The sequence below is a fragment of the Poeciliopsis prolifica genome, unplaced genomic scaffold, assembly GCF_027474105.1.
Source record: "Poeciliopsis prolifica strain line A6 unplaced genomic scaffold, Auburn_PproV2 SCAFFOLD014, whole genome shotgun sequence".
Classification (NCBI taxonomy): Eukaryota; Metazoa; Chordata; class Actinopteri; order Cyprinodontiformes; family Poeciliidae; genus Poeciliopsis; species Poeciliopsis prolifica.
This window is the reverse complement of record NW_026562389.1, coordinates 11,720,397-11,784,325: the sequence shown is the minus strand read 5'-3', so window position 1 is coordinate 11,784,325 and position 63,929 is coordinate 11,720,397. Positions and strand designations below refer to the sequence as shown.

General features: G+C 39.6%; 5 protein-coding genes across 8 annotated transcripts; 1 reads left to right on the top strand and 4 right to left on the bottom strand.

The window, feature by feature from the left end:
- Window positions 1-11,680: 11,680 nt before the first annotated feature.
- Window positions 11,681-16,423, bottom strand: LOC129366046 (golgin subfamily A member 6-like protein 7). The gene is made up of 5 exons (XM_055039634.1): window positions 16,084-16,423; window positions 14,850-14,952; window positions 14,645-14,701; window positions 13,739-13,798; window positions 11,681-12,900 (listed from the first exon to the last, which is right to left on the bottom strand). Exons 3-5 carry the CDS (start codon window positions 14,661-14,663, stop codon window positions 11,681-11,683), a joined length of 1,299 nt encoding a protein of 432 aa, XP_054895609.1. The 5' UTR covers window positions 14,664-14,701; window positions 14,850-14,952; window positions 16,084-16,423.
- Window positions 16,424-21,767: 5,344 nt separating this feature from the next.
- LOC129365900 (uncharacterized) lies at window positions 21,768-36,603 on the bottom strand. 2 transcript variants are annotated; one of them, XM_055039451.1, is made up of 13 exons: window positions 36,544-36,603; window positions 34,748-34,800; window positions 32,774-32,818; window positions 32,573-32,617; window positions 31,567-31,653; window positions 30,444-30,539; window positions 28,642-28,698; window positions 27,548-27,631; window positions 27,049-27,084; window positions 26,880-26,933; window positions 26,222-26,368; window positions 25,363-25,485; window positions 21,768-24,124 (listed from the first exon to the last, which is right to left on the bottom strand). In XM_055039451.1, exons 2-13 carry the CDS (start codon window positions 34,764-34,766, stop codon window positions 22,788-22,790), a joined length of 2,130 nt encoding a protein of 709 aa, XP_054895426.1. In that variant the 5' UTR covers window positions 34,767-34,800; window positions 36,544-36,603; the 3' UTR covers window positions 21,768-22,787. The 2 variants fall into 2 exon arrangements, with proteins under 2 accessions (XP_054895426.1, XP_054895427.1); XM_055039452.1 differs by lacking the exons at window positions 32,573-32,617; window positions 32,774-32,818; window positions 34,748-34,800; window positions 36,544-36,603 and having other exon boundaries at window positions 29,081-31,647.
- Window positions 36,604-39,898: 3,295 nt separating this feature from the next.
- LOC129365893 (GTPase IMAP family member 8-like) lies at window positions 39,899-47,444 on the bottom strand. Its single transcript, XM_055039446.1, has 4 exons — window positions 47,394-47,444; window positions 46,731-47,309; window positions 43,507-44,694; window positions 39,899-43,057 (listed from the first exon to the last, which is right to left on the bottom strand). Coding segments are annotated over exons 1-4 (3,366 nt in total). The 5' UTR covers window positions 47,395-47,444; the 3' UTR covers window positions 39,899-41,459.
- Window positions 47,445-52,577: 5,133 nt separating this feature from the next.
- LOC129365914 (E3 ubiquitin-protein ligase rnf152) lies at window positions 52,578-57,203 on the top strand. Of its 2 annotated transcripts, XM_055039466.1 has the most exons (4): window positions 52,578-53,076; window positions 53,364-53,507; window positions 54,201-54,954; window positions 55,917-57,203. In XM_055039466.1, exons 3-4 carry the CDS (start codon window positions 54,350-54,352, stop codon window positions 56,173-56,175), a joined length of 864 nt encoding a protein of 287 aa, XP_054895441.1. In that variant the 5' UTR covers window positions 52,578-53,076; window positions 53,364-53,507; window positions 54,201-54,349; the 3' UTR covers window positions 56,176-57,203. The 2 variants fall into 2 exon arrangements, with proteins under 2 accessions (XP_054895441.1, XP_054895440.1); XM_055039465.1 differs by having other exon boundaries at window positions 52,578-54,954.
- A 1,271-nt stretch (window positions 57,204-58,474) lies between these two features.
- On the bottom strand, window positions 58,475-62,352 carry LOC129365908 (cilia- and flagella-associated protein 157-like). Of its 2 annotated transcripts, none has more exons than XM_055039456.1 (9): window positions 62,156-62,352; window positions 61,537-61,808; window positions 60,653-60,794; window positions 60,337-60,583; window positions 60,049-60,149; window positions 59,668-59,818; window positions 59,470-59,582; window positions 59,231-59,374; window positions 58,475-58,731 (listed from the first exon to the last, which is right to left on the bottom strand). In XM_055039456.1, the coding sequence occupies exons 1-9, from the start codon at window positions 62,302-62,304 to the stop codon at window positions 58,668-58,670; spliced, it is 1,383 nt and encodes a 460-aa protein (XP_054895431.1). In that variant the 5' UTR covers window positions 62,305-62,352; the 3' UTR covers window positions 58,475-58,667. The 2 variants fall into 2 exon arrangements, with proteins under 2 accessions (XP_054895431.1, XP_054895432.1); XM_055039457.1 differs by having other exon boundaries at window positions 59,231-59,371.
- Window positions 62,353-63,929: the final 1,577 nt, after the last annotated feature.

Below are 63,929 nucleotides of genomic sequence, written 5' to 3'. Positions count from 1 at the left end.
GATAGATAATCCATGCACAGGAGCTCAAGTGGCCGGCTTGTCTGGATATTCACCAATGGTGCAGCTCGTTCTGGCAAAGCTTTCCGACGAATGCAGCGATTGCAAGTTTTAATCTTGTTTTCTACATCTACTGACATGCGTGGCCAGAAAAACCTAGCTCTTACAAGGTCAAGTGTTCTTTCAATCCCCATGTGCCCCATATCATCATGAAGGCTTGAAAGAACAACAGAACGGCATTCCTCTGGCAACACAAGCTGAAATGATAGGACTTCACCATCCTGCCTCCTCCTATATAAAATGTCATCTTTTAGTTCAAGACGTTTCCATTCTCTCATCACCAGAGGAAGGTCAGGAAGCTCAGCCCTGACAGTTGGAGGGATTTTCTCTCCTGTTTCAAGCTGATGAATAACTTCTTTCAAAACAGGATCAGCTCTCTGTTTCTCCCTGATGTCATGAAGGGACAGTGATGGAAGCACTGGCAATCCTTGGGTCTCATCCATGTATAAGTCAGGGAGAACTGTAGGGGTCATACTCACAGTTTCCACTAGAGTAATGTTTCTCTCCAAAGGACCATCTGGACTTTGGCCTCTCAGTAGACAGCTGTGACAAATGGCTCTGATCACATCTGAGGTGAGTTCTGTAGCATCCTCCATTTCATTCATATGGGTTGTGATGAATTGCTGCACCATGGCCCATTCTCTTTGTGGGTCAGGTGTTTGGGGATGTGGTCTCCTGGAGAGGGCATCAGCATCTCTGTTTTGGCTGCCAGCACGGTACTGCAATTTAAAATCATATGTAGACAGTGCAGCAAGCCATCGATGACTAGCAGCATCAAGTTTAGCAGAGGTCAAGACATATGTTAATGGATTGTTATCAGTAACAACAGTGAAACTGGAGCCATAAAGATAATCATGGAATTTTTCAGTTACACTCCATTTTAAAGCTAAAAATTCCAATTTATGGGCTGGATATCTAGCTTCACTGGCAGACAACCCTCGGCTAGCATATGCTATAACTCGTAGCTTTCCCTCTTGTTCTTGATAAAGAGCAGCTCCCAACCCAGTGGTGCTGGCGTCTGTATGCAGAATGTAAGGATGGCTTGGGTTAGCAAAACCAAGTACTGGAGCTGTAGTCAGTTTGTCAATCAATGTTTCAAAAGCAGATTGACACTGTGCAGTCCACCTTTCATTAAAAGGTTGTTTTGCATCATGGTTTTTCATTGTGATGGTTGTTTTACTGACACATTTGCGAGCAGGAGAATACCCCTTGTCAAGTCATTTAGAGGCTTAGCAATAGCAGCGTAGCCATTTATGAACCTGCGGTAATACCCCGCAAATCCGAGAAATGATCGCAGTTCTTTTAAAGTTTGAGGAACTGGCCAGGATTTTAAAGCACTTATCTTTTCTGGATCCGTTTCAACCCCATGCTCAGAAACTACATGGCCTAAATAACGCACAGAAGTTTGGAAAAACTTACATTTTTGTGGTGATAATTTAAGGCCATAACCTCTAAGTCGATGCAGCACTCTTATCAACCTACTCTCATGCTCTTCTAGAGTGTCAGAGAATATAATCAAATCATCCAAGAAGACTAAAACTTCTTTTAAATGCAAATCCCCCATGCACTTCTCCATAAGACGCTGAAAAGTGCTTGGTGCATTAGTCACACCTTGGGGCATTCTATTAAATTCCCAAAACCCAAGTGGGGTCACAAATGCAGTTTTAGGCTTATCACCTTCCTCCATTTCAATCTGATAATAGCCTGACTTCAGATCAAGAACACTGAACCAGCGTGAACCAGTGAGAGCCGAAAATGACTCTTCCAAATTTGGCAATGCATAGGCATCCTTCACTGTTTGTAGATTCAACTTTCTATAATCTATACAAAGCCGAACATCTCCACTCTTCTTCCGAACAACTACTATCGGTGAAGAGAATGGTGACTCTGATTCTCTTATTACCCCTGTCTCCAAAAGATCTCGCAAATGATTGCGAACAGCTTCAATGTCATTTGGATGTATAGGGCGAGCACGATGTTTAAATGGGGTCTCATCATGAAGATGGATGTGATGCTTCACCCGATCAGTACATCCAAAGTCAAGATCATGATGAGAAAACACTTCTGGTATTTCTTTGAGTTTAGCAATAATGTGATCTTTCCAATCAGGAGACACTGGAGAATTTCCAAATTCAAACTGGAGATCAACTTTGTCAGTGTTCCTGAGCTGCACATTACTACAGGAAACCTCAGAAAGAAGCTGAGGTGACACTGTAATTTCTGCAATAATAGCAGACGGTGACAATGTTATGCTCTGTTTTGACTCATTTGTGATAACCACTGGGATCTTATGAGGTGTATGCTTGGGCAATGACACCAGACAACTTTTCACACACAATCCTCCCGGCAAAGGAGTAGATGGCTGCTCAACTAATGCCCAACTGCTAACCGGCAGCAAGCTGGTATGGGCATTCCCTTCTAGAACTCTGGTATGGCCTGCTGAAATAACTGCAGGCGACTCACTATCTAATGCTACGTCACATACACTGGGTTCTTGGGTCTGCTGATGACGCAACTGAAGCAGCTTGAGAACAGCTTTATAGCAATACTTTGCTGGGCTAAAGCTAACACGTTCATCTTTCAGATGTTTGTCATACAATGAATCAAGAGTGTTCATTCCTATCAGAACATGGGACTGAGTTCCACTTTTAACATCTGGAACCACAAGTGCCAGAGTACAAACATCCAGATCAGTGCCAATAAACTCTTTGGGAAAAATGACCGTCATTTCTATATACCCTAAGTATGGGACAGCTTGGCCTGCAGCTCCCTCTACTTGTAATAGCTCACTTAATGGTTTCACAGGTTGATGAGAAAAATACTGATTGTAAAATGAAACTGGTATTGTAGTAACTTGGGATCCTGTATCTAACAGGCATTGAACTTGCTCCCCAGCTATTATTACTTGACCAGTACATTTTGAGCCAATCAACCCTTGTGGCAATTCTGCAGCCTCAGGAGTTACATGAGACAAATTAGTGCATCTTATAGGTGTCTGCTTGGTGGGACTTTGCTGGTCCTCTGCAGTTCCCGTTCGCCCCTCAACGAGAACCTGATTCAGTTTAACGACAGGGCACTATGCGGGTTCATTTTCTGCCACTTCTTCTGCTTTTCCATTAACTGTTTCTTTTTGGCAGCAACCAGTAAAGGATCAGGAGGGTTGTCACACTTAGGTTTTATATGTCCATCTTCCCCACAGTTGTAGCAGTAACCTGGCTTGGGTGATGAAGATGCTTTTTTGAGAGAGGGTTGAGACACACTTTTACTAGTTTGTGGAGACTGACTGAACTTGGCAACATGCATAGATTTTGGCAAAATGGGCGGGTTCTGACCAGACTGAACACTTGTAAGAGCAGCCAATTGTTTTTGTATATCAGCCAACTGCTTGGCAAGTTGCTTGGTGATAACAGTCAAATTATCATAAGCACTTTGTTCTTCAACTGGTGCACAAGCATGATGTAAATGTACACTAGCCCTGGGTTTACTGGAACCAAGATGCCGTTTCATACGCTGAGCTTTGGCAGCTTCTCTGTCTTCTTCTGTTCTTAGCAACAACAACAATTCTGCAAAAGACGGTGGTTTTGACTTGCGCTGTTTAAGCTGGAGCTCAGAAATTAAGGTGTTATCCCAACATCCACGACAGAATTGATTCAGCAGATGCTTTTCAAAATCAGCAGCCAATACTCCACCCCTCCGTAAGGCATGGTTTAGAGTCACTTGCAAGCGTTGTAAATAAACGGATGGCTTTTCACCTGCGTCTTGAAACTGCTCCATGAATTTTGCATACAGTTCATCGCCATCTTGGACCGTTCCATAGGCAGAATCCAAGATTCTGAGGTAAATTAAAGGAGGAGCATCTGGTTGAAGATGTTTAACCATGTCTGCAGCTGGTGGTAACAAACTGTCAAATATCCTTCTAGAACGCTGTAGTTCTGATACAACAGGGTCTTTTAACAGTAGGTCAACACTGGATCGCCAAGTTTCATAGTCTGTTTCATGTTGTGGTCTTGGAGTTCGACCAGAAAATGATCTAAGCTTCAATGAGGACATGTGTATTGCATTGTCATCACTTTCATGATATGCTCAACCACATACCTCTGGACTCCAGGTGGGTTGATATCTGACAAAGACATGGCTGGCAAAGGTCCAGAAGGACGTGACGTATAATGTGCGGTAGGATCAGGTTGAACATGTGGCGACTCCCCATCCTCTGCAGCGACATCTTCTGGCTTAAGATGAAAACACATTAGCGACATCTTCTGGTTGACCATCTTTCCATGTCTTTGATGCAAGCCATGGCCAAATCCTCTTTCTGGGGAAGTCTCAAAGAAGATGGGACTGGGACAAAGTTCAGTGATGGATTGGCCCAGTAGAGACATTACACGCCTGAAGACATCTGTGTAATCCTGACCTGTAAGCTTAGCCACATTTTTCATTTCACTCAGGTATGTTTCAGTTATTATTTTAGTTTCTAACTCGGAGCAAACTACTGACAGCTCTTCAATTTCATAAGTAATTTTTTTAGTTTGGCAAACATACGTGTAAGGCAAGATTTTACGCAGCCTCTCCAACGCACTCCCTGATGAAAACTCAAAAATTATGCAGTTATAGAAATCTGAGTCAGAATCAGTTATAAATTCAAACTTTTCCATTGAACCGTATCCAGTCAGAAAATCAGCCACTTCATTATCAGTCTCTGAGTTCGTTGCATGTCTAATCAACACTGCGTTAGGTATTTTAACCCCACATTTCACCAAAACATCCATATTAGCAACAACTAGCAACTGCAACACTCCAGCTTCTATACAACTGCTCCTGGCTAGCTCACCACTAATGTATGTAGCATATTTGAAAAGACAATCTAAATTGTTATTCAATATAAATGGCTTTTAACCAAGATAATAGGCCAGTTTCCTTTCAGAAGAATAGGTACGACACACGAAAGAGCAGTTAGGCTAGAGTTTTGCAGCTGCGAGTGTTTTGTATTTGCAATGTGAATATCATATTTACATATTTACAACCACAACATTGGGATATGCAAATGGCCATCAAGGAAAAAAAAAAACAAAACAATGAAATGAAAAGAAAGCAGAGGAAAAAAAGAAACACAACAAAGGGGAAAAAAACAAATTAATCAATCGTTCCCAAAGTTCATCTTACAACCCCTTAGTCCATCCACCCCGAATGGGGATTAATCCGGCTCACAAACAAGGCGAGTATCCAGGGCGTGGTTCACGTCCTGGGTAATTGAAAGTCCAATCAAAGAAGGAACAGAGTTCTCCGTAGGATTCTCCTACCAGCTGGGTAGGAGAAGCAAGCAGTCCTCTGTCACCAACAGGTGAAATCTTTCTTTGGCTCTAGGCCTGGTCTCATAGCTCACCATCCACCTGGCCTGAATAACAAAACAGGACCACTTCCTCAATATATATTGATATGATCTAACATTTAGTGTATACACAATTCAATAAATAACATTTTGTGTTATAAATAATTCTATCATTTGATCAATTGCAATTTCATTAAATCTAAAATTCAATATAAATTACATTCATGAAACAGTCAATAAATATACACCATATTATCAATTAACATGAAATGTAAAATACTAATAAACCAGTGTTCAATAAATACTTCAATTACCCGTTTTGGTTATCAAAAGGAGTGTACAATCAGTTTTTCTTTAGTGGCTACACAACAGCAGTGATTATAAGCCAACGCTAAGTCATTCACAAAAACACTCACCAGTTCCGCAGTTTTGTGGCATACTACCGGATCTTTTTCATCTCACTTTCCGGCTCACAATAATGGGATCCTATAGTTCAGCACATTAAGTGAGCATCGTACACATTTACAGCAATTAAATGATGCTACGCTTTAACTGACCTGCCAGCTCTGCTCCTTCCAACGCGTTCTACCCTTCACGCCCTTTCGCTTGAGCTAATATACCTAGCCGGTAAACTGGAAAGGTACATGTGACCCCAGTACTCAACCGCGATTGGCTAAACGATAATCTCGCGAGAATCAATCATAATACTATTAAAACATCGCGAGATTTGAGGCTAAAAGGCAAAAGAGTAGAAAATCAGAGGAATTGAAGGTTTAAAATTACACTCGGGTTACAGATGCGTTAGAGAATGTTTTCTGGAAGAAAATTGCTAACAAAAACCCGCATGCAGGCTGACGCCACGGTAATGCTGAGGAATGGGTCAATATTAGTCTCTTTAAAGAACTCCTCTCTGAATTTAACACAACCTTGTAAAAGAATTTCCACATCATTTTTGCAATATCGGAGTGATTCTTTCTCAAAGTCAAAAATGCCTTTGGATGCTTCTCTGTACCATTCAGTAATTTTCTCCCTCTCGGGCGGCTTCATAAGTTTGACGCCGTAGAAGTCGAGAGGAGGAAATTTGCCTACGTACTTGAGGCGTTCTAGTGAGGAGAACAGATGTGGGAAATAACCTTTTGAATGGTCAGTAAACCCTAGAGCTTTAGGCATCGCTGAAAGTTTCATGGTGAGAAATGACAGGCTGTCGATAAATCTGAGCTTATAGTCAGGCTCTGTAAAACACAGCACTTTCCCACCTTGCATGATTAAATGCGGTTTTATTCCTAACTGCGTCATAGCGTTGAGGATGAGATAACTATCATACCCTCGTGCATTATGGGCTAGAAAAGTGAAATTTTTATTAAGAGGTCATCGAAAATGGAGAAGAAATTTCTTAGCGCAGTCGGTTCCGTACGCATGCCATTCCACCCCGTTCAGAGTTTTTGAACAGACTAGAAAAGGAATGTGTGTCCCGCTCTGATCGACAAATGATTCAAAATCATAAAAGACAAGCTTGTCATTAAGCTTTTTGTCCGGATCACTCTTTTGAATGTAGCATTGATGATCGTTCAGAGTTACATCTATGCCGGGAGGTACATTTTTTTCACCGCAGATTACGCATTTGATGCGCAAATGTGTTCAGTTTTTTCTTTAGCCAGAGAAACATAATATGATCTTTTACACGTGGAGCAGAATTTGATTATGTCACAATCACTCGCAAGCATTTCAGCACAAGGTCTGATGCGTTTTACCTTATGCAGTTCGAAGCATTTTGCGTTTCGACAAATTCTGTTACAGTCAGCGCAACGTACAGGTGTGTACAAAATGTGCGTGCAGGTGTACGTGCAGCAGACTCCACAATAACCGGTGCAGTGATGCGTGTTAGGCTTATTGTAACTGCTGTAACAAAATTTGCAGATATACCGGGATCCTGTAAAACCTGGCAGGTTTTTAATTCCGTAAAAATGCCCCTCGTGTAGCAGGAGAAAGCACGGATCTGATCGATTTTGAAAACCTGTTTCAAATTTATTGAAGGCGCCGATTTTCGAGGTTCGATGAAACACTACAATTTTTCTCTGTAGAATGTTTTCAAACTTAGCGACGTCACTAAGAGTAGCAGCTGTCTGGTCCGTTAACCCAGCCTGATGCTGCCACTTTCTGCCTTGTTCAAAAGCTTGCGCGTCTGTAAATTCCGGATGTGTTATGTGGGGCCAGATTTATTGCTAAACATAACTGGTTACCTGTATTTTCTAGAATATACAAGTGTCGCTTCTTCTTTTTAATTAATTCCGATTCCAGAGTTTTTTCAGCTTTGCATTTTGCTCCGCCACTGGGATTTTTAACTATTTGAAGAACTAATTCTAAATTATTTTGAGAAGGCAAGTCTGAATTAGACTGAACAAGCTCTTCTAAAAATTCTTCAAACGCAGGCAGAATTGTGTCATTTTCATCAACAGAAAAAGTCAGATGATGGAAAATATTATTTCCCCCCACTAATTCCAGCTGCAAAACATCATTGCGTGACACGATTGAACCAGCGGTGTTAGCCAGGTCAATTATAACGTTCATCACAGCTCTATAGAATTCAGCAAGATGCGGAAGGTTGTTGCCCGGAGGCGGGATAGACAATGATCTCCGTATTTCAATGTTATTAAAACGCTGACGTTCAACTCTCTGATTTGGGTTTAAATTACCCCCGTTTTGCTCCCAGTCATCATCATCATCATCGTCATCTGCAGCAGAGTTTGATTCTGTATTTTGTAACCCACCGTCCAATAAAACCAGATTTCGCGGGGATAAACAGCTATTTAGATGACAGACCGCCTCGTTAATTTGATTTAAATAATCGACAGCTTCGGGAGCGTTCCCGATTGCTGAAGTGAGAGCTGAACTCGCAGCATTTTCTAAGAAAAGATTTTCGCTATTTTCCTCACCATTCAAAGTTGCAGCAAGAGCCTGTAAATTATGGATTGTATCAACAATTTGCCTGGTATAATCTGATGGTTCAACTCTACTTTCTCGATCATCCATTCTTTTAATTAGTTATAAGAGACAGACATGAATTATTTTACAAGTTCATATGCATCGTCAACGATATCGAATAGAACTTCTCTGGCTGCCTTGAGCATGGTTTGACCCTTCACCCGATCATCCTTCTGGATCCTCCGTTTCCGTAACACAAAATAAGACTCTAAGAAAAAAAAATAAATAAATTACATAGAAATTAAAACTCGTAACAGTTATTAAATGTGATTTTTTTTAGTATAAAAATCCATTACCCTTCATCAATCCAAGCAGTAAGTCCACTCTGTCGTGAAGGCGTTCTGAGGCATACTTAATTCGCCGTCTCTCTCTTCTCGCTGTTAATTATAATAAAAACAATTAAATTAAAATGTAAATTAATTAACATAAATTAATTAAAATAATTAAATTAAAATTATACATAAACTTACCCTTGCGCGAAGAAGAAGGATTCCTTTCTCCACGAATCTTATCCTTTGATTCACTTTTTCGTTGGCGATTCTCGTTTTGCTCCCGCGCTGCGGGAATCTCGTCTGATTCAGGGTCAGATTGCTGCACCGCTGGGGATGGCGGGGGCGCTGGAGGGCCTGCAGGACCTGCAGGGCCTGCAGCAGCACTCAGCGGGATATTGGAGGCGTTAATAAACCCACTGGCAGTATCTCTTGATAATCATTGACCTCATCAACGACTTCATCATAGCCGGCTGCCTCGGGTAGAATTCCGGTTCATGTGACTCGGCTAGAACTTCTGGTTCATATGACTCGGTTTTCAGAATAAAGTTGTTATTAGACGCCTCTGACGAACGTGGGTCCGGGAGTTCTTTTGTCAGAAATGAAATCAGGCAATCAGAGAGAGAGAGAGAGAGAGAAGAAACGTTAACAAAAAAAAAAGCGATTCTCATTGATATATATATATTTGAAAAAAACCTTTTTTTTCTATAAAACTCTAGTTTCAGAGCTAAAACTAGTTATAACAAAAATAAGAAACTTTTACCGGCTCTGACCGAATCTGAAGTAGTCTCGCGTATCTCCTGGATCTCTGCGTCTATAGAACGACAGAATAATTAATTAATTAATTGATAAATTAATTAATTAATTAATTAATTAATTAATTTTCTGAATTCGATTATAAACAATAGTTAAATATAAAATTACCGCTTATATCATCGTAGGGAGAAAGACGTTTTCCGCGTCTTCACCCGCTGCACCTACAGAAAATAAAACAATAAACTATTGAGATAGAAAACATTTTTCGATATATTTTAATACAGAGATTTTTTTTTAAAAATAGAGAGAATTTTTTACTTACGTTTGAAAAGCGTAGCTTGGCCCTGCGAGCTTATTAAAGCAACAACCTGTTTCACACCAGAACCATACATGATTCAGAATAATACTTTTTTTCTTTTTAAACAAAAAGACTAGTTTACGAATTATGTTATACCGAAAGTAAGTCGGACTTCTCGCTGCTGCAGTTCTGATTCTCTAACGCGTGTGTCGCTCACAGATAACTGAAGGTAATTACTCTTTAGACAGCTCTCTCCACTGGTGCAAAACATCGTACGACATGACGAGAGCGGGGGGTGTTTTCTAAAAACATTTTCTTGTGTCTTTAAAAAAATATTCAGAGCGATAAACCGAGAAAAACAGATGTGGTCTGAATGCCCTCATGGAGGTCCATGGAGGTCCGGGGGGGATTTATCGGTCTGAATTCCCCCGAGGTGGCAAATTTGTCACTCTGATTGCAGCCTGCAAGTCTGCAAGTCTGCAACTAGTACTACATTCCTCTGCAAGTCGTATATCGATCAAGCCCCCAGCTCAGATCTGGAGAATCAGAAGTACCATCTCTGTCCCAAAATCTATATTTTTCAACTTCATTAGGTTTTAGTATATAATTATATACAATTTACTTGAAGTACAAATGAGAAACATTTACTGAAATGTATCACACACACACACACACACACACATACACACACACACACACACACACACACACACACACACAGACCATGTCAGTGAGAATGACCTCCATGCACAGTACATTCCTCTCGCAGGCCCTGCAGCCCATAGACCGTAGCTATATTGATCAAGCCCCCAGCTCAGACCCCAGTCGTAGGCCTGGCTGAACACAGGCACAGAATCAGAAGTAACATCTCCATTCCAAATCTATTTAAACTTCAGTAGGCATAGTATGTAATTATATACATTTTTATTTACTTGGTCAAATAACTGTTGTTGGTGCTGTATTACTCTTTAAAAAAAAAAAATCAATAGGAGGAGGAGGAGGAGGGGGCACGTCGTCACATTCGAAAGGGAGGGAGGGATGGGGTGGTTGTAAGGCGGGACTTCCGTTCATCTAAGGCGGACTTCCTGTGAAAGGGGCGTGGCACCTGTCAAAATGAAACTTGACGAGAGGGAGTTCCTATTGTCTCTCACATTTAGAAATGTTCATGAAATAAAATAGAGACAGACATGTGAATGTGACCAGATGTTCTGGTTACATCTGTTTAGAAAATGATCACAGATTTTAAATATTTCAGAAACCAGGACTGAGATTTTAATCTTTGAGTCTGTTGAGGAAATTTCTGTTATCAAAGAAAGAATCCATTCAATAATTAAATAATCTTTGTCTTTATTCTATTTCAAGGTGAAAGTGTTCATAGACTCACTGAACTGAACATCATGATTATAGAAGAACTGAGTGCAGGTCATGAAACTGACCCTGAACTCACTGCAGGAAACAAACAGAAAAACAACAAATTTTAGAGGAAAAAACTCAAAACCATGAATGACAGGAAATAAGAGACTCATTAAAATCCTCTAGTTTCTCCTGAATGTGATCTGAACTCATAGCAGAGCTTTCATGACAAAACATTCATAAAAACAATCCAGATTCAGACATAATAACATTAAAGTCAAAATATTGACTGTTTTTGGGTTTTCTGTACTTATTATCAGAACCACATCACTGCTGAAAATACTAAAATCAGACAAATATTTATATTTCCATGTCATGAACATACATGTGATGTTCTGCTGACATTCTGCATCATCAGTGCAGCTGTGCACCAGTCAGCAGGAAGGAGATGAATTATAGTTACATTCAATGCAAAACTGCTTGTTTATGTATTAGAGTACATTTTATGTATAAACGTAGAGTTACTGATGACTCTGTATGACACATTAACATCATCATCATCAATATCATCATTATCATATTAAAATGAGCCAGACTCCAGCCGGGTCCTGATGTTCGGTCCGGTTTGGGTCCAAACAGCTAATGGCTCTGATACACATATAATGAAACTAGAGTCAGCAGCAAAGCGAATGCCAGATACGTCCACTTCCTCCTCTTCTGGTAGAAGTCCTCCTGCAGCTTCCTGTTGCGGGCCCGCTCCTCCTCCAGGTTCTGCCTGGTCTCCTGCAGGTTCTGCTTCAGGTCCTGGTGCATTCGCTCCAGGATGCCGGCCTTCTCTCTGTCCCAAGCGTCCCGCTCCCTGATCCGCTCTCGTCTGCACTGATCCAGCCTCTGCTCAGCCGCCTCTCTTTGCTCTCGCTCAACTTTCACTCGGTTTTCTGAAGCATCTAGTTTTTGTCTCCACTCTTTTCGCTGCAGTTCTTCCTGTTTTCTCCAGTTTTTTTCCTCTTCTTCACGCTCCTTCTTTCTCTTCTTTCCTTCACTCTCCATTATTTCATCCTTTTCTTCCAGCTGTTTTCTTTGCTGCTCATGTTGAGATTGCAGAGTTTTAATATCGTCTCTGTGTTTCTTCTTCAGCTCTTCTTCCCTTTTCTTTACTTCTTCTGTCTCTTTCCTGAGTTGTTTTGTTGTCTGTTGCTCATCTTCACTCTTCTGTTTCACATCCTGTAGTTCTGCTTCAACTTTTAAAATCCTCTCAATCAGCACCTTGGTGAACAGGTCTGTTGAGAAAACGCTGGACGTTTCACCACAAATCGTCTCCAGCGTCTCCATCAGTTCTGGGATCTGCCGTCTGTCTCTGATGTCCAGAACTAAATATCTTCCTCCACAGATCTGGAGGAGATCCTGGATGTGTCTGTTCTCCTTTATAAAGTTCCCAACAGCTGGATGTTTAGGGTCTGACTCCACAGTGAAGAGGATGGTGGTGAAGTCATTGACTCTGGAGCTGAATGTGTCCTGGATGGTGTGTAACTCTCCCTTGTCTTCATCAGTGAGGGGACCCACAGGCAGGACCAGGATGAAGGCGTGGACACCCTCAGGATCACAGAGGGAGACACACCTGAAGGATTCCTCCATCACTTCCTGCTGAGCTTTTCCATCCAAGGCAGGCAGCTGCACCAGAGAAACCCCACGTCCAAACACCTCTCCCTGCTTCCTGAGCCTCTCTGGAGGAAGATCTGGCTGACCTAGGATGACCTTGGCTGCTGCCGTCTTCAGTGGTTCTCTTGAGCCAAACAGAACCAGGTTCAGAGGTTTGCGTTTCTCAGCCACAGTTAAACCTTCATCCTTCTGCTCAGACACTGGAAATAAAAATGAGAGAAAGTCTGAGTGGAAAAGATAAAACCAGGAAGCTGGAAATCACTTCAGCTTCTCTAAAAAGTTTTAAAAATCCTCCAGAACTCAGAACGTCCTCACCAACTCAATTCTCAAATCCAATATGGCTGCCATTTATTTAACATGTAGAGTTAAATAATAATAAATCATGCACTGCTAAGTTTGGATGCATTAGCAGACAGCGGCTACTGGTTTCTACTGGAACACACACCCACTGGGTGTGACATTCACTGATCTGCACTCTCATTGGTTTGGTGAATAGAAAGCCAATTTTATGCATTTGCTACAGTTTGTTAGTTTATTATATTTTAAGTACAATTCAGACTAAATCCATACTAAGATGCTTTTCTTCCCACTGTCGCCTCATGCATCTTCAGCATGATGTTGCTGTAATTCTGTGTCGGCCATCTTTAATTACATCCCCTGTATCAAATACCAATATTCTCAGTCTCTCATTAATTCATATATTTTCCAGTTTTAGGTCAGTTAAGATTAATAAAGTGGCCAAACATCATAATAACATTATATAAGTTTATTTTAGAGACACTTCAGATAAACTAAATTCTCTGTATGTTTAAACAATTTGGTAAATCCAAGATGATGTCAGTTTTCTAAGTTTATGGAAGCTTTTCAGTGACATCAAGCAGAATCAGAGAAAACAGGAGACAGTTATGGAACAGATTTATGAAACATTATGAATCTGAACTGTATATTTCTTTAATATGTAATTTTTCATCTTCAAAAGCACCAACTATACAGACTGATCTAGAAATGATTATCTGGACTCATTTCAGTCGTACTCACTGTCTGGATGCAGCAGGTCGTTGCTACTGTAGCGCTTCAACGGTTCCACAACATCTGGCACTGAAAAGGTAAAAACACCTGAGTTATTATCAGATAATCCTCATAACATCTGACCACTGCAGTCCTCAAAGACACAACTTTCATCTGAGCCTCCGCTGCAGCTGAATCCAATAATGAGGTCATGAAGGCTCTGGAGAGCTGATCACAAAAGGAGGAGGTAATCAAGCCGTTTCATTCCAGCGTTTTGTCCCTGTGGCACATGGAAAACCTGCAGGACACGGTGAGGACTGGAGTTTGATACCCGGGTCTTAGAATAACATCCTGCTGGTTATTGTTAGTGGAGAAAAAGGAATCAGGTTGAGCAGGTCGAGGTCTGAAGTTAATGTGCTTCATTCAGGACTTGAACATGTTTCCTCTGAAAGTTGAACTCAGACTCTTTAGCTTGGAGAAGAAAAAACCTCAGAGAAACTTTTCACAGAACCAGAACCATTCAGCCACCATTTTGATTTTGAAGTTTGACAAAGTTCCTGGTGTAGGATGACGTATTATTGTGTGTAAATATGAAATGCGTTTTCTGTTTATGATGTGTGAGTGTTTGGTATTCATTTTGCAGTTCCACAGCTGATAACGGGTCAGTGTGTTGCTTAAAGTTCAGTTGGTCTGAATCCAGAACCAGTGGAGTTCAGTGGAGATGAACATCGTTTTATTCATCCAGAATAAAAACGGTAAAACGGTTTGGTTCCATAATCACCTGCTTCAGTTTTTCATTATCAGTCATATGGATCTGGCAGCCAAAGCAAAGTGATGTTCAGTCAGTTATATGGATGAGATGGAAACAGTTCAAAGTCTCTTTCATTTTGAATAAATAAAATCATGTGTGTCTGTCAGAGTGGAGTCGTTCCTCACCAGGTTCTGCAGACGCCATGACGCCACGTTGCTCTGGTCACCAGACGATTCAGATTCCTTCAAGATTTAAAATACAAAACATGCAAATCAATTATTTTCACATCAGTGCAACAAAATATACAAATATAGAAAACATGACTTCAGAGATAAACAGAAAACAGAAGTCATGATGATGAAAATGATCGGTTCTGCTCTCATCACCAACCAGAACAGGAAGTCCAGAGTTCATTCAGTCGATGCAGAAGAAAAACTCCTCCATGTTTCCAGATCTCCACATCTGCTGTTCCTGCAGGCTCCAGGAGAGGGCGCTGTTCCAGAGGGAAGAACCAGGAGAACCGGATCAGAACCAGTCAGTACTGAGGCTTACATATTAACTATTCTAAGAAGACCTGAAGGATCAAAATGTCTGCAGATGGAAATGAACCAATCAGATCAGCTGAGCTGGAACCAAGCAGGAAAACCCGGAAACAGGTCCAAATATTAATGTTCTGGAATCTGGGTCAACATTAAATACTGATTCAATGTTTGTTTGTTTCTGAGATTGTTGCCCAAAACATCAGAGAGCAAAACCCAGAAGTTTCATCAGAATAATAAAAAAGAGAAGCAAACAGCAGCAGAATGTGAAACCAGTAAACCGTAAACTAACTACACTGAGTTTCTACTGGAAGACAATCCAAATACTTTAGTATGAGTACTAGTATTGGTATTAGTACTGGTATTAGTAGTTTGAGTGTAAATGAGTTATGTAACTATACGTGTCACATGTTTCCTCTTCCATTGAGTTCACTGAGTCTCTTTTAAAATATTGATTTATTGGCTTTAAATCAGAATATTTGCTGTTCACAGGTTAAAACATCCTAATAAATTCTCTGTTCCAGCGTTAAAACAAACTGAGACACATGCAGTTTTATTTCCCGTCATGTTTCCTCTCTGCTGAAGTTCAGCTCGTCATTAGTGACTTTAGTGGATCAAGTTTGGTTTTTCTGCAGAGTCACATCTGGTCAAGTTTTCTATAAACCTCCTCCGACAGAATCCTGACTCTTTCTCCTGTTTCTGTGCAGGAAGCAAACATGTCCCCTTTAAGGACTGTGTATCACCTTTAAGGACTGTGTATAACCTTTAAGGATTGTGTATTATCTGTCGGTGGACATTTTAAAAAGACGCCAGTTGACAGCAGCTCACTGCGGCTGCGCAGTCCGTCTCTGGGCAACCGTGACAACAGCATCAGTTTTATGTCCTATTTCGGTCCAGCAATGACCTTAATAACCCCGCGTTTTGTTTTGGTCATTATTATTACATTATAGTTGAGATGTGTGTGTCTATCAGCCATTTGTAGCAATAATGAATAAATTATGTTTAATTCGGAGCGGAAACAGCAACAAGCAGCTGCTATTGTAGCCTAGCTTACGGCTAATGTTTCCAGCTCTGACTTCACTCACCTTCTGTCTTTCAACCTCTTTGAAAAGCTTTTCTTTGTCCCTCCAGCTTTTCTTTGTCTCTCCAGCTTTTCTTTGTCCCTCTTCCGTGTTCAGTTTCCTGCCCTGGAGTTTATTCTGCCCCCGTCTTTAGCTCCCAGTTGCCCGGTTCATTACTACAAATGAAGTTAAAGTCAAACCGCCTCAGCGCGTCTCTAAGGGCCGCTGGCCCTCAGAGCTGCAGCTCCCTGCTTGGAGGGAGAACTTCCTGATCAGCGCTGGTCCTCTGGTACCGGCTGGTCCTCTGGTACCGGCTGGTCCTCTGGTACCGGCTGGTCCTCTGGTACCGGCTCTGGTATCGATCATTTCATACACAAACAGCTGGTAAGTTCATAGAACGCTGACTGGAAAACAATCCCCCTCTAGAGCAGCGCCCCCATGCGTTGCACACAGAGCATAGCCACCTTTAGTGTTTCTGTCACATTATCAAACTTTACTCACCGTATGCGCTCCTTCCCACCCAACCGCTAGGGGGTGCATTTGGACATCATTTAAAAGGTTCCTGGCATTTGTATCGGTTTTTTTCCAACAGACTTTTTTTCACGGCAACCGGAAACTATATTTGAAAGGGCTGCGGCACTTCCTGTTTTGGTGACTGTAATTCAAGTACTCTGAAAAATGGCTCTCCTCCTCCGGTCCTTTTCATCGTCCTTACTTAATTGAATGAAAATATATACAATGTACCATGTTAATTAGACCTTTACCTGCGGATGGATGTGCCATATAATGATGGTCCGCAGTAGCATCTTTAGCCTGTTAGCTTTCTGAGAGGACAAACTGCCGTTTCTTAGCGCTCTCGAAAGCAGTCTCTCTCATTGCCGGTGCAGTGAAGTTATTCCAGGCAAACGGGGAAGGAACAGCCCCACTTCTAAGGCGGCTGGTGGTGGATCCGCTAACAAAATCCTCCGGTGTGAAGTGGCGGCTACATACGAAACTGCTCCCCGTCTTTATGCAAAAGTCCGGACCTTCATCTCTTCGGATCGCCTGGATCCACTGCCTCGGTTGGTCCATGTCCGTCGGGAACGCATGATAGGACAGATACGGCTGTTTTCTTGCCCCACATGAACAACCAGGGACTGAACAAAATCAACTGCACCGAGACTGAAGTTGTCCAACCCCACATCCGCTTTAAAACCCGGAAGCGTGAAAAAGTAAAGTTTCCTACTGATTAAAATACGTTTATTTAGGTAATAAAAATATAAAACCAAACATTTTTTCAGTACTTCAGATTGTCGTAACGTGGATAATGGAAAAACCACTGAAATGTTTGCTTTCATAGATTCACTAATAGAAAATAAAATCATTTAAAGATCAGAAAATGTATGAATAAGGATAAATTTATTTCCATTAAAAATAAATATTAGACTTTAGAATTTTGAACAATAAGTCAAAATATCTTCAGTTTTTAGTTTCATAAATGTAAATAAAAAAAGTTTTACAAAGAAAAACAAATTACTTCAGAGAATATAAATCATCTTAAATAGATTAGTTTCTTATTTTAATCTTTGGTGATACTGAACTCTTGTCATGAAGTATTAATGTCACTCTTATTTATCACCAAATCAATACGAGTCCATTTAAATTCAGTTCAGTTCAATAGAGTCAATATTTTATAAAATACTCATAGATCAGTAAGAAAATGTTTCCAATTAGTTATTTGTCAAATAATTAAAGATACTTTTCATCTTTCCTATATTTCCCAACTAAAATGTATTTGTTTTATTTGTCTGATGTAATATTTTAATTCTACATGTTATGTTTATTTCGCTGCAAACAGAAAATCTTAATGATGACCAGAAATAAAGGCTTGAAAACATCAGTTTATATGGAACCAATTTAATGTACCAACGTTCAGTGATGGACTTATTGAAACACATACATTTTGCAAACATAATGTGCACACATCAAAACATCAAATTTAAATAAATAATGTGAATTATATTACTGAGTTTAATACAGTCTGATGCTTCACATTGATAATTTATAAACTTTAGTGGAAAATTCAACAACTACAGGTGTACTATATTATAACACACTCATGTGTAAGACGATGGATGGAGGGAAAACATCATTAGGGCCAAGAAACATACAGTATATAAGCCAGAGACAAAAAACATACAAATGAGAAACATTTACTGAAATGTATCACAGTAGCAAGAGTTACAGAAAAAAAATCTATAAGAGTTTAAAATTTAAGTGACAGTTTTTGAAACAGATGAAGGAAATTACAAACTAATCGTGCTCCCATAAATAATGCAGTAAAACAGTTAAACTGAAGGTTTTCTTTAGAGGAATGTTTTACTGTTATGCTCTGACACACAAATAGAGAAAAACCTTAGGTAATTACAAAATCTAATTTTCTCTAGGAAAGGTGACAAACTACTGACAGAATTAGTAAGTTTCTGATCATTGTTAGATACGTTCTAAAGGTTAATTTGTTAAAGTGTGTGAGACGTAGGTGACCTTTCTTTAACCTTAAACATGTTTTAACAGATGGTCATAATTCTCTTTAGTTGTAAAACTGTCTCTGTTTACTTTCTGTGCTCCGTCTTTTCCTCATCAGGAGAGCCCCCTTTATTTCCTTCAATAAAAGACCAGTTCTGAAAACAAAGGCCAGAACATCTGCTGGAAGAAGGAGCTTTTCTATGTCTTCTCCTTTTGCAAAAGAATTGATCTAAATTAACATCATCTGTGGTAGCTAGGTAAACAAAATACCTATCAACTATATATTATTCTACATACTGATGACCACTTATTGTTTTTCATACTTTAATTGTGTTGTACCTCAGAGTAGCCACACTGAGCACCAGAGCCATCAACCCTCCCCTTTGGCCTTTGTCAGTTTGTCACTGTCTCCATATGGTTTACCAAAACACAGTGTCACACAGATGAGACTAACTCATGTTGAAGGAATGTTTATTAGAGAGCACATCCTGTCACCGGAAATTAAAACCATTTAATGATTAAAGTCATAAATCAGTCCACCAATTAAATGTTGTCATAAGGGTGTCTTTATTTCTCTCTCCTTTAAGGTTTGGTTTAATCTCTTAAGTTTAACCAACATTAATCTAAAGAAGCCATTTCAACCATCCTCAGCCTCAGAGACACAAACGTAGCATAAAACACACAGAGTGAACTAGATGTGGCTTCTTTAATGTTAGATGGGTTTCTAATACTGTAACCAGAGAAGAGATTCTGATCATAGAATAGTTTTTGTCTTCCAGATAAGAAAAAATGCAAACTGCTAAAATATCAAACTGTGGAGCTAAACTCCCAGCAGCCTGAGAGAAGAAGGTTAAACTGATAATAATTTAACCTGTTATTATCAGGTTAAACTGACCAAATTCAGGAAGAAACTGAATCATGATTTTCTTCCTTTTCTTCGCAAGAAAATGATTATTTTCTTCCTTTAAATCTCAGAATGGAGATGAACCGAAGACATTTTCCATAATGTCTATGAACACTGGGCTGAGTACGTTGGTGACGGTTACGTTGCCCATCTGCTGGGACCAGACAGAGAGTCCAGTCCAAACTGGTGCTAACAGAACAGAAGCCAGTTTGTTTTCTTTTTTTGAAGGAAACTTGTTGTTCATCTCCATTAACCTTCCAGTGGTGAAGCAGAAGCTGCTGGTGGTGGTTTCCTCATCGATGACATCATGGATGACATCGAGTCCCAGCAGGTACGTCTGGGGAAAATTACTACCTCAGAAAAACGCTTCTGATTCTTCACTAACGGGACATTAAAAAGTCTAAGGAATCTGGAGAACATCTCACAGTCACAACATCTAAGTCACATGTGTCAAAGTCGAGGTCCGGGGGCCAAATTTGGCCCACTGTAGCTTCTTATGTGGCCCTCAGCTCCAAATCACATCAGTAAGTTCCTCCAGTTTTTCACAAATCTGCAAAATTCACTAAATCAACACATTCCAACATTTTATCTGATTTTACTGGAAATTTTTCTCAAAATTGGCCAAAAACTTTGAGTTTAAGTGACTGTGCCTCATCTTTGATGTCAAGCTGTAGTCAGTGATCAATACAGCGATTAATAAAAAGTCACATTTAACATCATACAGGAGAGCAAATATAAAGAATCCTTACAGATATTCCTAAATTAGCATCACAAAATCTGAGATTTTAATGGCAAAAAAATAAAAAAGGATTTTTGCTGATCGCAAAATCCTGGATGGACTGATCAGTGTGGAAAGATGTTCAGTATTATTTAAAGCTGAAACAAACAGTGATTTTTGATATTTTAACAGTTTGATGATTTTTATCGATGCTTTCTGACACAACCAGCCTTTAAGAACATTCAGGTTTTTGATAAGGCCCAAATTGAAAGTGGTGTTTCATTTTCTCTAAAGTCATTATAATTATTTAACTTTCTTAAGCTGAAACATCTGAATTTCACATTAGTTCTCTCTAAACGTCAAATTCAAAGGAGCCTCTAGATTTGAAATTAGTTTTTTAACAGATTTTTCTCATGGTTTTCAATAATAAATGTATTTATTTAACTTTAGTCATTCATACTGTCGTGCTTTTGGTGCCCGGTGTGATGGAGGCGTGTGGGCAGGTGAAGATATACAAGAACAAAGGGTCTCTTACATCAACTTTACTTCTGTAAAGCTGGACTCTGACGGCTGTGTGACAGGAGGATGCTATTGAAGCATCAACGTCTTCCACCCACTCCACCATTCGCTGGTCAAACACAGGAACTCTGAGGAGAAAAGTGATTCCACCGTGTCCTCTGTGGTCTGTGTTTCTGACCACAGAGGACACAGAAAGTCATTCCTACCTGTTGTGAAACATCTTTAAAAATGTCTGTGGATAACCAACATTATGTGCAATAAATTGAATTACAACCAAACGTATTACTACAACTCCCCTTAAACTCTTCACAATACATTAGGACTTCAATGTGTCATTTTTGATTAATTAACTACACTGACTTTTAACACAATCAATTGCTTTTTATTATTATTATTATTATTATTTTTTACATTATAAAGTTTCTCAAGCCAGAAACTTTGCATTGTGTAAATTTGATGCACGGCAAAGATCCTCTAAAAGCCTTGATGGATGATGAAGCCATTTCTCTCGGCTCGCTGGGTTCTGATTTCTGGTTCTAAACTGACCTGATTGGATAAAGGAACAGACTGTTGTTGCGTTCACGTTGTGCTAAAAGGAATTAGCCTGTTAGAGAAGCTATTCAAGCCTAAAATAACATCTTGATGCTGAACCTGATGCCAGCTTCCCATGACTGGCCTGGGAAGCTCTGTTGCCTCAAGAACAAATTATAAAATATTAATATTTGTGTTGCTGAACTTATATGTCTATTTAGTCAGTAATCTTCCAATTTTATGAGTTTTGAGCTGGACTTTTTCTTTTTTGTGATATATAGTTTTAAATCAACATGAGATTAATTGCAATCAATTAATTACGGACGCTGCTATTAACTCAATGTTCTTGTTAAATTGGGTTCCACCTCTGCCATGTTGTTGGCAGATCCCGTCCCTGATCCCTCAGCAGATCTCCACATGTTGAAAACGGTTTTTCATTGTTCATCCTGACTCCATCCTGGCAAAGGGTCACATGTTACATTTTGAATAAAGACAAAAATTGATATTTAGTCCAGGAAACCTGATGTCATTTTTATTTCACAATACAGAATAACACACATTTGCAAAATAATAAAAAAGGAATTAGTACATTTCCTTTTAAGGGATGTTTATATATGAAAAATGTTTTAGAAAACATACAGTTCCTAACCCCAGATTAATAAATTCAAAACAATGTTAATACAGCTTTGTCATTCTATTCAATGTATTGATTTATTATTTATGTATTAAGAAAATTATCCGTCTGATGTTTTGCTCTGTTCTCTGACTCACTGATCATGGATTATAGATCAGTTATTTCTCTTTTAGCTCAAAGTCCTGCAGTGACAATATACACATCATAATGGCTTTTACAAAATGAAAATGTTAATTTTACATACATGTCAACATTTTTCACAATATTCTCAACATTTGAAAAATTAAGCTCATAACAGATTCTTCATTTTTATAAGCAGAGCAACATTTGAACTTTTAATGCTTCAATATTATTTTATCTACAAAAGAAAAGAAAATGGTTACTGAATCATTTACATTTTTAACACTTTGATCATTATAAGCAGCTATGAAATATTAAATTGTTTAGTTTTCAGTCATTCATGATTTGAACAGACTTGCTGCAACAAGCTTTATTTGATGAGGTGTGCAAAAATACCAGGAATCTTTTAATAGATTTATATTCAATGCAACTTTTAGTTCAACATTATGTTAAAAGTGTCATTATTTAGCAAATCAGAACCATTCATGAAGACTCCTCCATGTTCATGTCAGTCTCATGCACAACCTTCAGGTTTTCATGGTTGTTTTCATTTATCTGCAGGCAGAGAGCAGAAAATCCCCCAGAACATCTGGTGACCCGCGCAGCGCAGCGTCTGACCCACACTCATAAAGATTCATGTCTGTAACATTTTCTGAAAATAACCAATATTAATGTTAAGGCAGAAACAAATGAGATCACCTTTCAGAGTTCAACTGACAGTTCATTTCTTCTTCCATGTTTACTTACTGTTTTATGACATAATAATAATGTCTGACTGTTTTCATGAGGATAAATTATTACTGTGTTTTGCATGTCTTCTGAAAGTGTTTAACTATTGGTATGTAAGGGTTTAAAACTTTAACCATTCCTTTGATCTCTGCTTGTTTTCTGACTCCTTCCCTCAGTTTCTGTCTCATATCTTCCATGTCTTTCTGGTGTTTCTGCTCCAGTTCTTTGAACTCATTTTCATGCAGTTCTTTTGATGTTTTCTCTTTTACCATTGTCACATATATTTCTTTCTCTTGTTCATATTTGTCTTTGAGGTTATTAATTCTCATCTCCTCCCTCAGTTGTCTCTGTTTTTCTTCCTCGCGTCTCTTTTCAGGTCCTTCTTGTCGTTCCTCGTCCATCAGCCTTAATTTCTCTTCCAGTTCTCTTCTTTTTATCTCCAATGATTCATCAGCAGCTTCTCCTTTTACTCCTGATTCCATCTTTTCCTCTAAAACTGCCAGCTCCTCCATCAACAGTATCTTTTCCTTTTCTTCTTGAATTTTCCTCCACTTCTCTTTTTTCTCCCAGTATTTTGGTTCTTTCTTTCTCAGCTCAGTTTCTCTGCTGATCTCTTCCTCTATTTCCTGCAGTATTTTTCTCTGCTGATCGATTTCTTTCTCCAGTCTTCTCTTCATGGCCTCTTTTTCTGCTGCATGGTTTCTCTCAAGCTCTTTGACCTTCTTGTTTATTTCTTCTTCTCTCTGATTTGCAATGTTCTGCATTTCCTTCTGAATAGCAGCTTCAGCCGCCTGCAGCATCTCATTGGTGTAGAAACTTCCTCCATTTTCTTTCACCATGTCGTCAATCTTTCTGATCAGCTCTCTGACCTGAGATCGGTTTCCTACTTCCTTATTGTTAAACACATGATATCTTCCTCCACAGTCAGCGATCAGCTTCCTGAAAGAATCATCACTGTCCTTTTCAATATAATCTTCAATGCGGCCGTTATGTTCTAACAAATCTCTTCCAGTTAACAGAACGATGGTGAACTTTGCAGAATCCTTTCCAAAGGTTTTCTTGATCATTTCTATCGTCTCTTTCTCCTCTGGTGTGAATCTGCCGATCTTTACAACCAGCAGGAAGACATGAGGACCTGGAGCTACGAGAGTAACACAACCTTCCAGCTCATCCTGAATCTGTTTAAGACTCATACTGTTGTCAAAAAGTCCAGGTGTGTCCACCACAAACACCGACCGTCCATCTATTTCAGTCTTTTCCTTCACACATTGCTTTGTAACTGATCTCTGACTCGGTTTAGCTTCAAACTCTTTTCTTCCCAGGATGGTGTTTCCTGATGAACTCTTTCCACTGCCGGTTTTCCCGATCAGAACGATTCTGATGTTGTTTGGATTTTCTTTAACACCTGTGAGAAAAATACATGAAAAAGAACAAGTCAGAGAAACACACAGGAAAGATGAACCAAAACTGAACCTGACTGATGCTTTAACAAGAAGTTTTAAACCTGTAGAGGAAGAGAAAACGATCCAGTGCTAATGAACAACTTCCAACTCCTGATTCATGCAACCATTTTGAAATGGACAGATAGATGCAGATATGGACACAAGGACAACATCAACATACGTACATTCTCTCTGAATGTTTGTACTTGTGCTTTTCTGTTTGTATATGGATATGTGGATCTGCTGTTTGCATGTAAAGGATGTTGACATCATTCTGCAAGAGGTCAATATGTCAGAAAGAGACAGGAGTCAGTTGATGCTGTTCAGTTTGAAGTTACTTTATGAAAACCTTATGATGACTCTTATAGGACCTTTTTAACTATTAATGCTCAGATATTTCCTGGAGCTTTGTGTGGCTTATCTTTTTTTTGTGTGGTTTATAGTTGGGATTTAATTCAACTTAACAGTGATTTTTCCTACACATTTATTTCTAGAAGCTGCAATTTATCACAGGGTAAAGTGTGAAAACATGCCACTCTGGTTTAACCTGAAGCTACTTTATCAACTGAAAATACAATAAAATTTTCCTTGAAACTGATAAATTATAACAGTTATCATTTTCATCTATAACCAGGCAGTTAACCTGAAAGCACACTGAGCCCTGAACTTGAGTTTTCACTGTGTTTTCTGAAAACGTCTCTGCACTGCGCAACATAACATGATACCGGATCACAGAACCGGTGCAGGATGAAGAATAAGCTTCAATCCTGAGGAACATGTGGAGAATGATGTTTGATGCAGTTTAGTAAATCAGATGATTGGGAACAGAAAGAGATTAAACTGGCAGAATGAGAAAATATAATAATTAACAAAGAGAAACTTCAAAAGTAGCAGAAGAAAACGAAACCCATCAGAATCCAATCTGCACAATGAACAGAACACAATAATAACAAAGAAACAAAAACACAGGAACAAACTGATCAGGCAAGAACAAATACCAGGGTCAGAACCAAATATAGTAATAAATGGTGCTGTAGTGATAGATCTGGTTCTGACATCACAACAATAACAACAATAACATCTCTTCAGAGTTTGGACCAAACTGATGTATTTAGAAACTTTTGATTGAATCAAATTTTTTATCCTCATATATCTTCTGTAATTTCTGGACACTTTTCAGCAGCCAGACCAAAAATCATACCTGTCCACATCGACATGAAGGGGTTCTGGCTGACGACTGGTTTGGGTTTCTGGTTCTGCCAGGCAGAATCTTGGACCGGCGGCGGCAGTGACGGTGGAGGCAGTGACGGTGGCATCTGGGGGGCTACAAGACCACAAAAAGGCTTTTGGTGACACTGGAGTTGATTCTCCCTCCCACATTTTAACAAAAATAAATGTATGTAGAAAAAAGCATCAGATGGATGTTTTGAAAATTAACTGCACTGTTTTCAGCAAGTGATGTAAAAATACTTGAATTGCATTACAGCAACCAAATATTACAGCATTGCAGCTGCTGATCAGCTTTCTGGGTGTTTCCTCTGGTGATGAGCTCCAACTCTTTCAGAATAAAAGACCTCCTGACCATCACCCTAACCTTCATCTCTCTCATGTTTGTCATCATTTGAACGTCAGGATCCAAAACATTGATCGGGCCTCCAGTCAGAAAGCAGCATAACTGTCTAAATTAAAAATATTTACAGCATCAACATGCATTTGGTGCATTAATCCGTCCCTCGTTCTACTTATTTGCTATTTTTACACATCAAAAATCCAGGATGAATTATTTCCATCCTTGTCAGCAGCATCTTTACTGAGCAGGTTTAATTTTACTTTAAAATCATAATGATTGTAGAGATAAATATAGTTTATGAACATTCAGATCCTACATGACATTTGACCTTTAGTCCCTCCCCACAGTGACTCATTATTTCCTTCTGATTCTGATCCTGATGGCATGTTATAAACGATCAATCAGAATGTTTCCTGGCCCATTTTCTACTGTTCACAATGTTAAATTATTATAGAAACAGTCTCCATATTTGCTGAGGGAGGAATCTTACCTCCAGGCATTGAAACGAAGGTTTTGACTCCGTGTCTTGGTTCTGGCCGGCGGTCCGGCCAGCGGTCCGGCCGGGGCGGCAGGCGCGGTGGAAACCGGGATGAGGACCGGGGCGGCGGCTGCGGCTGCGGTTCCTTCAACTCAAACGCTATAAGACCACAAACATGTCAAACTTTCTCCAGTGAAGCAAGGAGAGCAGAAACTCTGCTATGTTTTATTTATGTTTGTTTTATGTAAAAATGCTTCTACATATTTGTATTATTGCAATATGATCAAGTATTAAAAATATTTGGTTAATGCACACGATTACAAAACAACTCACTTTTAATGTTCATGAGAGCAAAAGTTTGAACTGTGGATTAATTAGAAAAACTTTTATAAAAGTATTTTTATGTAACCTTTTTTATTTATCCATTTACCAATAATGAAAAAAAATGGATTATTTCAAACAAAAAAGTTCCTTTATTTAGATATTTATTCTTTAAATAAAATCATCCCACCAAAAAAAAGTTTTTCAAGCTATAAAACTGAAGAGTCATTTTCAGCATAAACAAATTAAGTTTCTGTTTTCTGTTAACCAATAACGAGTCCTGAATATCCATAATATCCGATATGATGAGACTGACCTGGAAATGAAAAAGCTTCAGTATTTGACTCACAGTGGGACCGTCGAGCCTCCAGGCTGTTGCTGCGTCGCTCAGGTCTGACATGATCTACAACAAAAATACAGCAATTAAGTTACAAACTAAATCTGTTCCATCATTGGGAAATGTCTACATATAGTGCAATATTATGTTATTTTCATCTCACTGCTAAATAAAATCTTACCAAATTCAGATATGACGTTGTACAGGTGGGATTGATCTGCCAGGAAAAAAGTTTGACTGTATTTTATTTTAATTGTTAACATGATAATAAAGTTTCTAAGTGTTATGAACAAAACTTTTGTCAACAAAAACCAAAAAATATTATTTGCATTACCTCTCATTATAACTCAGATTTGTGCTGAATTACACAATAATCTAATAAAATGATTCTTTAATGTAAATAAAATGAACTAAATACATTTTAATGCTGTGAATCTGTTTTCTGGACCAGAACTTGTGACTAATGACAAAATGAAAAAGCCTCTTGCTTTTCATAAATCCTGTCATCAGGATTTAGTTTCTCTTTAGAGCATGAATATCATTTATTAACTGACCAGCAACAACTGGAGTCCAGTAAATATAAAGAGGATTACTGCAGACAACAAGGTTTTACAGTCAAGATCATCAGTCCAAACATAAAGGACGGCATTTTATAGTCATTATATTTACAGGAATCTAACCTTCACACACTGTTCTCTGGCTGCTGCTTGGTTCTGGCTGCTGGGTCTCCATGACACCAACCTGGACTGGCGGCTGCTGAGAGACTGCAAGACCACAATCAGACTGACCACAATCAGACTGACCACAATCAGACTGACCACAATCAGACTGACCACAATGAGACTGACCACAATCAGAACTGACCACAATCACAACTGACCACAATCACAACTGACCACAATCAGACTGACCACAATCAGACTGACCACAATCACAACTGACCACAATCAGACTGACCACAATCAGACTGACCACAATCAGACTGACCACAATCAGACTGACCACAATCAGAACTGACCACAATCACAACTGACCACAATCACAACTGACCACAATCAGACTGACCACAATCAGACTGACCACAATCAGAACTGACCACAATCACAAACTGACCACAATCACAACTGACCACAATCAGACTGACCACAATCAGACTGACCACAATCACAACTGACCACAATCAGACTGACCACAATCAGACTGACCACAATCAGACTGACCACAATCAGACTGACTGCATCACAGCTGGGTCAACTCATCAACTCCATTCAGAAAGTTCAACAGCAGCATCACTGGATCTGCTGTCAAACTAAACTGCAAAGTGGCAACAGCCAAACTGGGAAGTTCCCAAAACCTCAACTGGTCACTGATGTGAATAAAATCAGGTTTTGATTTTGACTTTTAACCCTTTTAAGTGATTATTATGTTATTGAAGTGTTTCATATATATACATATATATATTGTATCAGTTATGGTTATGCATTCACACAAAATGTGGATTGAATTCTAAAACCGTTTCAAGTTTTTGCTCAAGTCAAAGCAGGAGCTCCAGTAAAGAGACGAAGTGAAACGCCTGCATGTCTTCTCCATGTCTGGCAGTGAGAAGCTTCATAAATAGACATTAAATTTGACTTTTTTCCTGAGAGTGTCTATGCTGGCAGGTCAAAAAGCTAAATGCTATTCATTAAACAGTTTGTTTAAAAATGTATTCAACAATGGAAGCACCATCCAGTCATAATGATAGATATGAAACAGAAATGAATGTTGAACTCACAGCTTGGCCGAATAAACTTCATGCTGTTTTGGCTCCTCTCAGTCCTGAGATTGCGCTCTATGACAGAAACACAGCAAAGTGTCACCCAAATCTGATCATACTGAAGAAACATCACTTTAAAAACACAGTAAATAAACCAAAATAAATATACTCCATATGTAGTGTGAGAATATGGTGTCTGACAAAATATAAGCAGATTATCTGGATTCTGATCTTCAAAATGTTTTGTGCTCAAAGCAGAAACAATGTGACATAAAAGTTGTTCTTAAATGTTAATACAAAGAACAAGCTTGAATTTACTGAATGATGTAAAATGTTGTTATGAAACAGAAGTTGTTACAAAGAGGAGCTTTATTAGAAAGTTATTTAAAGTTCAGAAAAACTTTCTTCCATTTGAATTTGAGTCACAAAAATATAAATCTTAAATGAAGTGAGATACCAGGTGCATGAAACAGTTGGAGTCTTCATCCTTGGAGTGGCAGCAGGAGTTCATCCCGTAGCTGCTGGTTCAAATCCTGCTCTATTTGCCTGTCATTGTGTCTTTGGGCAGGACAGTCACCCGCCTTCAGAGGGCCCAACAGGGGGCGCTGGTGCATGGCAGCCTGGACGGCAGCTGTGGCTACTATTTAGTAGCTTTTCACCATCAGTGTGTGTGAAAATCACTGAATGTTTACATCCTGCAGGAAAACATCAGGTTTCTTTCTCCACATGAACCGTTTCCATCACTAATATGTGAAAACGTTTTGATATGCTGCCAATGTAAAAAAAAAACTACATGTTGCAGTTGTGGTTGTAGTGACTCTTTGTCTATGAAACAATGAATAAATAAATAAATAAAAAAATGCAGTTCTGTGTCGGTTTATTCCAAAGTTCCAGGCAAAAACAAAAAACCTGCTACAAGCTTCACAGGATCCGTCGTGGTACATTTTGTTTGCCTGGTTGTCTGACCTGCTCTCCGTCTGACTGGACGGAAAACAGACCAGATGACGACTGAGAGGATGTTCGACTGGCTGACCGGTAAAATCCATATGACCACTTCATATTAATACATGAAATACTCATGTCCCAAACTGAAATTAATTCACTAATTAAATTATAATCACACTCAAGTAAGTTTGTTTTGAGAATAAGTTATTAAAAACCATGGCGGTGATGGATGTAAATAGATGAGCTGTACTAATAATTCAGCCCTGAAGCTGGAGCTCATCACCTGCCAGCCAATCAGAGGAGGCGTTGGTGGACAAACAAGCCCCGCCTCCTGCCTGGGAGCGGCTCCACGTGCAGCGTTGTGTGTAAACTGCAGCCATTTTACAGAAGAGTTATGGATTCAACATGTTGGAGTGACAGTGAGAGTTCTGGAGGAGCCAGCCGCACGTTGTTCAGGGACTTTAATGTTTCACACACAGCAGGGACTCATGGGAAATATTTTTTACCTGCAGTTTTGCAAAATACACAAATTTTGGTATAGTTCAAAACCCAGTTCATCTGAGAACAAAAAGCTTTTCATCAAAAAACTATTGTTTTTCTTAATTGGTGTGTTCCTCATAAGTACATTTTGTTCCAATTCCAATTTTTGGAATTTTATGGTCAGTAAAAATGTACCACAATAAAAGTAACGTGACAGATTACGTCCTTCTATTCCTGGTGGTACATTAAAAGCTTTGGATCAATCTGGTCTTTTTTAAAAAGGTTTTTGACCAGATTTATTCACTTTTTGACTTTATGAATATTGAATTGTCCCAAATGAATATTGATTCAGATCATAAAGTTCATCACCATGTTTACTGATGGAGGAATCTTACCTGCCACCGTTGACTTGGGGACGTTTCTGTTGGATCCTGATTTCTGGTTCGTCTTGTGGGTTAGCCAAGATGGTTGTTGCAAATTCCTAGCAGAGGCTACAAAACCATAGAAGTATCTTCTGATTGTGCTGCAACATTTTTTATTCTGCAAGCAGAGAAGTTATTCTCCTGTTTTCTGTACAATGTGCAGCACATTTGGTGAGGGCCCTTTAAGTGGCTCCTACTTGACCGCCTCACTTATTTTTTTTCCAAATTGCTGCATCATTTAACAATTAATCCGGCAACCACTGTTGCAGAGCTGTGGAGTTTACTGTATCTGTTGTTCTGACAAGTGAGGAAATATTGCTCAATGAAACTGGGAATGGCAGCGACTCTGGACTTGTTTCCATGCAACTCGTTATTTCCCAACACTGCTGTAACTCTGACTCTTTCACCATTTCAGTTTTCAGATTTATAGCAACACATTTCTGTCCTGGAAGCCAGACGTGTCCAGCATTCAGGAGTTTCTGTCCTGCAGGTTTTAGATGCATCTCTGGACCAAATGCATGGCTCATTATCAATGATTCGTTCCAAATCAAATCGTTCCCTGTTCGTGATTTATGTTTCTACTGTCTTTCAGTATTTGAACATTTTCACTCATTTTGGTTTTGTTCTCCAGTTTGTTCACTTTACTTCTATAAAATATTAAACATGAGGATTCAAGATCAAACCACCGGGATCATCTGGTCTGTGGTCATAGCAGCATTTAGTACTTTATTTTTCCAATCTTAATAAATTACAAAGGTACAAAAAGGCAAAGAGGTGAACTGACCAGCATCCCACCAAAGATGGGACAAAACCTACAGTTGTCATTTGATCTGTTAACTCCTGGTTGGGTATTTATCTGATTGTGCCTTTAATTCAGTTAATGATGCTGAAGTCCTAAATCTACAGACACCTTTAAACAGATAGTGTCAGTTTATTTATATAGCACTTTTAAAAGAAGGTCAAAACTGCAACAAAGTGTTGTACAAATGTAATAGAACAAATTGACACAAAGAAATGAAATAATAATAAAACATCACAACAGAAAAGTTACAGTATTAAATTTATATCATACTTTATTGCTAATCAGAAATCTCACCTTGCCACCAGGCCATTATTTTTCGAACATCGCCTACTTCTGGATTATTGGACTCGGTAACATCAGGACGGGCTGCTGGCTGCTGGACTGCAGGACCAGAAAAATGATTTCAGGTCTGATGGTTTATATCACACAGACTCCATTACATCCAGAAACAGTTTGTTTCAGCATTAATGGAGCTGCAGTACACAGAAGAGAACATCTTTTACTGTCTTTGGATGAGTGGAGCTGGCAGCAGAACTGAACTGAACTGGCTGTCATGATACGAACCATGAATTATTTAACTGTGAGGTTACATCTGGCTGTAGTCACAGTCACATCTGGATGCAAAAAGTGTTTCCATATCCAATTCATTACACCTGTTTCCATTAAACAAATTTATTTGAGTTATTTTAATTGTCTATTACCATACACTTTATGGTAATGGAAACTCAGTTGCTGTCAGGGAGCTGAAATAACCATGAAAGATAGAAAACAGTCCAGTTAATCAGGAGCAACCAGTTCAGCCAAGCAGGACTTTCAACAGGAAGTTAGTGATGATGTCACTTTTCAACAGGAAGTTAGTGATGATGTCACTTTTCAACAGGAAGTTAGTGATGATGTCACTTTTCAACGCTTCAACTTAGTTTGGATGCAGAAGGAACAGAAGAAACTTATTTCTACCAGAATGCAGTCAAAGCTATTTTTAATCAATTAACTGGTATATTCAATTGTAATGTGTCTTTGATTAATATCTTTGTTTGGCTCAGTAGAGTTTTACCAATTATTTGATTATTTTCATTAATCTACAAATGTTTCAAATAATTAACTATTAAGAACAAAATCATTTGTTTTTTTATATTTTTCTTTTTTTTGTTGCAAAAGTCATTTGCTTTTTTCAAATTATGAGCCATACGACTCCAGTATGAATCAAATAAAGTTATGTATCTGTTTACCAATAAAAGCCCTGAATATTCAGAATAATGAGACTAAATTGCAAATAAAAAAACCTAAATATTCAACTCACAGTTTTGGCGTTTGAAGTTGTCTCGCTGTGTTGTGACATCATCATCTACAATAAAAATACAGCAAATTTCTGTAACTTATAACAACCAAATAAATCACATTTAAAGAACTGAGCAAAACCAACAACCTAAATATCATTGGTGTAAATGTAGAGCAAAAATATGATATTTAGGTTTTATTGTACTCATGAATAAATTTTTACCAGATTCGTAATCTGATTGTGACACGTTGTACAGATCTGGTTCATCTGCAAGAAAAAAGTCAGATTTTCTTATGAAACATCAGTAGAATAATATTTGGATTGCTATATTTTAAAACTTAGAATTTTAAATAAAACACTGAATGGCTTGTAGTGGTGTTGGATTTAATCAGGTCCAGAGAACCTCAGGACCTCAAGGTGTTCAGTAAACTCTCAGAGGTTGATCTCTGCAGAACTTTGCTTCCCTTTGCAGAGATTCTTCTCATTAAAGAGCAAAAACTAAGAGGAGAAACTAAATCAGTCCATCCAGGCCGAAGCTTTTAAACTTTCTGAATGAATGAGGATTTGTCTGGTTACTGAGTTTGGTTCTGGTTCTGTTCTGGTTCTGTTCAGTACATTTGTTTAGTACCAGTTCATAGCAGGACATGTTAATTAACTGCAGTCCCTGGACAGGTTAATGTGATCAAACACCATTTAACACATAATGAATTGCTCAAAAACCTGTTCAAATATATCTGATAACTCATAAAATACTTTCTTTGCCTTCATCAATAATTCTCCTAACTCTACGCATTCAACAGCCATACTTTGGCTGCTCATAACATGTTAAACATGTTAAACATGCTAAGCATGTTATGAGCAGAGCATGTGATAATCTCATTTGGTGACTCCAGAGGAATCCAAGGTGCATTTCAGAAGGTATGAAAAGAGAGTCTTGAAAAAAAGACAGCAAGAAAAAGATCTGTTGGAAACTTCAAAAGTAAAAGATCCATGAATTTAAAATGAACTAAGTAAACTTTTGAAACCTTTCTGAGCTTTTGGATAGAGTTCAAGTTGAATTCAAACCTAAGCAGGTAAATTCATTGCCATTTTTTATTTTCTTCTCATTCATTTACATATCTGGATAATTTATATTATCATCTGTATACATAACAATATTAGAGTCATGCACCAGTTGGAGATTATTGATAAACTGATCAAAAGCGTTAAAGTCGAGCCCTGCAGCGACAGTGACAGCGTTTGATTGCAGAGTGTCTGGTTTAATCATTCAGATTTAAACCTTTAAACGACAGTTTGTAGTTTTGTGTTTTACCTGATGTTAGCTCTAAACCAGTAATTCTGCTTTATTGTGTTCATTTCTTTGTGTTTGATTATTCCTTGTTACTTGGATCTATTTTCTCCATCACCTGCATCTTTCTCACTCTGAACTTTATGATTTCTGGGCTGCATCAGTAAATGATCTTTGGTCCAGTTTTGTTGTTTTATATTCTGTAATTCCAGGATGTTGATTTTATATCAATCCTGCGGAGCAAAGTCTGATTATAACAGTAAAACAATAAAACACAAGACCTTTTATTACCATGTCAGGTGAAGGTGAACCCAGGCCTTAAAACTTGTAACCAATCAAAATGGTGAAATATATTTATAGTTACAGTCAAACACATTAAATATTAACATGTGTGTCAGAACTCTTTACTGTGTTCAACAGAAACTAAACAAATGACTCTAAACACATCATTTCCACACATGGAGTCATTTCTAATAACAGATTATGAATAGTAATGATAGTGGTTGGAGTTGCCAGTTCAATTCCCGCTCTGCTCTGTCGTTGTGCCTTTGGGCCTCATTACCTAGAAGCTTGTTATCAACAGTGTGTATGGGTGTGTGTGAATGTGTGTGTGTATTGTGGTGCAACACACACACTGAATGTATTGAGAAAAGCTTTGGGGACTAAACAAATACAAACCATTTACCCCAAGAACAACTGAAGACAATTATTAAAACCATGTAGATGACCCCTAACCCCTAACCCCTAACCCCTAACCTCTAACCCTAACCTCTAACCTCTAACCCTAACCCCTAACCCCTAACCCTACTAAAAATAACAGCATAGGTTATGGCTTTGGCAATAGTTAATGATATTATTTCTACATCAGTACAGAAAATGTATTAATTATCAATGTTTAGTGAACTCACGAGACGACGAAGAGGCCATGGTGACACAGAAACCAAGATGAGAATCCGCTACCCTAAAAGAAAACAAACATCTGAAGGATTTCAGCAGCAGATTATAAATCCACAGATTTAAACTCTGTTCAGCAGTCAGACATAAATACACAACACTGACAAAGCAGTGTTGAAATTTAAAGGTTCAGACTTATTACAGCTCAAAGCTTGTGCTACAGAACATGACCATGAAGTAAAGTATTAATGAAATAAATACAAACATTAAACAGATATATTCATGTATTTAATAATATGATGTGGAATTGAAGATAAATTAATTTCTTTATGAACAGAATCTTGACAAATGAAGCCAATTGTGACTAATATTTTTCAGCGTTAATAAAAGTTTGATGCATTTCTGTGGAGACAACATACTGTGTATCTGTGCACATCTCATTACTGGAAATGCATTCATAAGAAATATGAAAAAGCCAAACTGTTCAGTTAATTTTGGTGTTTTTGTGTCCTGAAGTACAACAGAGCAAAGCTGCAGCTCAGTCATGAATTTAATGAATGTTTTTTTCATCATGATGACCAGAAGATCATCATGATGAAAAAACACAGAATTATTCTCTGTGAAGTGAAATATACAGAAAAGGATTTTTAAAAAGTATCAACTTTGATTTCAGAATTTTGACTTTACAGATTAAAGTTAGAATTTATTTATTTATTTATTTATTTGTGTGGCCCAAATCTGTAAAGATCTCTTGTTGCATTTATATAACAAATACTCCTGTTGCTCATGTGTGAGAATGAAACTGAAGTTCAGCTCTGCTGGTTGGATCAACAGAGATCATCTGATAAGCTTATCTAATCAGGAAACAGCAGGTCAAAGGTCAGCCTTATTGGAACCTGATCATTTTGTTGGAGTTTCTGAGTTACTGTCAGTCCTTTATTAACTGGGATATTAAATATTATTTAAGAAAATAGCATTTTGAAACATCAAATAAAACTATTGTCACAATTGAAATATTTTTACTCTGTGTGTTTAAATTCTGATCCTTTTTGGTTTCTTGTCATTTTCAGTTTATTTCTCTGTTGAGTTTCTTTGTTTCTGCTTCACTTTTTCCCTTTTGGATGTTTTATTTCATCTCCCTCTGTGTTCATTAGAAACTCATCAGAGTTTCAGTGTCACTCCTCATTTCTACTCAATATTTAAATTTTATGGTTTCTATTTTCACTGCTGTTTGCAATTACTCAAACTATGGAAACATTTATCAATATCTTTAAAATTATATCAGCAAAAACAAGAATTTTCTGCACAAAGTTTCCACATTAACTTAATTTAGTTTGACATACTTTACTCTGGTAAATTAAAATGTTATCTGGAGATTTATTACACTCTGTTCCTGAAAGCATAGAAATTAATAATCATCATATTGAGAACAATGTGTAGTTAGACTTCTTTCTCCTGATTTTAATGAGTTCTTTAAAACAATCTTTGAGTCCATATGTTCAGAGGTCAGAGTCAGACAGCAGCTAAAGGTTCAGCACAAACAAAGTATTTGGTTTCATCTTCATAACCTCTATATTTCTGACCCGACTGCCGTCAGGAAGACATTATTTCTGGTTCTTTGACTAACTAATGAACTGAACTAAAGCTGTATTTCTTAATGTTTTCATTCCCTCAAAGTAAATGAAGAACAAAGTAGATTAAATCGAAATAATCACTAATATTCAACAGATAAATGTTAGTAAACCTATACATTATGGTTGATAATTGTATTTTCAATGTATTTTATAAAGTTCCAGTTAAATTAACCTACCTTTCATGTGAATCAGTTGTTTTTTCTCTGTGTTCACTGAACCAGTTTCTCTGCACTAAAATGAAATGGTTGCTCTGCCAGCAGGGCGGGGAAGACGCTGAGTTAACATTTAACTTACGCCTCCTAAAACAAGAATCATCTTTAATGTTTACTGGAGTTTTATGGAAAACTCTTCCAGTTCCTCTGCACACATCTCACAACTGAATGTTTAATTAACAAAACCTTGAAAAACTCAGACTGCTGTGAACAGTCATTCCTTTTGCTCCAATTATAATCAGTCACTGAAGGGAGCGAAGGAACAGACCTGCTGCAGCTGCTGCTGCGTCTGCTGCTGCGTCTGCTGCTGCTGCATCTGCATCTGCTGCATCTGCTGCTGCTTCAGCTGCTGCTGCTGCTGCTTCAGCTGCTGCTGCATCTGCTTCAGCTGCTGCTGCATCTGCTTCAGCTGCTGCTGCATCTGCTTCAGCTGCTGCTGCATCTGCTGCTTCAGCTGCTGCTGCATCTGCTGCTTCAGCTGCTGCTGCATCTGCTTCAGCTGCTGCTGCATCTGCTGCTTCAGCTGCTTCTGCATCTGCTGCTTCAGCTGCTGCTGCATCTGCTGCTGCTGCTGCTGCATCTGCTATATCAGTATCAGTAGCTGCTGCTGCGTCATAATGATAAATAAATGCAGAATCAGTTTTTCTGATTGTGGCTTTAGATGTCAGGTTTGATTTCTTTCTTTCTTGCTGTGATCAGAAGATGAATTTCTTCAACTCTTCCTAAAATGTGACAAGTTTTTAAAAAGGGATCCAAGACACGTGTGTGTAATAATCCCTTTACAGTAAAATCTCTGGCTATATGTATGTTGTTGTTTTAAATGCTCCTGGTGCTGAAATGTGAGAATAATTTTGAAGCTCATCTCTGCAGGAACAGACTGTAACTCATCCATCCAAGATCATTTGATGGTTTGATTTGATGAGGAAGCTGCAGTGAAGCTGCAGGTTAAAGGTCGGCGTCATTGCTGAGTCATTATCCATAAAAATATATTTTAAATACTAAAAATAAAAAAAACATTCATTTCTATCTGGTCTCTTTAAGCAGAACATAATCCTCAGGCGTTTAATCAGATTACATTCTGATCATTTCTGAGTTGTTCATTATTGTTGTTAAGGTCTTGCCATATTCAGTTCATCCCTCTGTGTTGAGCCACTTATGTCTTTTAATTTCTGAGTATTTTGTTTAGACAGTTTAAAGTGAGACTTATTTTCTTTTGCTTGAACCACAAACGGCTGAATGATCATCAATGTGTTTCAGTGAGCTCCTGTCCAGGGAGATGAAACATCAACTCAAAGGAAGTTCATTTTATAAAATTCTTAGGATTAGTAAAATTACAAAATGATTGTAAAAGGTTAATTAGAAGACAGAATAATGACTTTAAGCTGCTTTACAGACGGAGCACCACGTGTTTCTCTTGATGACGTCATAATCTACTTTTATCACAAAATGATTTCAATGATTTCCTCATATGTCATATAGTGAAGATGGATACAATCTTAATGCACAATGGTTCCAAGTCTGATCTAAGGAACTGAAACATTTGATTTAACTTCTCTCTGTCTGGATCTTCTTAAATCTGACTCCAATAAAACACTGAGTATGACAGGAATAAGACAACATGTCTGTGCCGATAAACAATTTAGTTCTAGAGACAGATTTTTCTGGAAAAATATTCTTAGAGCCTGTATTCACAAGCTTGGGACTCTGGCAGCTTAATCAACTCTTGGAGAGCAGCACAAAGACTTCCTGCTGGGTTACCTCACTTCCTGAAGCTGCTCCTCTGTGTAAATCTTAGAGTTCATAATGCTGCAGCAAAGAAGAAAGCTTATCGACTTAAAATAACTGAAGACTAAATGTGATGTGGATGGAATGAAATGAAAATGTAATCAGATGAAAGCAGAACCAGAACATCAGATTTCAGGAACAGAGTAAAACTAAAAGTTCAATGCAGTTACTGTCATATCAGTTGTACTGTCATACTGTCATATCAATCAGAATCATCTGAAGTTCATATTTTAGAGCCATTTTCTAGACCGGCTTGTAAAAACATGAGCAGTCAACAGGAAGAATAGAACTTATATTTTAATTGAAACTTATATTTTAATTGAAACTTATATTTTAATTGAAACTTATATTTTAATTGAAACTGTTTGCTCATTAATGTATTTAATAATCAGTTAATGCACATTCTGCTGAGTCATCTCAAGTTATTCTAAAGTATTTAGCAACCAATCAGGAAAGACCTCTTAAAAGATAACTATTTATGATAAAATCTTGTTCAAATACTGATAACCAGTTCATCATATTTTCACTTTTACACATTAGAGATTGGAGGAAATTTCAATTTGATACTCAATGTAGATTAAAACAGAAAATAATAGAAAAAAACTCCTGGATTAAATCAAAAAGTGAATTATTTGGGTCTGAATTGTGCTTTGTGTTTTGACACAATGAAATGTAAAAGCATAATTTGATCACAAATTCATCTTATTATGAGTAATGATGATGTCCTGATCACTATGGCAGTGATGGAAGAAGCCAGACAACATGCATCCAGTCGCTTCCTGCTGACAGACCAAATTAGTGGCCATTTATTTCTGGAACAAACTGCGTGTTCATCCCTCTGGTGTCCTCTAGGAGGCGCCAAGTGCAGCTAATGAAGGGAGAATAATGATGAGGTAACATTTGATCTCTTGTAAAATAGAGATCAAGTTTGAGTTGTTTTTGCTATTTGCAGCATTTCTTCCTTTTGCTCCTGTTTTCTGTGATTTCAGCATTGTGTGTGTGCACAAGAGGTCACTTAAGTAAGAACGACTCATAAAGTTTAGATACTTACAAACAATCAAGACCGTAGATTGTACCCAAAAGACAACAAGGAGCTACAGAAGGGCATGTAAAACCAGGCTGCAGTTTAGGTCAGTCGCTGCAGGGAGCTCTGCTGCAACGCTAAAGAGTTACAATAATCTAAAGATGATGTCATGAATGCATGGACAGCTGTGCATCCATGCATTCAGAGTAAGATAACGTCTTACCTTAGCAAAGGTCCTCGGCTGAAAGAAACTGACTTTGATAACAGCGCTAATATGTCTATCAAATTTAGGATCAACAATCACCCAGAGATTTTACAAATGGAGATTTACAGAGAAACTCCTATTTGAGACACAGGATTGAAACCACTTGGACATAATTTGGTGCTGTACCTTTAAATTCAAACAATTGACTCCAGACAGGCCACTTCTGAAAATAAAAGTAAAATAACTGCTGATTTTTCCTCATCAACAGTTAAAAGAGGATCATTTCAAACTTTTAAAAGGTTTATTTTAAAACCAGACTGAAATTTTACACCAATTTTATTTAAGTCACAATGAAGTTGGGCAAAAGCAACTTCCTCTAAAATGTTTCACAGAAATGTTGTCTAGTTCCAAATATTCTGTCTGTAAATATAAAATAGATTATATTTTCATTTAGTCTGTGGCATCTCAATGAATTGTTTGGCGTAATTCCTCCAGAATCACCAGGAAGTTCAGCTGATTAAAGCAGTCAGTTTGACTCAAAATAAAGGCCACCTAAAAACAAATACTTAAAAAAAAAAAAAAAAGTCTAGTCTGGAACTAGACAACAGGTTGAACTGAGGCTGATGAACCACAGCATGCTTCGGAGAAAACATCCAGACATCAGAGAAGAACTGATCATTTTAACTGGGTGCCCAAAGTGGGTGGTGGCGGCCCGGCATCCTGCATGTTCTGGTTCCCTCCCTGCTGGTAGCAACAGCAGGGAGGGAACTGCTGAGGTCAGCAGGTCAGCGTTCTCCTTACACCTGATAATGAGCCGTTATTGGATCCAGGTGCATTAAACCATGCAGGATGCCGGGCCTCCAGAACCGACTTTGGGCCCCACTGGTTTAACAATACATGGACCAATACAGTCAAAAATCTACAAACAACAGCTGGGAATGGTGTCCAGAGAGCATGAGAAGGATTTAACCTTTTAATAATTTCAGTAAATTCATAAAGGGACAGAGGCTCAAAACATTCAAAAACTGTTGGAGCGGCTGGATCCACACCAGACAGAATAAATGTTTCTACCAAAGGTCAGGAAGTCTTCACAGAGACCAGATGAAGGTTCGCAGAATCTCTGTCAGCGGGACGCACAAAATATTGGGACAGTTTCAAAAACAAGGAATGACAAGAAACATACATTCTGCAGCTTTAGTAGCTCTTTGATAATTTACAAGAAGTATTTAGAAAGAAACCTGAAGAAGATCTTTGCTCCACCTGCGTTCATGTCTGAGTTCATGTGTTTGTTCATTCAACCAGCATTGTGTCATTAGCTCCAGCCTAAACGGGGCTGCAGAGTCCAAAACCTCCATGTTTTATTACAATGAGAAATTAGTTTACCTGGATAAAGGTTTTGTGAATCAGAAGGATTTATTTTGCTAAAAATGCCAGAGAATAAAGTTTGGGAATTTATGGTAGGTGATCCCACTCTGACAGTTTAACAGAAAACAGTGAAGCAAAAATGGTCAGAAAAATGTGTTTCACAGAACTCAGTCATATTTACATTGAGGTCAAAAGTCAGCACCAAGTCCAGGATGTGATGTTTCTCAGGTGAAAAGAGTCAATGAAGTTTAAAAACTCTTTAGCCAGTGGTCTGGATTTACAGGAGATATGTGAGCTGAAGTTGTCACAAAGTCCCTGAAATCCTGAATCAAATCCTGATTAAACTTCGGCAGCCAGTTCACCAGAGCACACAGGACCAGACTGTCAAAGTTAACCGTTCATGACTCGAGACGCAGCTCTGAACTTCCTGAAACACAAAGCAGAACTGACAGGAAGTTAAAACATTTGGGATTGTTGCTGCGTTACAGTTTCTGATGCGTCTCATGAAAGGATGCAGGTTGATTTTGGATCTTCATGATCCAGAAGCTGCACAACCAGTTCATCTATTTCTCGTTCATGAACTTTCTGAAGGTTTTCAGTTTCCTGTTCGTTTTTCACTTGCTTCAGCTGGTTTTCATGTCTTGTCAACAATTCCTTGATTTTTTTCACATGTTCTTTCTTTCTGGTGACACATTTCACCAAGTCGACGATTTGCTTGCGGTGCTTTGCTCTGGCTTCCTTTTCGTTGAGCTCTTTGAGCGCCTTCAGCATGTCATATTTCTCATCTTTGTCCTTCATTTGTTTTTCATGCACTTTTTTCTGAGCTGCAAATTCTTGGCTGTATTTCTCTTTGAACTCATTAAACTCTTCAGCTTTCTTTCTGGCTTCTTCCTCATGAGTCTCTCTTAGTTTCTTCACCTCCTTCTGATGCTTCTCATCTTGTTCTTCTCTGAACTTTGCCTCCTTTTCTGCTCTCATATCATATTCTTGTTTCTGTTTTTCATATTCTTGTTTCAGTCGCTCATACTCGTCTTTCAGTCTTTTCTCCTCCTTTTGCCTCTGTTTATCTTCTTGCTTGTTTTTCTCCTTTAACATTTTCACTTCTTTCTCCCAGGCTTCATGCTTCTTTAATACTGATTGATGTTTCTGGATGCCTGTTTCTGTTTTAGCTTCTTTCAGTTTTTCTTCCCATTCTTCTTTCTCACGTTTCAGTTTTCTTTTTTCTTCTTTTCTCCTGACTTGCTCCTTAATCTTTTCTTGCTCTGCCTCCTGTAGACACTTCTCTATATACTTGATTTTTATGTCTTTCTGTTTAATTTGTCGTTCAGTTTTTGCTTTTTCCTCCATCATCTCCCTTTCCATGTCGCCTTTTTCTTTCTGATGTTTTCTTATTAGTCCCTCAATCTTTTGCTGCATCTCTTCTTCCTTTTCTTTCAGAATTTTTTCCATTTTTCTCCGTATTGCTGCTTCAGCTTCCTGCAGCATGTCGTTGGTGAAGCAGCTGCCTCCATTTTCCTCTACCATGTCATCAATCTTTTTGAGCAGCTCTGTGACTTGCGTACGGTCCTGGTCGTTGTAGTTTTCAAACACATGGTATCTTCTTCCACAGTCCTCAATGAGCTTCTTAAAGGACTCATCTGAATTCTCTTCAATAAACCCTTCAATAGATTTATTATGACGTTCCAGTTCACCTCCATGTGTGAATAGGATGATGGTGAAGTTCTCTGAACTTTTTCCAAAACCTTCCTTTACAAATTTTAAAGTCTCCTTTTCCTCTGGTGTTAATCGTCTGATTGGTAAGACCAGCAGGAAGACATGTGGACCTGGAGCCAGGAGACTCATGCATTTCAGCAGCTCTTCTTGCACTTCTTCATGAGACAAAGTGTTGTCAAACAGGCCTGGAGTGTCGACCACAGCAACAGGACGGCCGTCCACTTCACACTGGGCTTTCTGGCAGCGCTTTGTGACTGAATCTGGAGCTGGTTTGGCTTCAAAGTAGTTTCTTCCCAGGATGGTATTTCCTGAGAAACTTTTTCCGCAGCCAGTTTTCCCGATCAGAACGATCCTGAGACACTCGGGCCCCTCCTTCTCCGAGTCCCCTGTAACAGAAACGGTCCACAGGTCAACTGGCTCTACATACCAACTGAGAAGATGAGTTCACTGACAATTGGAAAAAAGCAATATCAACAGAATCAGTTATCAGATTAAAAATAATGATGAAAACATCTGGAAATAATGAACATCTCTTCACTGTAACAAAACCAATTTGACGGATTCACCTCACTGCGCATTAGAGTTTCAGATGCTGATTCTGTTCAGACCAGAAGTCACAGAGAAAAGGATCAACTGGTTCCAAGAGTTTTACTTCCCAACTCTTTCTTGAACTGAACTATTTGGCTAATCTCTTCCTAATAATCAGAAGGACTTGATCACTTTGGTATATTTCCAATTTTTTTAATAAATGTTTTTGGATAACAGATATTCATTGCCAAACTGTACCTATTGTTAAATAATTTTCTTTATGTAGAAAAGACTTAATGATACTCACCCATTAAGATCATTTTTGGTGCCTGGTTTGGCAGCTGGGCTTGTAGTCTGGTGATGATCTTACGTAGTTGTATGACTTTATCCTTGTAGGCTCCTGCCAGGGTGTTTGATGTGAAGGATTTCTGTCTCATCTTTTCCACAGACTCTATTACAGTAGAGAACTGCTTCCTGTCATTGCGATTGACAACAACGTATCTTCTTCCACAGCTCTGAATGAGATCCTTGATGTCTTTGTCTCGTTTAATAAAGTTATCAACAGCTGGAGCTGTAGGATCTGAGTCTGTAGTGAAGAGGATGGTGGTGAAGTCATTGACTCTGGAGCTGAATGTGTCCTGGATGGTGTGTAACTCTCCCTTGTCTTCATCAGTGAGGGGACCCACAGGCAGGACCAGGATGAAGGCGTGGACACCCTCAGGATCACAGAGGGAGACACACCTGAAGGATTCCTCCATCACTTCCCGCTCAGATTTTCCATACAGTGCAGGCAGCTCCACCACAGAAAGCCAACGTCCAAACACCTCTCCCTGGTTTCTAACACTCTCTGAAATCTTGGAGACTGACTGAAGCTCTCTCTGACCTAGAATGACCTTGGCTGCTGCCGTCTTCCCTGCCCCTCTCCTCCCAAACAGAACCAGGTTTATCCAAGGCGAGGTCTGTTCATATTTCATGGCTTCTTCACCTTCTTTGACGGTCAGGAAGGCTCCTCTGTTTTTGTTAGCAATATCTTCAATATTCAGCATTAATTTCTGGTGATTATTTTCACTTAGGTTGTACTTCCGACCTTCACATTCTCTGATTAGTGAATTTAGAGCAAAACTTGTTTCATTCCCTTCTTGAGTTATGACAACCATTGAGTGTTGAAATGCATCTTCTCTGAACAAACTCAGGGTGTCCTTCAGAGTGAGTCCGTCTTTCTCTGTGAAGTCTGAAGGTTTCACTAAGAGCAGCAGGACATTTGGTCCAGGAGGACAAAGATTCACACAGCTTCTCAGTTCTTTTAGGACTTTATGAGACTGAAGTTCAGGAGTTTTCACTACAGTCAATAACTTTCCATTCCACGACCCTTGCTCATCTGGCTTGGCTTGATAAAATGTTGGTAGTCGAGTAATTTTTTTCTCAATGATAAAGTTGCAGAGTTGTGTCCTCTTTGACTGAGTTGCTCCAAGAAGCAAAATCCTGAGACCTCGTTCTGTAAAACAACACACCGAGTTATTGAATTTCAATTAAAAACTGCTGTCAAAGATTGTTATAACGACTGACCATAGATAGATAGATAGATAGATAGATAGATAGATAGATAGATAGATAGATAGATAGATAGATAGATAGATAGATAGATAGATAGATAGATAGATAGATAGATAGATAGATAGATAGATAGATAGATAGATAGATAGATAGATAGATAGATAGATAGATAGATAGATAGATAGATAGATAGATAGATAGATAGATAGATAGATAGATAGATAGATCTGATCTGCTTTAACACACAGAAAATGTCATAGAGCTGTAACTTTGTATTTGAAAGTTATTCCACCTCAATGTTTTATGGCAAATTTTTTGATTTTGAGGGTTGGCCACGCCCACATGCTGTGATGCAGCAAAAGTTTTTGATAACTTATGACCTTCAATGCCTCAGGACTGTGGTGAGCGATTCTTAAGTCTGCATGTCAAAAGCTGCATTATTTTGATCAGACACAACTTGTGTAAAAGAGACAAAATGGTCGATTTCCTGATTGATTAGGCCATGGTTCCAAGAGACGTATTTGAAGGTCCTGACAAGATGCACGTTTACAGTGGCTTGCAAAAGAATTCATAATCCATTGAACATTCCCATATCTGTCATGTTCCAACCACAAACATAGATATAATGCATTAGAATTTTATGTGAAAGGCCAACATACATGTGTGAATTAGAACATAACTTGATTCAAAACATTTCTTACAAATCAGCCCCAAGTCATGCTTTGACCAACAGTCTTGAAACTTGGCTCCTGTGCCATGAACAACATACATTCGTACTTTGGACTTTGGTTTGGAGTCGATCAAACTCCTCCTAGGCATTTTGAGTGATCGGTTTGAAACTTGGTCAGTTTACTCAGTAGGCATGGGGGGTAAAAAGTTATCAAAATGGTGAGTTCTTGAATATGCTGAAGGGGCGAGGCCAGACCTCAAAGCTTGACATCATAAAATGAAGAGGAACATGTTATATCTCATACAAGATCAGTCACTGGGACATCAAACCTTCTGTTATTGATCCACATCTAATCAATGACATTACTTAATGGTCAAATCATGATGTCACTAATGTCACCCCAACCCTGCCTGAGAACAGGAAGTGAAATGTTTTACTTTGAAAGGCCCATCTCTGACCCCCTTAAACTAATCAGGACTATCTTGTGTCAGAAGTCACAAGATTTCTGACACAAGAAGTCTAGTTAGATAGTTGGTGTCACTATCTTTAAAACATGTCTGCACTCAGGTGGGACCTGGTGGTGCAGTGAAGTCATTCTTTAAACCACTGCGATACATTTGGCTCTAAATACCACAAATGCAGGCCGAGCCACAATGATCACCCTGAGTGCAGACATGATGTCCCTACAGGAATCCAGCCCAATATTTTGAGGGTATGACCCAATGCCTTCTCAGCACACCTGAGAAATCTTTAAAAAATATCAGCCTCAAGCCATGCTTTGACCTCCAATCATGAAACTTGGCAGATCTCTGTAACTTATCAAGACTTTGTCTCTTTTAGAGACATTGTGTCTAAGCAAGCTCTACAAAGACTAATGGGGATCCTTAAAGGTTATTTATTGTTTAGGAGCTCAGGAAACTATATAATTATATTGTAATTTGACTCCATTGTGCTACTAGATGATGATGATGATGATCTACACCATCACATTGGTGTGATAGTTTGATGATATCAGTTAAGCCCCACCCTCTAAAAGAAGAAACTGAGGATTATTTGGTGACTCTGATTTTAAATATTTTGTACAGTATCCTTGAATATCAAGAAAATGTATATTGTAAAATGTACAAATTACTTTAAAAGTTGAATATCTGGTAAATCAGATAAATCAATCATCATATGTATTGCTTTATGCCATCTAGTAGAACTCTTTATAAATTAATGAATATTATAAACTTGCATATTTATTGGAATCACCAATGAAACAATTTAAATAAATCAACCAAGCAGTTTTTCTTTGCCAGACTTACCAGCAGCAGAACCCAAACGAGCGTCTCTCATTGGTTTGATGCTCGGCTTGTCAAGGATTAAATGCTTCTCTCTGTTGATCTTTAGAAAGTTCCCAAGTGACCTCAGCATCTCAGGAAATTCAGTATCTCCAAATATGAGAGAGTTATTTTTGCATCTTCTGATCAGTTCTTGTAAGTTCTTGTTTAAACTTGGTTCCTTCAGCTTAGATGTTGAAATGAGAACCACTGAATGATCAAACGCTTGATCACTAAAGAGATCCAGGACTTCACAGAATCTCCTGTGTTGCTCATTTGTGAAGCTTTCAGGTTGAACAACCAGCAAGAACAAGTGAGGTCCAGGATCAGAGAGGCTCACACAATGTTCCACGTGTTCTTTAAGTTTGCCTTGAGGAATCTTTGAGTGAAGCAGATCTGGGGTGTTGATGACAACCACGTTTGTCTCCTGGATCATTTCATGGACTCTGATGGGAGAGTTTGGTTGCTCTTCAGTGCTGAAGGCAGACACTCCCAGAATTGAGTTTGCAATTTGACTCTTTTCTGCCCAGCTCTCCCCCAAGAGGACAAGCCTTAACTCTGCCACTGTAAAAAAAATACATAACAATAACTGCAATAGACTGCAAATTAAATATGATGCATGACAACCTGGAGTTTTCCCCAACTTACTGCTGGGTGGCAGGATTTCTCTGCTTTTTCTCCTCCTTATTTGAGGTTTTCTCTCTGGAACAGTAAGAGCAATTGAAAAAAGAGCTTATCATTGTATTCTGTAAAGTAGTTTTCAAGTATTTTACTTTTTAAAGGCGTATGGGATAATGATTAGAAAGTTATGGGAACATAAGGAAACAGAAGGAAAGCTTGTCAATCATCTAGGGTGGCAGTAGGACCAGAGTCCAACTCACCTAGTGATGACACAGAAAGCCATCAAAATTTGGCATTTTACATTCCCCTCCTATAAAATTCAACTACCGGAGTGTAAAACAATACTTGTGCTATCTAAAGCAGGAGGACTTTGATTCAGACAAAGCTCAGGAGAAATGTTGTAGTCACATGAAAATAAAATCTTGATTTTTGTATGAGTTCAACCTGGGAAGTCGGAGCTGAGATTAACAGCTAACACTGTTGGATAAGTCAGGTCTCTATAGCAGGCCCCCAGGGGCCATGGTCTGCTGTGCCTCCTTTAAAGCTATACTTCCCTCATGCAAACACAACTTTTAATCTTTTCTGTTTGGAGCTGCTGGTGTTCCTTTTAACACTGATTTAGAAACATTCTTACATCTGTCAGGACAGCGGAGGTTAACATTAAAGGGTTAAATTTTACCTCAGCAGAGGTACAACGGCACCATAAAATGTCATAACTCACTATAAATATTTTACAAGTCAGGTGTGGCTGTTGTCAAGGTTGCTTGGTTCACAGCCAACAAAGCACCTGAAATTAGCATAATTACAATATGGTGAAGTTTCTTGGTTTGTTTTATGTTTCTAAGATTATTTTGGTTACATGTGAGACCCTAACACGTCTCACAAGAGGAAATACACAAAAACAAGCTTTACTTCAATTGTGGCATGTTACAGGATGTATTTTAATTGCTCCCCAAATAAAAAGGGAATCTATCAGAAGAATATAACATTTCTGTAAAGTTACTTCATGCTGTTTAAATTAAACAAATAGCACATGTTAGTTTGTTGACTCACCAGATGTTCCTGTGGCCATGATGTCACGTCACATGGGGGGGGGTTTGCCTATTTCCAGTGGTGATTGGGAGAAGATGCTTTAATAACATCAATAAATATGATTATTGTTAGACAAAGGTCTCTTATCTCAAAACATTTTACTTTTCAGTGAATGAAACAAAACTGCCTTTCACTAAATGTTTATTTATACTGCTTAGTCAAATGATGCATTGTGTTTTTAATACCTTCTAATCCAGGTTTACCAAGTGAACAACTGTTAATTTTCAAAAGAAAATAAGAAACAATAAAATGAAGATACGTTTTTGTTTCAATTCGTTGGAAAATAAAATCTCTCCAGATAAATCCTCATTTGCTACCTGATTACCAATTATGAATGTTCGCTGCTGTCTTGAAGCAGTAATCATATAGTGACTTTTACTCTTCATTACTAATTTAATGTAAGTTCTCTATACTTACAAAAAGCTGATTTGTCTACATTTGAACTGTCGCTTGTTGCCCTTTTCACTGTGGCTCAAATATAATATCATGTTCATGTGAACTTTGGACCTCATCAGAATCATCTGCCGTCTGAACAAAATTGATATCTTATTGGATCCACATACTCAGATTATGTCAACAATACATTGAATTAATTCACTAGATTCTCTCACTGGATCTCCAACTTCTAGAGACACAAGGTGTTTGTGAAGAAGACATGAAATCAACTAGTTTAGCTGCTTATCGATGACTGTTAACTTTACATGACATGCTGATTGTTCTGATCATGTTTTAAAAGGTTTTGATTAGTTTTACCAACCTGACATGTCAGATAGTCGATGCATCACTGGCTCTTTGTGCTTCTAAACAAACGTCTTCATGCTGAAATAAAACCACTCTGGTCTCCTTGTCCGGTTCCCCACCGGCTCAGTGGGTGGAACAGCCGGCCAAGGTAATGTTTAACCTGTAGGATTGAATGTAGTAGATTCAGATACTCTTGTTTTCCAGCCTCAGTTTGATTCACGAATTAGCACTGGAGTCTGAGACTATGAAGACATTTTGTGTGATGAAGCTCTCTCTCTCCGTCCAGCAGCACTTCCTGCCACACATCCCTTCTTCTTTTCAACGTTCAGTAATAATCTGTAAAGTTAAACCCTCGCTCTGCTCCTGTGTCTGTTATTATGTTTGCAGGTGGAGCTTCAGTCACAGAATGATTCCCTCCAACTCCACATGTTGGACATGATAATCTGGATTATTTATATAAGCATATGTTATCATACAAATCATGTTCTGTGTGTTGAAATGTGGCACACAAACTTCTTTCTTTAATCTGAATCCTTAGACTTACAGCACGTCTCAGTTCATCTTGTGTTTAAAAGCCTGAATATTTGTGGTAGTGTGTCTGAATGTCATTTTAAATTGACCTAATTTAACACTACAGAATCTAATGAAGCTTACTGATGATGAAGCTTTGCTGTCTGGAAACAGTGGACTGAAACTTTGAAAGGCTTTCATGTTTCTCCTCTAATTATTTTTCAAACAAAAAGAAGACAAACTTTATCATGAACAGAAAATCTCCCACATGAAATATTTACTGACATAAAGGAAAAACTGTCTGATTATTCTTATTCTAATCAGTTCAGCAGATGTTTCTCCAGAAAATAAAGTAGAAAATCAGAGCATACTATGAACCAAATACTGAAAGAAATAAAGAATTAATATGGACATTTTTTATAATAAATAATTGAAGAAATTATTACTTGATCATTTAATTAGAATCAGGTGATTCACTAATTGCTTCAAAAATAAGCTGTTTAATTAGATGAACATTTAAAATATCTCTTGTATATTTGAGCTGTTCTGTCTGGATGGTCATGAATTAGTTTAACTGGAACCATTTTCTGCTCAGGGCCCCAGAAATTCTTTGTTCGCCTCTGGCGGCCTGTGTTCCACTGTTATTTAAGGATTAATTTTTAGGTTAAAATACGCTGATGTTCGCCTGGCAACCTCGCTATCACTGAGAGTGAAAGATACTGGATGAAATATTGTATTATGGATCAACTGTTACCCTACATCTGAAGAACAGAAGCGTTTGCTTTAATTGTGCAGCCTGAGCAACAATCAGCATCACTCTCCTCAGGTGCGCCAGTCTTCAAACTGCAGAGCAGCTCCACAGATTGTTGATCTGTAAACCTGCAGAGTTTCACTGACAGGAAACAGAATCTGAGATCTGGACTGGATCCACTGAACCTGCAGGTTGGGACCAAATAAAGGTAAAACTCAACCAGAGCTGCGGCTGCAGAGTCACAGCTCATTGTTTGCATGAGCAAAAATAACTGGCAGATATTTAACAAGTTAAATTCAGTGGTGAGTTTATGGATTGACTTACATTAAAATCTCCCCAGAAATAGGAAGAAAGGCAGCTTTCATTCATCGGTTCAGGAACAAAACTGTGAACTGTTTCAAAAGTTCAAACTTTCTTTAAACTTTTGAATGTAAACCAAACTGTCATCAACTCGGTTAATTGGTCAGAAGTGTGAAGCATGCATCAATAATCGGAAATCAGAAGAAACATTTCAGAGAAGAAATCATAAATCAGGCCTCAGGCAGTTAAAACTCAACAATTCAGAGCAACAGAGAATCTGGAGCTACGTGATTATGAATGTAGCTCATAATCATATGATTATCACGTTCTTTGCATTTAATAGAAAGAAATGTATCAATCTATTTGGGCAGCAAATGCCCAGCTCTCATAAATGATCGTAGATTTCTAGATTTAAACCTGAAAGTCTTCATTTGTCTCAACCTTCAGGATTTTATTTGCTTATTTTACTGTTAGTCTGGGAGCAGATTTATTTATTTCATTGTCAGAAATAAATGTTGTTGTGTGCAAACATTGAAAAGTGAGATTAAGTTTGACTAAATTGGGAACATTCTAAAATTATTTTCTTAGTTTTTTCATCTGTTATCCCTTTTGGATGAATTCATTTTACTGTATTTTCTCTGAAGCTGAATTGATAATTAAAGCTTTTTACAGGAAACCATGAGACAAAAAACCTCTCCTATAAATCTAGAAGCTTTTTCACTTCAATAAACTTGAATAAATCCTTTATTTCACTTTGAGTTTATGGTCTGAAGTCAGATCCATGTCATTGTGTTTTGCAGCTGTTGGTTGTTTGTGGATCAGGTGATTCCTGCTCAGCGTTTCCACACCAACAGGCTCCCGTCTTTTGCATCTTATTTCCATTTCTAAATAATACGGACGATGCAAATTCCAGCTCCGCTACATCAGAACGTGTTCAGTTGGTTCTGCGGGTCTCGGAACAGAATCCAGTTTCAGGGAAGCGAATGCAAATCCAGGGAAATGTAGAGCAGATCCAGAGAGCCGCTGTATCAGAGAGAGGAGCGTCAGGCTGCAGGTAGGAACACTGACTGCACAGGAGAGTTAATTTAAGATCTGACTTTGTTTTTGAGGGAACTTTATTAATATGAACTTTATTAATATGAACTTTATTAATATGAACTTTATCAATATGAACTTTATTAATATGAACTTTATCAATATGAACTTTATTAATATGAACTTTATCAATGTGAACTTTATCAATGTGAACTTTATTAATATGAACTTTATCAATGTGAACTTTATCAATGTGAACTTTATTAATGTGAACTTTATTAATGTGAACTTTATTAATGTGAACTTTATTAATGTGAACTTTATTAATATGAACTTAATCAATGTGAACTTTATTAATGTGAACTTTATTATGAACTTTATTAATATGAACTTTATCAATGTGAACTTTATTAATATGAACTTTATCAATGTGAACTTTATTAATATGAACTTTATCAATGTGAACTTTATTAATATGAACTTTATTAATATGAACTTTATTAATATGAACTTTATTAATGTGAACTTTATTAATGTGAACTTTATTAATGTGAACTTTATTAATGTGAACTTTATTAATATGAACTTTATCAATGTGAACTTTATTAATGTGAACTTTATTAATATGAACTTTATTAATATGAACTTTATTAATGTGAACTTTATCAATATGAACTTTATCAATATGAACTTTATCAATATGAACTTTATCAATATGAACTTTATTAATATGAACTTTATTAATGTGAACTTTATTAATATGAACTTTATTAATGTGAACTTTATTAATGTGAACTTTATTAATGTGAACTTTATCAATGTGAACTTTATCAATGTGAACTTTATCAATGTGAGGGCTGAGTTTGTTTCAGAGTTTTTCTGACATTCCTGGAGTTCAGTGATCAACGTTCATCTTGTTTCCGTTGAACTGCAGCCGTCAGGCTCCTGGAGTAAAAGGACGTTTTGAGTCAAATGTGTTTATGCAGATGGAATAGTTTTAGTATTTTTCAAAATGTTTTCTAAACATTAAAATCTATCAGTGTAATCAGATCCAGCAGGTTCAGGTAAAAAGTTTGTGATTTTATTTTTCTAAAGGTTCATGGATCCGATCCGACCCGCTGACCAGAATACCATATTCACTTTATTTGTTTTCTCTCAGTCTGAGTTCAGCAGATGATCTTTTACATCATTTTCCACATTCTTTAGATACTCGGGATGAAATATGTTTGTCGGTTTCAGGCTGAGGAACCTTGCCCGTTTCCATGATGACCAGCATGAAGGGTTAGTTTGGGTTCTGAGTTCTGCTCCGTATCCAGTGACGCTTCCAACAGATCCAGACTGAACTCTGAGGCACAAACAGAAATATTGATCATGTTGAAAATTAATATTACCATTAAGGGTTTAGATCTTGTTTATTAAATGATGAAAACATGGAGGAGAAATCTGAGTTCGGATCCGTCTCATAGTTACAGTCAGACTGTATCACTGAAGTTATTGCAGCATTCAGAGAAATATCTCTGCCTGTCACTAATGCAGAAGGCTGATTGTTTCATCTGTGGTGTAATCAGGCAGTCACTGGATCATCTGATGGCCAGAAGCGGAATCTGACGGCCAGAAGCAGAATCTGACGGCCAGAAGCGGAATCTGACGGCCAGAAGCAGAATCTGACGGCCTCGGTTCAGGCGTCACAAAGTGGCTCTGCAGGTTTTCAGGTGGTTTTATTGTTGGATGTTTGTGACCTGATGTTGAAACTATGAGTTCATGGTTTTGTTGCCCCAAAGGGAGAAGATGCAGAAAAACCCCAGACTGGGATTCAAACCCACAACCTTCTTGCTGCAGGGCTTCAGTTCTACCATCTGCTCCACTGAGCTGCCCAGAAAATATCAGCAGCCGATTAAACCCAAATGTTTCAGTTTGCTGTGGGTTGTTTCTGCTGTCATAGTGATTTAAACCTTATAAACGTCAGTCTGGTCAGTGAGCTGCAGAACGAGTCAGGATTTACAGCTGGGAGAGTTTAGCTGCTGGTCCACCAACAATCTTTGATTTAGAGTCAAAAATGACTACAGGATTCACTAAAGGTCAGGAAATGAGCTGCTTACATGCATTAACTGCTTCTGGCATCATTTCTAACAGAGTTCATCCTGAAGGTGGAAGATAAAACTGACCAGATGAAGAAATGAATCAGGATAGTTAACAGTTTAGCAGCTCAACGGCTGCTAAACTGGGGAAACTTTACTGAAAAACTGAGCAGGAGTTGTGTCATTATTGGGTCAGAACCGTCAGTTTGGGAACCTTCTGACATATTTTTGTGATTACAGTGAATCTGACGGCCTGTCAATCATATTTCTATTTACAATTGAAATATGATTGACACCATATTAGCTCTGTATTTTTCTCCCTCCTAGCTGTGAGGAAGTCATGATGGAGTGAAGACTGAAGCTGGAAGCAAACACTGTCGCTTCCTGATCTCCGGCCGTTCCCTGTTCTCCGGACGCTCCCGGTTTTCCTGAAGCTCCGCCTCCATCCGGCGGCTCGGCTTCCTCTCGTCTCGGTCATGAATCCATACGGAGACGATGTGTCTGGGTTTTCTGGCGGTCCGGTTCCGTACTCGGCCTCTAACCCCAATTACTCCATGGATCCGTCGGTTCCTCCAATCATCCAGACGGGTCACAGCTCTCTGCCCCCCCCTGCTGCCCATTTCCCACCCGCCCTCCCAGGCCCCGCCCTCCCAGGCCCCGCCCCCAGCTCCATGCTGCCGGCCTTCAGCCCCACCGGTAACCCCTACGCCCCCGCCGGCCTCCACCCGCCCCAGCTCTCTGTCCCGGACCTCCAGCCGCCCCAGACGGAGTTCTCTGACGAGTCGGGTCCAGACCTGGAGTGCGCCATCTGCTTCAGCCAGTTCAACAACGTCTTCCGCTGCCCCAAGATGCTGAACTGTAAGCACACCTTCTGCCTGGAGTGCCTGGCGCGTATGAACGTGAAGTCTGCGGAGCCCAGCGCCATCCTGTGCCCTCTGTGCCGCGGCCTGACCCCGCTGCCCCCCCTCGGCCTGCCCAAGCTGGCCACCGACTCGGACGTCCTGTCCTACCTGCCGGCCGCCATGCAGAGGGTCTACAGCATCCGCTTCATCCGCAACAAGGGGAAGCTGCAGGTCAAAAGGTCAGCCTCACCTGGAGTCACACGGATTCAGGCTTTTCTGTCTAAAACAGATTCGACTTCCTGCAGAATATCAGCTCCTTTAAAACTAAAAGGTCAGGGGTCACTGTGTTAAGGTGGCAACGCTCACTCAAAGGTTGACCTTTGACCTTAAAATGACAGCAGCACAAACCAAACGTTGACACAAATTTTGTTCACAATTTTAATTTGAAGAGGCGGCGATGAAAACTTGACTCAGATCAGTTTCATGTGTTCTTCATTCTAATAAAATCCAACATGGCCGCTCAGACACTTTAGTTCTGGAAAGTATCAAAAATCAGATTCTTGTTTTTTTCCATCAAACTGAAAATCCCACAGAATCAGATTGACCTTTGACCTGTCGATCAGACGTTTAATTTACCTCCTGGATAACAGATTAAATCTGGATTATTTCATCTCCTAGATTTAATCTGACGTTATTTGAAGAAACGCTCCGGTTTCTGGCTCTGCAGCCAAAAACACCAAAACTGAGCTGCAAACTCAAAGACCTGAGGATCCAGGACTGCAGCAGGTCAAAGGTCAGCTTTATGGGAATGTTTTTGTGCTGTTGAGTCATTTCATTGGAGCTGGTTAGTCATTAAACTCTGACTCAGATGCAGTGGTGCAGCTAAACGCTGAAAACTGAAAATGATCAGAGGAATAAACTGCAGGATTTATCCACCAATCAGGTTTCAGCTCTGATGACTCGACCTTCTGTGCTCTAAGGTCAAGGTCGTGTCAAGGTGAATGACGAACTGATCAGTGAGTCTGAGATCTGGACGCAGTAATAAATCTGAAAACACAAATAAATAGTGCGCAGCTTAGCGCTGTCCATCAGCCTCATGCACTCGCTGCTAAACGTGCTGATGGAGGACAAACAGTAACTCTGTTTATCCATCTGTGGCCAGTTTGGTTCTGACTGACCCGGTTCTGTTTCCTGCCTGCAGGTCGTCTGACGGACCGGGTCAGGCGGGTCGGCCGGGTCGCCGGTCCGTGACCTCTCTCAGGTCGGTGAACCGCACTCTGGACGTGGGGCTTCCCAGCTCGTCCTCCAGGGACGGCGGCAGGTCGGGGGACGGCGTGGGCGGCGCCCTGTTCCGGCTGACGGGCCGACCCGTCTGCCGGGCCGTCCTGCTCACCTCGGTGGTGATGATGATGGTCCTCCTCACCGGAATCGTCATCTACCTAATCACCAGCAAAAAATGACATCACTTCCTGTCTGCTGGGAGGAAGAAACTGAAATATGAATAATCTGTTTTAACCCTGAAGCTGAGCGGGACGCAACGGACCTTCATCTTCCTCCTCTGGGTCAGAACCACCTTCATCTTCCTCCTCTGGGTCAGAACCACCTTCATCTTCCTCCTCTGGGTCAGAACCACCTTCATCTTCCTCCTCTGGGTCAGAACCACCTTCATCTTCCTCCTCTGGGTCAGAACCACCTTCTGAATGATGATGATGATGATGATGCTTCACATGTGGGAAGACTTCAAAGGAAGAGCTGCTGCAGTGAAACTGATCACTTCCTGTTTTTATGTAAACGGGTCGATCCCAGGTCACAATCCGGTTGATCAGAACCGGGTCAGAGTCGGTCCAGTTTCCTTCCAGGTGAATCTAGAGGAACCAAACATGATCTGCTTCCTCTTCATCGTCAGGATCCGATCGGCTCGGCTCACGTTTTCACCTCACTTGGTTCTGCTGTTCTGCTGGCTCCAGTTCTGTTCTGGTTCTGGGTTCTATTCTGGTTTCGGTTCTGGTACCGGTTCTGTCTATGGGTCCGGTTCTGGTACCGGTTCTGTTTCTAAAGATAAACTGTTTTCTGCCTCCTGCTGCAGATTTCCCTTTTAGCCAAATGTTGTTGACAGAATCATGCAAACGATCCGGCTGTTCAGACAGAGGCTACACAGAACCAGCAGTCGGTTCCGGTCCGGTCCGACCCGTTTTGGCGGGTTCCTCCAGAAATTTGCCTGGATGTTAAAATATCAATGTTTCCACAGCAGCTCAGAGTTTTATTTCCATAAACACTCGGAGGAAACGGGTCGGTTCTCTGGGCCGGTTCTGAGGGGATGAGTTCATCTGGACGGGTCGGGTCTTTGCATGAACCCGGCGTTTGGACTCTGAGTGATAGTTCTGGTCTTTCTGACTGACCCAGTTTGATCCGAACTTTAAATTGGACCCAACAGAACCAGAACTGATTCGGATGAACTGCTGTGAATATGAAACTTGAGCTGAAATCTGAAACGTGATCCGTCCAGATCGGTTCTGGAGCGCTCTGTCCGGTCCGGTTTTACTGTGCAATGAATTCTAATAATAATGTTTATGAACTTTTAGCGCTGCAGCCACTTTGTTTTTTATCAAATTTAAATGAAGTTCAGGATAATAAATCCAACAGTTTTTTTGGTTTTGACTCAATAAAAACTTTAACTTCTGTAGATTTAAAACATTTTTAAATCCTGATCATTTTTTTTATTTTTCTACATATTTTGTATTTCAACATTTAAACTTTCATGACTGAAATATTGAATGTAAATATCAGATTTAATTCATTTTGTCCACTTTAGTTCTTACTGTAAAGCTGCATGGTCTAGTCAAAGCATGACTGGTTTGGCTGATTGGTCTATAAATTGTCCTGAGGCCTTTCTGTCCTCTGGTGACCTCTGTCCTTTGGTGACCCTGGATGGATGAAGAGACATGGCTCTGAAATGTCGTTTTGTTTCGTCAGAATCTGTTGAGTTTGAGGTTTTTATCGTTTCCTTCGGTTTGCAATAAATGGAGAAAGAAGAGCTTCATGGATTCTGTTCATCTGCAGCAGGAGTGTCAACATCCAGTCCTTAGGGCCGCCGTCCTGCAGCCTTTAGATGAGCCTCTGCTGCACCTGAGCAGAATAATAGGTCGTTGAGGCCTGGAGATCCAGGAGGAGGGAATTAAATCATTTCATTCCTGTGTTTTGTACCTGAGGCACATCTAAAAAGTGCAGGACAGCGTCCCTAAGGACTGGAGTTTGACACCCCTGCTCTACAGATTCAGCATTAAATCATTTTGCTGGGAGATTTTTATTTATTACTAAAGATAATTTATATATTCATATTCAGACATTTATAAAAACTAAACCATTTTCTAACCTCCAGGGTTTTCAGGCTTCAGAAATCTGAGCTTCAGTTTTAGATGTTTCTTTGCACTGAAACGCCTGAATGAATGAATGAATGAATGAATGAATGAATGAATGAATGAATTTAATCCTTTCACCATCTCATAAACTACGGAGGCCTGGCGGTCCAATTTTCATTAAACTCTGAAAAACGAAGGATTCTAGCCGATTCATCCTCTGAAACTGTGAAAACGCTTCTGGTCACATGGTTTGAACATTATGACGATAAATTAATAAATCTATAGATGTAACTTCTTTACATCCTTTATAGTCGTGAATAATTTAATCTGGTTTAATTCCTACAGCCGGTTCCATTCAGTCCAGTTTAATCCCAGATATCCAACATGCATCAGGTTCAGTTTATTATTCAAACTCTTAAAAACATGAAGTTTCATCAAATCGCCGACTGAAGGACAGAGAAGCTGAACTTTACAGGAAACCTGCAGTTTGATGAAGTGTCTCCCCCTGCTGGTGGGAATGAGCCTGCGCATTTCAATCTCTGGTTTTTATTCAGCTTTCATAGTTTGAGGAGAAAAGAAGAAACGCTGACGGATCATGTCATCCATTCATGCAGCGCCGTCTGCCACAGGCTCTTCTGGATGGGAGGCAGCTTCACTCTGCAACACACAGGAAGCGGGTCAGAACCGGGTCAGAACCCTCTGGAGGTTTACTCTGTTACAGCTGGAAATAACCACGTTTCATCCAGCCCCTGAATGCAACAAACTGATGAAGATTTCAGCTCCAGTCCTGTTGAATTGATCCCAAACGGACCGAAACGGTTCTGATCATTCTGGGTCTGCAGTGAATCCAAGCTGCAGTTTCAGGCTTGGAGGATTTTCATCTGCAACGATCCAAAGTCAGAAACTGACCTGGAACCAGAATGGATCCAGATTGATTTGGATCACAAATGATTTTTCTTGATCATCATCAGATCAGCTTTAAAAAAATTAAAGATAAACATTCAGAGATAATCTGGGATTTTATATCATAATTTGCTGTTTGATTCACTGGTTGCAACAGGAAAACAAAATCAATAATCAATAAATGTTTTTACAGAAACTGAGTTTTTGTTTCCGGATGGAAACCTGATGAGATCAGTCGGATCTCCATGGAAACCTGTTTCTCGGCGTCAGGCTGCGATGGGTCGGCGCGGTTCTGGGCGTCCATGAAGGTCCAGGAACCAGGTAGAGGTCTCCAGGTCTGAGTTTGGCCATGAGGAAGAGCGCCTCCTCCTCCTCCTCCTCTTCCTCCTCCTCTCTGCTGCGGCACAGACAGGACGGGAGCCGTGATTCTGAGTTCTGACCGGGTTCACGGCCCAGCTGATTCCATCCGGTTCTGGTCCCTGCAGACGGTACCTGGCAGGTTCTGTTGGACCGGCGGTCCGGTCGGCGTCCTGCGGCTCCCTGGTGTCCATCAGCCGCAGCAGGTTCTGCAGCCTCGGCTGAGATCCGGGGATTTTCTCAGAGTCCTGCAGGGAGCGACAGCAGAACCGTCACATCGCCGATCGGGTCGCATCACGGACGCTGACCTCTGATCCGATCAGACGGCGTTACCGTGGCGATGGCCGTGAGGACGGACACGGCTCTCTTCAGGTCTCCCTCCAGGTTCCTCCGTCGGCTCCGTTCCTTCTGCAGACGCTCCAGCAGCAACGCAACGGCCGACGACTTCTGACGGCATTCCTCCGACCCGGAGAGCAGACAGGACCTGGAGGAGAGAGGGAGGGAGGGAGAGAAGGAGGGATAGATAGGGAGGGAGGGAGGAAGACAGATGGAGAGAGAAGGATGGAAGGAAGGAGAAAGTGAGGGAGGGACAGAGAAATTGAGAGAATGAGGGATGGACGGAGAGACGGGTCGGTCCATGATAAAGTTCTGGTCCAGATGTTTCCATCAGACTTTCAGTGCAGATAAAAGCCGCTCGGTGCCGTGACCTCTGACCTGTAGGCCTCCTGGTAGGCCAGCAGGCTCTCCCTGGAGTTCTGCAGCTCGTTGATGTGACCCGACAGCAGTTTGCATCTCCTCCTCAGCTTCACCGATTCCTGGTGGAGAAACAAAGAGAATCAGAGAATCAGAGAGAGCTCTGGGGATTCAACCCTAACCCTAGGGTCAAGGGTTAGGGTTGACCCTAGGGTTAGGGTTTCAGATGACAGAGGGTCCAACACAGCAGCTGGTGGAGTTAATCTGACAGATTATAATCCCAGAGCGCAGCAGCAGCCGTCCTCCTACCTTCCTGAGGACGTTGATTTTCTGGTTCATCTTGTGGATCATGACTCGGATCTTGATGGACGTTCGAGAAAGGCTCTTCACTCTGTCATGCTCCGCCTTCTTCCTCCACAGCAGCACCAAACTCTGGAGCGACAGAGACTCCACGTCGGCGCGCAGCCGCTGGTGCTCCACGGTCTCCTCCTGGATCATGGCTTTGACCCGCTGCCTGATGCTGTTCATCACGTTCTGCTTCATCTCGTCGATGATCCTGAGAACAGAGACGCTGAGAACCTGCAGCGGCCGGGAGGGAATCGCTCCCTGAGCCGCCGCCACTCACTCCCGCTTCTCCAGGTACATCTTGTTGATCTCGGCGGCGTGGTGCCTCTCCAGGAAGGTCAGCTCCTTGTCCAGAGTCTTCTGCATGTCGATCTTCCGCTCCTGTTCGATCAGCTGCAGCCGCTGATCCTCTATCCTGGCAGCTGATGGGAAACATGAAATATGTTTTTATGTCTTTCATCCTCACAGCCTCTCAGTTAACATCAATAATAAACAGGATTATTTATGAAAACTCTGAGCAAGCTGGAGATTCAACAAACTCCACAAACTAAAAGTTCATCTGTCCAAATATTTGCTTTGTCATGATTTATAATCGATATTATCTTCTGCTTTATTGACTTTATAAGTATTTCAATCTAAATGAACCTCCTGACGCCATGTTTGAGTCCCAACAGGAAGTTAATCTGATTGGCTGACATTGGTCTTAACTTTGCTACACTGCCCCCTATGGGTTTGATTGAGACAGTGTTGAACTTATGTTTTCTTATATTTCTGCTTTTGCAGTGTTTGGATGGTCACATAAAGTTGATCTAAATTCTGTTCCAGGTTTTAACAGAATATTTTTACAGTTCATTTCTGAAGAGGCTCCAAAGCAACCAGAACTTCATCAGAACTTCATCAGAACTTCAACAGAACTTCATCAGAACTTCAACAGAACAGCTCGGTCACTTTAATCTGACAGATTAAAATGTTGCTGAGTTTCTATGTGTGTTTATTCCATAATTCAGAAGGAGGAACTGTTATTAAATTGAAAATGTTGTTTATTATTGCAACATGATTTTTCAATGTGATAATTAAATGTTTAATCTGACCACTGGAATATTCCCACCACTCTCATTGGATATAATCTGGGCAGTAAAACCTCCTCTGCAGCCTGATCCTCACCCTGGTTGTCTCTGTCTGAGCTCAGCTGGTCCAACGTGTCCTGCAGCTCCTGTCTCTCCGCACTGAGCAGCTGCTCCAAGGATTGGGTTTTGTGCCGGTCGCCCTGCAGCTGCCGCTCCACCTTGGCCTTCAGCTCCTCCTCGTCCTTCTCCAGCACAGACAGGTAGTGCTGCAGGTACTCCAGGATGTCGTTGGTGTCCTTCTGCAGAGCGCCGGACTTCAGGACGATGTCTTTCTTCTGCTCCTTCAGTTCATCACACTGAAGCTGGAACCTGCAGACATAAAACAAAAACATTTGTTGTTGACAGACGTGATGATTCAACGGTTTCTGATTAACATGAAAACAATGAAGACGTGTCCCTCAGACCTCACTTTGGACTGTTGTAAAGCAGAATGTTGCATAATGAAACTAAAACTTTAAGCATTCATAACATTTTTCTCATGTTTTTCTCAGATCGTATTGATCAGGCTGAGTCTGAAGCAGCTGATTGGATCTGAATGTTTGGCTGAAGTTCATTAAACTCAGTGTCCATTGTTGTTAAAGTGTTATGTTTCCCAGCAGCTAAACTGAACCTGAATGTGTAACTCAGAGTTATGAAGTGTCTTCAGATCCTCTCACTTCTCCAGCTGTTCGTCCAGGAAACTGATCTGCGTCAGAAACAAACTCTTCTCTCGCGCCGGATCCTCGGCGTCCGGCGGCTCCTCGGAGGCCTTCGCCTTGTCCTTGGCTTGAGACGAGCCGCTCGGCTTCGTGTCTTTTTCCTGCATTTTTACTGTTGATATCAGAGAAATTCACAGAAAAACAACAAGCAGGAGTTGCTGGTTGCTCAGCAAATGTTGCTCAGCAACCAGCAACTCCTGGGAATTTCAATAAAAAATTGGCAAAAGTTTCTTTATGTCTCACTAAAATAAACCTTTGCCTCAGTTGAAGGTTTTAATTTTTTCTTCCACAGTGAAGTGATGAAATATTTTCAGAAACTTGTTGATCAGAGAAAACTGATGTGTAGTAACTCGGAGGTTCCACCAGGTGGTGCTGCAGCATTAAAACATCAAACGCTGCTCATTGTTCTTGTGCAAACGGAAGGTGTCAGTGTTTCCCAGCTTTCTGTGCAGGAAGTGAAGATCTGCAGCCTCAGGCTGTAGATGCACAGAAATAAATCAGGGAGAGAAATGAGCTGCTGATCCCACATGAGAAACAAAACAACTTCCTTTGATAAAACAGACAATCGATCAGATTTTAGAGCAAAGATTCTAGAAATTAATAACTCAACACTCAGTTTTATTGTTGTTTTTTCCTGTTTGTTCATCAGTGATTGATTTGATTTTCTCAATGACCTTTGAATCATCTACAGGTTTTAAACTTAATAAATCATCTCAAACTGAAGCAGCAGCTGCAGCAATCCGATCCGATTCGATTCAATCCGATTTGATCCGATCTGTTCTGATCCGATTTGAGCCGATCTGTTCTGATCCAATCTGATCCGATCTGTTCTGATCTGTTCTGATCCGATTTGATCTGGTCTGTTGGTTCACCAGCTGGTCCGAACGGCTCCGTCTGGATTTGTTTATCATAAATTAATGCAGACTCACTTCCTTCTTCCTCATCATGCATCAGCAATTATTTTCCGTTATTAACGTGTTCGGAGCTGGTCTGGATTTTATTTCCTTCATCAGAGTAAAGGGGGATTGTTGAAAACTTATCAGTAAGTTAGTAAGGAAACGATGAATCAACTCTGCATGATTCTAAATTGTTTTGTCACATAAAATCCGAATAAGGATGAAACAACAAGTTTCAGAGAAACAGAGCTGTTTGTATGGACTAGGCCGTTTTGCTGAAACCAGCCAGTTTTAATCAGCAGCCAGACGTTTCCATTTAAAATCTTCCTCTTTGTTGTTCTTCAGTCGCTCTGAAAGTTTCCTGAACAAAGTTATTTTCCACTCAGCTCTTCAGGAATCACCGAGTTGGAAATAAAATATTTAAAATATTTTAGGGGAATTTACTGAAGAATCTGCATCTCAGGGAAAATCTGCTGGGAAAACCAAGTTTCTGATGGCGTGACGGAGTTTTCCTTTGACTCCGGAGCCTGAAGGAGAAAAACACAGATATTAACTTTCTGCCCTGTTTGCATGTTGGACTGAAGGCTTTTGTTGAAGTTCTGCTGATTTTCATATTTTCCAGGATTCCTCTGCGTGGGATGGCAGCAGGAATTCAGGAATGCTGCAGGTCTGACGCAGCTGGTGGGATTTCCTCCAGAAAACATGATGCAAATATTCAGATGAATAAAATATTTACTGACTGATATTAAACATCATAACATGATGACGCCTCGGCGTTGTGTTGGTTTCCGTCTCCAATGATTCTCTTTCCAAACTGTTGAGGACTTTGGTTCTGT

Coding starts and splice junctions, on each gene's coding strand:
- LOC129366046 (XM_055039634.1), bottom strand. Junction 12,901..13,738: donor CGACCTGCTGCATCCAGACA/GTGAGTACGACT, acceptor TTTTATTTCCAG/TGTCTGAGCAGAAGGATGAA.
- LOC129365900 (XM_055039451.1), bottom strand. Junction 32,618..32,773: donor ACAATCAGATTACGAATCTG/GTAAAAATTTAT, acceptor TTTTTATTGTAG/ATGATGATGTCACAACACAG. Junction 24,125..25,362: donor CTTCATGTCGATGTGGACAG/GTATGATTTTTG, acceptor TTTTTCTCACAG/GTGTTAAAGAAAATCCAAAC.
- LOC129365893 (XM_055039446.1), bottom strand. Junction 44,695..46,730: donor TCGTTTGGGTTCTGCTGCTG/GTAAGTCTGGCA, acceptor GTTGTTTTACAG/AACGAGGTCTCAGGATTTTG. Junction 43,058..43,506: donor ACCAAAAATGATCTTAATGG/GTGAGTATCATT, acceptor TTTCTGTTACAG/GGGACTCGGAGAAGGAGGGG.
- LOC129365914 (XM_055039466.1), top strand. CDS start 54,350: ATGAATCCATACGGAGACGATGTGTCTGGGTTTTCTGGCGGTCCGGTT. Junction 54,955..55,916: donor GGGAAGCTGCAGGTCAAAAG/GTCAGCCTCACC, acceptor TCCTGCCTGCAG/GTCGTCTGACGGACCGGGTC.
- LOC129365908 (XM_055039456.1), bottom strand. CDS start 62,304: ATGCAGGAAAAAGACACGAAGCCGAGCGGCTCGTCTCAAGCCAAGGAC. Junction 60,584..60,652: donor ATGTACCTGGAGAAGCGGGA/GTGAGTGGCGGC, acceptor CTCTGTTCTCAG/GATCATCGACGAGATGAAGC. Junction 59,819..60,048: donor GCCTACCAGGAGGCCTACAG/GTCAGAGGTCAC, acceptor TCTCTCCTCCAG/GTCCTGTCTGCTCTCCGGGT.